Source organism: Tachypleus tridentatus, chromosome 10 (assembly GCF_004210375.1).
Source record: "Tachypleus tridentatus isolate NWPU-2018 chromosome 10, ASM421037v1, whole genome shotgun sequence".
NCBI classification, from domain to species: Eukaryota; Metazoa; Arthropoda; class Merostomata; order Xiphosura; family Limulidae; genus Tachypleus; species Tachypleus tridentatus.
Genome location: NC_134834.1, coordinates 178,453,824 through 178,525,912, shown reverse-complemented (window position 1 = coordinate 178,525,912; position 72,089 = coordinate 178,453,824). Strand labels below are relative to the sequence as shown.

Genomic DNA, 72,089 nt, shown 5'->3' with positions numbered 1-72,089 from the left:
GATTCCTTAGAGCAATGTATTAATGTCATGAATAGCAGTTATATTCGTTTAACTTCGTTATTTCGACTGTTTACGCGAGTTCTACCACTGTTTGTGACTGACTTTACATTATCTTACAAAGAGGTTATCTTGCATGGCTTTATATCGATAGCCTAGGATTATTTTTGATAGTGGCCTTGACGACCGGAAGTTACATTCTCATCAATCAGGACTCCCTATGTCTTATCGGACACACAAATTTATATATCGATATCAGTGTTACAAAAAATCACATCTCGGAAATCCAGTGATAAATTCTAAACTGAACAAAAAATTAAATAACATTGGTACTATTTCAGACGAACTGCAGTGTGACTTTAGTGAAGCAGGGTGACTTTAGTAAAGCAGCGTGACTTTAGTGAAGAAGGGTGACTTTAGTGAAGAGGGTGACTTTAGTGAAGCAGGGTGACTTTAGTGAAGCAGTGTGACTTTAATGAAGCAGCGTGACTTTAGTGAGGCAGTGTGACTTTAGTGAAGCAGTGTGACTTTATGGAAGCAGCGTGACTTTAGTGAGGCAGTGTGACTTTAGTGAAGCAGCGTGACTTTAGTGAGACAGTGTGACTTTAGTGAAGCAGTGTGACTTTAATGAAGCAGCGTGACTTTAGTGAGGCGGTGTGACTTTAGTGAAGCAGTGTGACTTTAATGAAGCAGCGTGACTTTAGTGAGGCAGTGTGACTTTAGTGAAGCAGCGTGACTTTAGTGAGACAGTGTGACTTTAGTGAGGTAGTGTGACTTTAGTGACTTTCCCATCGGTTAGTCCATATATCATTTCCTTTTCTTCTTTACTTTGTGATTTAAGAGTTTAGTGTCACAAGGCTATTACTGTTGAACAATAACTGAGATATTTCTCATATAAGACACGTTTTCATCATAATCAATATCGGATTTTTGTTAGTTCATGTAACAGAGAAAGTTGGCTATTTGGATTCTGGATGAAAGTCTGAAACAAAATATATGATAGCAGTCAGCAAAGTAGACTAAAGTATTTTTTTCGATCAATACCAAAAAAGATATAAAGAAATCAGAAAAAAAATTATGTCAGAAATATAGATATTTCAGTATAAGAAAGGTAATATAATAATAACCAACCTTATGACCTTCAAGATTAAGATACTAATAACAAGAACATTTATTTCTTTAATTACTTGTTTTTTGTTTACAATACACACGTGTATATTATTGTTTGAAATCTAAATAAAATTGTCAGGGACTGTAACTGCAGAAAGCTCATTGAAAATTATTGTATCCATTTTAACTTAATATGTGCTCATAGTTTTTGTTTCGTTTTTGATAAAAAGAGTCACGTTTGACTATCTTTTGTGTCCACGGCGAGTAATCAAAACTCGGAGTTTAGATTTGCAAGACCATAAGCATGCTTCTGTCCATCGGAAGATATCAGAGTTGTATTTTCTGTGTAGTAAGTAAACATCGTATGTTTTGGATCTGCATATCTAATTATCTGTAATTTCTTGTTCTATGCTGACATTCTATTTTTATCTGTCAATTCATAAGCTAAAGATATTTGGTAAGCTAATGGTATTCCAAGATACATTTATCATCAACAATTAAGCTAATAAAACTGTTATGCAGGAAGCTCGTAATACGAAGTAAAAGAAACAGAGATAATATTTTTTACCGTAAATCAACATCGTTTACTAACACATACGAAACTCTGGTGAATAACTCTCATAGAATCACTCTACAAAAGTTGTAACGTTTTCAAACTAGACCCAAAACTCTGTATATGATTAATAGATGGTAAAGCGGTAAGACTGAAGGTTAATAGCGCTAAAACCGAGTATCTATACCCTTGTTGGGCACAGCGTTGACAGCCCATTGTGTAGCTTTGTAGTTAACAATAAAATAAACAAGCCAAACTGTTAACGATCTCTAGGCAATATTTTACTTGAGTACAATACTGGTTTTACGAAAAATATCAAGATGGAGGAGTTTGAAAGGAGTCCATAACACGAATGACAAGGGAAATTTAACATAGGACTAAACTTGCTAAGACTATGTAGCAATTCAAGGCTCAGTTAGGGCATCTCGCATGCCTTATCGACAGAAGAGTGAAATTAGGATTTTTTTTCTTTTAACTTTTATATATTTTATTTAATTATTTCACAAGTTATACGAATAAGTTTAACTTCTGTTTAACTACTTTAAGTTGTACTGTAATATTTTGAACTTACAGAGAAAAACAAAGTAAAAAAATGCTAATATTTTGCAAACTGTTGTTATATCTTTAAAAGTCTACACAGATGCAATATTCACTGCTGGCCAAAACCTTTAGGCCAATGAACACAAAGAAAAAATATGCATTTTGCGTTATTAGACTAAATCACTTATTTGAGTAGAGCTTCGAAAGATGTTGTTGATGTTTTGAATTAAACACAAAGCTGCACAATGGGCTATCTGTGCTCTGTCCACCACGGGTATCGAAACCCGGTTTTTAGCCTTGTAAGTTCGCAGACATACCGCTGAGCCACTGGGGGGTATCGAAAGATGAAAATCAGAAAAGGGGAAAAAACTTTTTTAGCATTTAATGGGGAAAATGTGAACACAATGAAATTAGACTAAATACTAGTTGGTCAAAAATTTAAGACCGTTATGAAACGAAGCGCAAATCGGTAAACACATAACGAAATTTAGTCATTTGTGATCAAGCATTAGCGTTGTCAACATCTCCCACTGACATCTCCTGTGTTACATTGGGTAAAAATATGGCAAAGGCTAAAAGTTGACAGAGTCTGAACGTGGCAGAATTGCCGAGCTGCAAAAGTAAGGTCTCTCAACATGTCATCGCTGGTAAAATTGAGCGTAGTAAAACTACTGTTACAAGTTTCTTAAAATACCTTGAGGTATAGGGAACGAGAATTTCAAGTAGTCAGCTCAAGAAAATTTCTCCGGCGTTGAGCAGGATGATTCGATGAGTTGTCCGGCAAGACACTAGCCGATCGTCGAACCAGATTAAGGCCCTCACGGATGCAGAATGCAGCTCAAGAACAATAAGACGGCATCTACGAGAGAGAAGCTTTAAAAACCGTAGACGTCTTCAAAGGCCACGCCTCCTTTCACACCACGAAACAGCTCGGTTGAACTTTGCTGAGAAGCACCAAACATGGGACATACAAAAGTGGAAGAGGGTTTTGTTCTTTGATGAGAAAAAATTTAACCTGGCTTCCAACGTTACTGGCATGATAAGGATATCCCACCGGAGACATTTTCTACATAACACAGTGGAGGAGATTCCATCATGATCTGGAGTGCTTTCTCCTTCCATGGAACAATAAAACTTCAGGTTATACAGGGGCGTCAAAAAGCAGCTGGCTACATTCGCATGTTGGAGAGAGTATCCTTATTGACTGAAGGCCCTCGCTTGTGTGTAAATGACTAGATCTTTCAGCAGGACAATGCTGCAATCCACAATTTCTGCAGGACAAAGGACTTTTTCATGGCGAATAACGTGATTCTTTTGGACCATCCAGCGTGTTTGCCCGAACTGAACCCCATTGAAAATGTTTGGAGGTGGATGGCAAGGGAAGTCTATAGAAAGGGACGTCAATTCCAAACAGTGCATGATCTTCGTGAAGCCATTTTCACCACTTGGAACAATATTCCAGCCAGTCTTCTACAAACGCTTATATCGACCATACTAAAGGGAATGTTTGCGATTATTCGCAATGACGGCCGTGCAACTCACTACTGAGACTTCTTGTTGGGCATTTCCTACCCTGTTTAAGACTTCTTTTTGGTGTGATCTTAAACTTTGGGCCAGCTAGTATTTAGGCTAATTTTATAGTGTTCACATTTTCCCTATTAAATGCTAAAAAGTCTTTTATTTTTATTTTCCCTTTTCTTATTTTCATCTTTCGAATCTCTACTCAAATGAGTAGCTGAGTCTATCAACGCAAAATGCATATTTTTTCTTTATGTTCATTGGCCTTAAGATTTTGGCCAGCAGTGTACGTAGATGTATACACTTTTTCATTTTTACATATTAAGTAAAAAATTTGCACTTTTGTTTTCACACTTATTTTTTGCAAGCTTATGCAAGATTACAAGGGCCTATTCCTAGCCACCATCATCATATTGCTGTATAGTAAAGAATCTGTATCAATTTTACAATGAGGAGAATAAATATCCCATAACATCTGAAGATCATTGTCATTCGGTAGAATTATGTTAATAACCCCACTCTTTTCTGCTGAATTTTTTTCTCCGTTTTTGCTAACCATTTCTTTAGTCATTTTTCCTTTGATACTGTTTTATCATTTATCTCCCACCTATTGGTGAAACTCTGTTAAAGAGCACTCTTCCCAAACTCTTGCTGGATGTCACCCTTGTCACCACTCATTTTCCATCTATTGGTGAAAGTCTAAAAGGGTGCTGATTGGCACTGTTTCCAAACTATTGCTGGATATCATTTTATTTACCTTTGATTTGGAATGATGTCAACTCTTTCTGTTTCTGCTTAATGATATTTAGCCTTGTTGGCTTTCATGAATTTAAGTCATAGGAAGAACTTTATTACTCTCAATATCTCGTGATTCCAATGAAGGATGTGCGCAGACATTAGTTGTACACTATTATCATAGACCACACGTTTTTACTCAAATTGTGTCATACGTATTAGTTAGCTTTTACTGTTTGTAGATCTGATGTTGGCTGGACCACAAGTAATAGAATGTTAGCTCCTCATGGCTGGTGTCAACAGAAAATATCTTAATCACTACCTTTGCCAATGATATGGCTAGAAGACTTTTGGTGCAGTAGTAGCTAGTTTGTTGGAGTTAGATCAAGTGGCCCTCTAACGTTAGTTCACAATAAGCCAGATATTTTTAATTGAGAAGTTCAATAAAATCATTGTATTCCCTGTTCGATAACCTAATATGATCATCCGTGATGATTGGGTGATCAGGCAAAGTAATCTTGCTTGCCAGTTGAAGGCCTCTAATAGGACAGAAATTAAGTCAGTAATATGAGTTGAAATGTCTTCAGCTAGTTTGTCTTGTGCAAAGTTTTCTAAGGAAGATTCCAAAGGCAAATATCATGCAATGAAGTAGAGTATGCGTAATTTCTTTCATAGCCGAAAGAGGTCTCTCACTTCTTTTTGAGAATAATGTTTTCCTTAATTGTCACACATCTGCAAACTAGCATGGCTGCAGTCTAACGTGTACGTAAGTATCTCTGATTGTTTTGATAATGTTCCAGTTTCAGTAGAGAAGGAGGTTGTAGCTGCGAATGTGGTATCCCTTACATATATAGCTGAGACTTAATGGTTTCACAAGTACTGAGCACTAAAGTGAAGAAGTATGCATTTGATGTTTGAACAATAGTCACTTCTGAAATAAGCTGAGTGTAACTTGAAGAAACGTAAATTTTGTTATACACAGTTTAGTTACATATCTCGAGCTAAAAAGCAATAGCGAACAATACTTGTCTACAAACTGTGACTTAAAGGGGAAATAATGTTAATAAATATTGAGCTAAATGTTCAAGCTTGAGAACATTTGAATGTTAAAATGTAGGTAGGTTAAATTCCTCTTCTTGTATAACCCAATAACAGCAGTAATTTTTATAAGTTGTTATTATTCCAACCTGTTTTTGACCTACAAGGTGGAAATATTAAGTACACCATCTGACTGCGATGTAGAAACCGTGGTTTGATCTGGTTCACCTTAATACTCTTACCTGTGGTTTTTCATCGTCTCTAATTTAGCAGTGATAGTCTAGAAGGAATGAAGTTAGTTATCACCACCAACCGCCAGCTCTTAAACTACTTTTTTTTACAACGAACGGTTCAGTTGATTGTCATATCACAACTCCCCTACGGCTGAAAATACGAGCATATTTGGTGGCGGGAAATCAATACCGCGACCCACAGGTTACGACATACCCATCAGTTTCACACTAGGTTTGACAATTCACTAGATGGGGCATTTCAATCACAGACTCTGGACGCATTTTTCTATTGTTGGTTGGAAACTAAGCACTTTGAAAACAGAAACAGTTTTTATTAATAGCAGTCGCTGATTAACAAAGGTATTAAATATTTACAGAAGAATGGAGCTATCACACACTTAATATAATAAAAAGTATATTTAACGTTACGTAATACAGCATACGTAAGTTATTGTTTCACAATTATAACATAATTAATCAATAATAGATAATAATACTGTGTCATGAATGTGACCTTTGCCCTACATACCCCAAAATAATTTATACTTTTGAGTAAAGCGATGAAAATAGATGAAAAAATATTAGAAATATAACACTTATTTAATATTGTATTTAAATTTTATAAGAAATTAATTTATAGCAGTGATTCTCATTTCTGCTGATGATTTCAGTTACGAGCCTAATTTAATGTTTTGTTGAATTCAAATAATATAATTTACAAGACAAAAGGAATAAAGATATATCTCAAGAAATTAAAACATTATGCTTATTAACCTAATGTGTTTCCTGAACTCCTGTTTACTAACATCAGGGGTATCAATTCATTGGGCCCCAGAACGATGAAGATGTGAAATCTATTCAAGCACCATTTTCTATCATACGTCGTAGGTTTTCCGAGTTCTCATTCTATGAGAATTAGTTTACCGATAACCAGTATTGTGTGTAGTACTAGGAAGTGTAGCGAATGTCTATTCTGTCTAAACAATTTATTATTAATTCTGTTCAGCGGGGTATGTTGGGACTGTATTCATAAAACAGTAGAACGTAGGAGAATGTTACGATTTTTAGATGAATTTTCTGTTTCATTACTATATTATGTGTGTAATGAAAGACGCTGAGATTTCCCATCCATGTAGTACAAGTTGTCTTATGCATAATAACCACAAATAATAAACATTGAAAATGCACATCAATAAATAAAAACTCCTCCACAATGGTGTTATGATATACAAGACTGTTTAATGGAGATATTATTTATTTTATTTTATGAATGAATATTGTATGATTGTTTAATTTTTGATAAGAGAGTTAAAAGCAGACGATTATTAGAAGTTGTGTTTGTAACTCACTGATGTCGAGAATATAGCGACCAGACGATTATTTAGAAATAAACATATCAGTAGTACGAGATAAGCAAGAAACAAAGTCAAAAGCAGAAGAAAGTAGTTCATGGCTAAGGAAAAATTCGGTGTGAAGTTAATTGCTGTAGGAGTGATAGGCCTAACGCTTAATATGTTAAAGGAAATTAACAGTTTTAAAAGAGACGAGTATAGTTTATTTCGTTAAAGCGAGTTCTAAAGTAATTTAACCAGACTGAGTGTAATTTGAAAAAAGGAATGTACTATATCTGAAATACGAGAACAAGACGATTACTGGAAGGACAATATACGATTGTGGTAACTTAATAACAATGTAAGTGAATTACACTGATAAGAATAGAGGTAGTTTGGCTTGTCAGTTGCAATTCTAAAGCAAACGAATAGGTTTAAGTGTACTTTTGACAAGAAATAGACTATATAGTAATATGTTTATGATTTCTTTAGTGTAAAGACTTTATACATACATTTAACTAGTTCTGAATACTTAAATTATTTTAAAAGCAAGTTGAAAGAATGCTATTCGTTGAATTTGGAATTTGTTGCCAAAAGTAAAATGAGATGAATTGTGGAAAAGAAAGGGGAAGACGTAGCGTTACAATTAAATAATAAACTGAATGATAAATTATACAGACAGAAAATAGACATCTGGACAGGTCAGGGAATCGAACTCTGGGTTTTAACGTTATAAGTCCGTGGATTTACTGGGGTAGATTTTCTTTTAAGTAAATGATGAATCTTATTAGAGCCCTTGTGGTAATTAGATACACAGATATTTTTTATTTTTTTATTTTTAGTTACTTTATTATTAATTTTAAAATACAATTTATCATATTAATTTTATATTTCAGAATATAGGCAATAATTTTTAAACGAGTAATTATTTGAGAATACTTTTCTTATATAAACATATTCAAATATCCTGTAGAACATCGTCTTACAAACATTTGTCCAACGAGAAAAAACATTATGTTGAATTTGAAAAATTCCGTATATAATTTAGTTTCACTTAATCTTCAGTTTAACGTTGCTCGGAAATTTACTAACGGATCAAAAAACAGTAACTGTTCGTCATTAAAGGAATTAAACAGTTGTTAACTTTTAAGTACCTTGTCTAAAATATGGTAAAATAATGGTGAGGACCAATCAACAGAACCTGACAACAAGTTTTGGTGGTTGAACAGATTGCTACAAGAAATCCTACAAATTCGACATTCTTTTCTACAGTCATTATTGTTTTGTGCATTTAAATCTTTCTTCGTATGCACATTTACATAAATATCTAAGTGACAGAAAAATAACTTTTTTATTATGATTCACTATTTGAGTTGTTATGAGAATTAATATCGCAGTGTCTTGTAAAAGCAGAACCTTTAGTAACTAATGCTGAAGAGCAATCAGTGAAAAACGCAACTGATAAACTAATATGAAGAATAAGTTTTTTAATAAATTAAATTTAAAGCAGTGTTTTAATTTTATATAGTTAATGTAAGTTAGAAATGAGAAATTCAAACGAAGATAGCTGCGTGTCAATATTTTTAGCTATGTATATTCCCTAAAGTAAAACTTAACGACAAAACTGAGAGTAAAAATTAAGAGCATTTGGGCCTTTACATTGACTGACTGTTGGCCCGGCATAGCCAGATGGGTTAAGACGTTTGACTCGTAATCTGAAGGTCGTGGGTTCAAATCCCGGTCGCACCAAACATGCACGCCCTTTCAGCCGTGAGGGCGTTTTAATGTACGTTCAATCCCACTATTCGTTGGTAAAAGAGTAGCCCAAGAGTTGACGGTGTGTGGTGATGACCTGCTGCCTTCCTTTTTGTCTTACACTGCTAAATTGGGGACGGCTAGCACAGATAACACTCGAGTAGCTTTGTGCGAAATTCCAAAAAACAAAACAACAATTGACTGACTGTTGAAAGTCATGTGACATGCGTTGTCAGAGGGAAAGAATACTTTCACATTAGTGTCTCTCTAGCCCAATAGAGGGCAGTATAAAAGTTATGGATTTTGAATACTACGAATAATCGAGTCAAATAGTTGAGTAGGAATTTAATTGAGAGTTATTGTCATCACTTGACACTCTGTAGTTTATATTTATGTGACTGCTCTACTTCATAAAAAATACTGCACTTTTATTAAATACAAAAATTATTATATTGCTAAGTGATCAGTAATGTAATTGCAGTTAACTTTATTTCCTCTATCGATAAAAGAAAAAAGTTGCTCACTAAATGGTTAAGAATTAGATTTGATGTTGTATTGAATTGTTTCGAATTTATGGGAAAAATTCCAGATTGACAGTTTTCTCTACACGACAACTTTTACTATCCTCATAGCACCTTCATAGTTAATTTCCTAAATAATACTAAAAAACATATATGAAGCCAAATCTATCATTCGATTCACCACTTGTCATTGATTTATACTGCTTTCGATGAATCCAAACTATCAATAGTTGTGATCCAGGGCAAGAACAAATAAGACAAGATTTCATATAGTGGTAGAGTGTACATTATATGCACAGTGTTTTGAGTTGGCTTTGAGTTATCAAAATTAAACCATATTTATATATGACGTGAAAATATATTATATATTTAGCATAAGTAGAAGCAATTCGTGCACATACAGTGCATAAACCCAATGATTGTTTTTGTTTGTTTTAAAAATATACAACCATCTTCTTACTTGGAGTCCTTCGCTGGTACAACAGTAAGTATACAGATTTACAACGCTAAAATTACTGGTTCGATTCCCTTTGGTGGACTCAACAGATAGCTCGATGTGGCTTTGCTGTAAGAAAACAGACACACAGTCTTACTTGGAACAATGCGCTTTGTTTCGTTATTACAGAATATTTCCATTCAAAATCTTGCATGACGCTTCCATTTCAAGTAGAATATAGAATATTTAGTATTGAGCTAAACACGATTTAACATTGTTTTGTTGATTTACTTATATCTTGGTGGTATCTCAGTAAGAGGAATATCATATACTTTAAACTGCAATTAGTTATTATTGCAAAGATATTTTGTATATTTTTCGGCCACATTTGTTCAAGCCATCATCAACCTTTCATAACTTATGATTCTCAAATTATTTTTCAGAAAAAGTTCATGGCACAAGTAGTATATTTGTGTCTATAATATATATAACATATGAGTGTGTATATAAAAGAAAATACTAAAATATCAGACTTTTTACCCATATCTTTTATTATTTTCTTCTACTGGTTCCATTACTTTAAAATCTTCAGGAAATAGTTTTACTCTGAATCTATTACAAGAAATATGCAATTATTTCTTTTCAATTGAACATAAATAATCTAAATTAAATACATATATGATACTTTCCAAATGTACAAACAAATAATGTAGTTCATGTATAAGTAAAGTGCATTACAAATGTTCAAAATAAATAAAATTAGCATACCTTTTCTTTATAAATTAAAATTTTATTCTAATTATACCTTTATAACTGTTATAATAGAAATACAAGTTATTTCTCCTATAATTTGATACTCTTTCTTTTCCGTAAGTCTTAGTAACTTTTTTCACGATTGTCCAATTCCTATCGAGACTACACAACCAATTATTTCTGCCCTCTTACTACTATCTAAATACATTTTTAGCTCAGTGTCACTATCCAGAGAAAGTTATATCAAGAGGTTTTTGAATCGATAAGAATAACGTTTTAGAAAAAAAAATAAACATAGTTATTAATGAACTTAAAGATAATATTATACCAGTTGTGATTCATAATCCAAATATAATACTAATTTTTATTTGTTAACATACAATTAAAAAAAATAGTAGATAAAATATTATACCTCTTTTTGTGATTCATTATCCAAATATACATATTTATATTTCATTTGTTAATATACAATTAAAACAAATAGTAGATAAAGAAAACTAAAAGATTAATTCAAAAATGATAAAAAATTATTTTATCAAAAAGAGATCCTAAAATTTTTATAAATTATTGAAGAAATCCCCCACCTTTTTAAAGGAAGATATCTTCAGTTCTAATAGAAAAAAAAACTATGCTTTACGTAATTTAGGGTATATGAAATCTACCAAAATAATGAAGAACAATCACAAAATTTTGTTTTTATTAATAATTCACTTAATTGCAATTCTAGAGAAGTAGTATGTTATATAGCTTTTAAAATGTGTAAATTGAGGTGAATTATACTGTATAAAGATATAATTTAAGATTAAGGATAAATTTACATAAATTCCAGGTTAGATACTCTGAAAAAAGCCCACTATATGTTAGTAAACATTTTAATGAATGTATTTTGATAAAATTTAAAATCCTAAAAAAAACATATTTTCATGTTTTATCTTTACATGTAATGTAAAATATAAGATTATTTTTCGAAAAATATTTTAAAATTTCGGCCTCCCTTTAAATATATATTAGATGTAGTAAGAGGGCAGAAAGAATCGTTTATGTAAAATCAGTATGAATTGCGAAACCATGAAAACAGGTATTGAGACTTACAGAAAAGAAAAAGGTTCGAAATTATAGGATAAATAAATTGCATTTATAATATAATAATAAGAAAATTATAACTAAAATATAATTTTAATATAAAAAGAAAAGAATAATGGCTAATTTTATTAATGTTTGATCATTTGTAATGGGTTTTATTTATACGTGAACTGTATTATATGTTTGTACATTTAGATATTATATCGGCCTGGCATGGCCGAGGGCGTAAGGCGTGCGACTCGTAATCCGAGGGTCGCGGGTTTGCGACCGCGTCGCGCCAAACATGCTCACCCGTGGAGGCGTTATAATGTGACGGTCAATCCCACTATTCGTTGGTAAAAGAGTAGCCCCAGAGTTGGCGGTGGGTGGTGATGATTAGCTGCCTTCCCTCTAGTCTTACACTGCTAAATTAGGGACGGCTAGCACAGATAGCCCTCGAGTAGCTTTGTGCGAAATTCCAAAACAAACAAACAGATATTATATCTATTTAATTTATATTATTTATGTTTAGTTGAAAAATCGGTATTTATATATTTTTGTTATAGATTCTCAGTAAAACTATTTCTTAAAGAGAGAACTTTGAAGTTACGGAACCAGTAAAAGGTAATAATAAAAAAGGATAAAATGTCTGATATCGCAATATTTTCTTATTCTTATCCACAGGTGAATGAGGTTTTCTTCAAATTCCTTGTCTGGAGCAGACCGCCACAAAATATTTTACATTCTTCATTTCACTTGATTTTAATAAATCTTAAAAACAGACTTGTTCAGCATAGTACATAATTTATATCACAAGATGGATGTTTTTCTCAAATAATACTTAACTAAAGTTATATATTTTTCTATTACTTTTCATTTTTAAAATGTGATTTAAAAGGAATTGCAATTGTAAATTTACTTAGTATGTGCTGCCATCTACAGGTATTGTTTATCATGATGTATATGTAATTTATTTCTACCTAATGAAGAATTTCGTAAATTTGACTTATACACAGTAGGAGGATGTGGGATGAATATCTCCCTCATCTTATTGATGGGGGTTGGGGAGGGTGGCCTCCTCCGAAAATGTGTTGAAGTTTAAACCTGAAATCGCACGTTCTGATAATTTTTTTTTTTTTGTCTACAATCTACATTAAACAAAACAAACAGGCGACAAAACAATTCATATTTTGATCACAGCATTCTTTTTCTAGATTTTATTGTAAAATGCAATGAACATTGACTGACCAGTTAATTATAACTCAAATATCTTTTGGTCGACATGTGTGTGTGTGTGTGTGTATATATATATATATATGTATATTACAATTTGTCTATCTTTTAGACATAAAGCACAAAACTATACAATGGGCTATCTGTGCACTGCCCACCACGGAGATTGAAGCTCTGCTTCTAGCGTTATAAGCCCATGGACATAATCTGCTGCGCTACTGGGGGACCGTGTAAAAAGGATTATATCTTTTATATGCCTAACTACGCCATTTTTTATATGGAACCATTATCGAGGGGAAAACGTTGTTGGCTTGAATAGTATAAAACTGATAATCAATTTCCTGTTTCAAAATTCGTCTTGTAACACAACATGCACATAGTAAATGAAAATAGAATCCCTTCTTTCGAACAACAATAATTCGAGTAAAGACAATTACAAATATATCAAAGCAGAAAATAATTTAACTAAATAAATAATAAACTCGGTTTATGCCAAAAACAGACCTACGTTAGATGTAAGGCAAGTATAGCTAAAATTAAGTAAAACCCAAATCCAATCGTCAGTTTAAACGTACGAAAAAGGCAATGCAGATTAAAAAAAAAACTTTCGGTTGCGAGGTACGAAGATCATCTCCATAAGAAAAAACAATTCAACTGGTGCTAACGTGATAGATGTATTTTATAATAGCTAGTTACAAAATGTTAACATATGGATTGTTTTAACTAAAAAAATATCGGGATGAAAGAAAAGGTTTCACGTGACATTATGCGATATTGAAGTTTTTACTGTGATCATTGGAAGATTTTATTACATATGTGAAAAACCATTCCTATCATACTGTAGAGCCAGGATTTTAATGTTTCACCAGGATATATCGGAAATGATTTACAAATGTTATCTTATGCAACAACACTATTTTTACCATGGTATATTTAAGATTTAATACCACGTTACATTATAACCCAGTTCATACCGTGATAAATCAGGGTTTTATGAGCCACTAATCGTGCTTCAAACTTCCAACTGTGGGTGGGTTATAAGAGTAATGGTTAAACATTCAAAGCTCTTGAGGCATTGAAAACCGCACTCCCTCTGGTTAGTAGTTAAAGATTAAGGCTGTTTATTATATGTGTAACATAGGGTGCTCTTTAGGCTGAAAAAATTCCAATTTTGTGTTTGGCTATATCATAATATGTTTGGGATAAATCGAGGTTTTTATACTACATTATACGCTAACACAGTTTTTACCAAGAGATAGACGCATCATTTTGTTTCACCATTTCACAGTTAAAAAAAAAGAAGCCGCCCAGTGATATGTATTTAAAATAATCAGTCAATTAAAACAGTATATTTTTTATATAGAGAGTAGTTTCTTCCTCCTCCGGCCCGGCATGGTCATGGGGGTTAAGGCTCGTAATTGTGAGGGTCGAGGGTTTGAATCCCCATCGCACCAAACGTGCTCGCCCTTTCAGGCGTGGGGGCGTTATAATTTTTACGGTCAATCCCACTATTCGTTGGTAAAGAGTAGCCCAAGAGTTGGCGGTGTGTGGTGATGACTAGCTGCCTTCCCTATAGTCTTACACTGCTAAATTAGGGACGGCTAGCACAGATAGCCTTCATGTAGCTTTCTGCAAAAAACAGACAAACAAACAATGTTTCTTCTTCCCTCTTTTTTATAGTCAGAGTATAAAATAACTTAAAGTATCGACAGAAATATAAGATTAAGACTATATAACTGTATTTGATTGATAATAACAAACCCCTGGAATATTGTGTCCGAAATTTTATTACAATGACGTCAGTAATAACACACATTCTTATGAAAACAAGATTCAAAGAAAATTTAAGTATGATCAGTACAGTGACACGTGTATGATTAAAGATAATCCGTACTGGTGAGCTGTTTTCGGTAAAGGTTCTGGTAAATTGTTTCTGTAAGATAAACACATCTGCAGTCATGTAATGATAGATTTATAGGCGTGAATAATGAATTGAATGGAAAAGTAACTTTTAATCGCAATGCTTGAATAGTAAGAAATTATATCAATTAATAATTAATATATTCAACGATTACTGATATTATCAGAACCTAGAATTTCTATAACATTTTCCAAAATGATTTTTTATGTGTCAAGTAAAACAAAAATGATCAACTTTTAAAGTAAAAACGGCAAAAACAAGTTAAATTCAGTTTCAAGTAAGGACACGCTATCGTAATTTACGTACGAACTTGTATCTTTTGTATTTAATTTCCGTGGTAGACAAGGGATATGGATCAGCTTGGAAAATGTAGACCACCCCGAAAGAGACCTGAAAGAAAGTTGTAATACAGGCGTGATATGCCAGGTGTGATGTTTTGTAACAGGTGAAAATCCACGAACAAAAAGGCAAAGGCAAAAGTTCTCCATCTGTCTCAGGCAACAAACAGTACATAGTATTGTAATGAATGGTCTCCGTTTGAAAACATTGTCGATATAGAATGGTATCAATATGATACGGCTTCCTGTCATACCCATGTTTAACACTTGCATATTTCAAAACAGCTAAATTTCGAACGGTTATTTTTATTCAGTTTCGTACGAGGTCGCCAGACACAGTGCATATGGATTTATATACGAGTAGACTGTTGGAATGGAATAATGGATTATAAACAGCAAACAGAGAGAAGTGGTGCACTTTGGACATGACAGTTTTATGATGGAGTCTATTGTAATGGAAAAAGCTACGCTGAAAATCTGTTTTTAAGATGATCCTGTCGTCAGAACAAGACTGGATTTGACGGAATAGACAGTGATAATATAGCTCATCTCTAAAATCGTTTAAGTATAATGTATTCAATTTCTGTACATTAGATCTAAAGTACATTTATTGTTCCGGAATTCATGCATATAAATCTGAATAGAAAATTCTTGATTGATACTAATACATGTTTTATGACAATGTTACAACTCGGATGAATAAGTAATACAAACCACTTTACTTAAACTGGCAAATAGGTTCATTAGAACCTATCATATATATGTAGGTTCATTAGCTTAAAATTTTGAGATGTGATCAAATCACACCAACTGTTTGGTAACTTCACTTTGCTGATTATGTTAAGAAAATTGCAAATACTTGCAATTCGGTTTTAATGACTGTGGTTGTTTATCAAGAACGTGTACGAATTTATGTTGTATCGATAGATACGCACAGTAAACAAAAATCTTCAATATAAATTTTACGAATTATTACTTTTAACGAAGCAATTTAGTTTTATTTTTTAGTATAAATGAACTGGTACGGACGCGCCTCTCAACGAGAACATTGCCTGCGTAATTTCCTTTTTTTACAAGACTCGCTTTTAGTTGTAATTCGTGGTGTCGAACAGAGCCTTACGCACATCCAAAGCAACTGTTGCTATTGGATGACGAAGTACAGGTCACAAGTATGTGCGTCTCATTGGTGCAAAACATACAGGCGTTCTTTGATTGGTTCCCTTCAGTAGCAGTTCACTACTTTCCTTACCAAAATCCTTATCTGCTTGCAAATGTTTTGTAACATAAAACATAAATATTAGTGAATACCGATAAAGTTTACAAAAGCTACTCATGTAACTGGAAAACATTTCTCATTGTGACCGTGGACAGTAGAAGTTTTGCCACCTAACTGTATAATAAGGCTTAAACGTAAATAATTCCTAATATAAAACAAACCCCAAATCCAGAAAGAATGAAAATGTTTTACCTATACAAAGTTTAACAACGGTTGAGTTCAGTAAGGAGTGAAATGATTTACTTAAATAAGGTTCCGTATGGTAGCAGGTTATTTTAACCATTATGAAGTTTCAACCAATATAAGTCGTAATAGTTCGGTAAGAAGTTAAAATGTTTTAACCATTAAACCAGTTCGGTAAAAATAAAATACTTTAACCTGCGTGATGTGTAACAGTTCAGTCAGAAGTGTTTCCATAGAAATATATGACCTCAATCATAAAGACAGATAGTTATGGATAATTTAGTACAAACAACATTGCCAAGTTCATGGTAGAGAATGTGTCTCGGAATTCATGTGCAAAAATAACGTGCAGAACAACAAACAGCTGGCTAGTACACGCAAATGATAAACGTTCTAAACGAAACAAATGCTGTAGATAAAACTATATTGCATGTGCCCGTACATTAACTTTTTTCTCAATAACACTTATATTTCTATTGGTTATTTGTATAACAGAAATGCATATTGTAAAAGCAAATCAATATCTAAAATCAACAAACTGTAACAGTTTATACTGTCTTGCAAGCTAGATATAATTTATCGGCAAGTTTGTTTGTTTTTTTCTTGAATTTCACGCAAATCAACACGAGGGCTATTTGTTCTAGCTGTTACTAGTTTAGAAGTGATAGGTTAGAGGGAGGGAAGTTCGTCAAAAACACCCATCGTAAATTATTGGGCTACTCTTTACCAAAAGAAGGTGAAATTGACCGTCACTTATATTGTTCCCACAGCTGAAAGGCAAGCGTGTTCGGTCGACAGGGATTCGAACATGCGACCATCACAAGTCTGTATTATTAATAGTGTAACTTCGAAATGATCAGATTCGTTAAATTGATCTCAAGAAAGTGAATCGCTGTAAATTTTATAAAGTACTAACTATGTTTAAAAAGAAAATAAGTAACAATATTTCGTAGTTCCGACTACTATTAATGTATCTTCATTAATTATCATCTTTCTGTAGTCTTTACTAGACTTTTCAGCAGTACGTAACACATCTTTGTTAGATCTTCCAACAGTAAGTAACACATCTTTGTTAAACCTTCTAACAGTACGTAACACATCTTTGTTTGACCTTCTAACAGTACGTAACACATCTTTGTTTGACCTTCTAACAGTAAATAACACATCTTTGTTTGACCTTCTAACAGTAGGTAACACATCTTTGTTTGACCTTCAAGTAGTACGTAACACATCTTTGCTTCACCTTCTAACAGTACGTAACGCATCTTTGTTAGACCTTCCAGCAATAAAGTAACATATCTTTGTTAGATCTTCAAGTAGTACGTAACACATCTTTTCCAGTAGGTAACACATCTTTGTTTGACCCTTTGTTCGTCCAGTAGTAGTAACACATCTTTTCCAGCCCCATTTTAGAGTAAAACACATTTCATCAGGCATTTCATCAGGCTTCATTTTGTAGCAGTAGACTGACAATACTTCTTCATTTGACTCCATCTTTCTGAGTATAATACATGTTTCATTGACGATCTCTTTCCATCAGTAGACAACACATCTTTCGTCATACACCATCTTCTATTAGTAGACTGACAATACTCTTTCATTCGACTCCATCTTTCAGTGTAATCGATGTTTCATTGACAATCTCTTTCCATCAGTAGACAACACATCTTCTAACAGTAGGTAACACATTTTTGTTTGATCTTCTAACAGTACGTAACACATCTTTGTAGATCTTCCAGCAGTAAGTAACGGATCTTTGCTAGACCTTCCAGCAGTAAGTGACACATCTCTTACACCATCAAGTAGTACGTAACACATCTTTGCTTGACCTTCCAACAGTACATAACACATCTTTGTTTGACCTTCTAACAGTACATAACACATATTTGTTTGACTTTCTAACAGTACGTAACACATTTTTGTTAGACCTTCCAGCAGTAACACATCTTTGTTAAACCTTCAAGTAGTACGTAACATATCTTTGTTTGACCTTCTAACAGTAGGTAACACATCTTTGACCTTCCAACAGTACATAACACACCTTTGTTTGATCTTCTAACAGTAGGTAACACATTTTTGTTTGACCTTCTAACAGTACATATCACACCTTTGTTTGACCTTCTAACAGTAGGTAACACATCTTTGTTTGACCTTCTAACAGTACATATCACACCTTTGTTTGACCTTCTAACAGTACGTAACACATTTTTGTTAGACCTTCCAGCAGTAACACATCTTTGTTAAACCTTCAAGTAGTACGTAACATATTTTTGTTTGACCTTCTAACAGTAGGTAACACATCTTTGTGTGACCTTCTAACAGTACATAACACACCTTTGTTTGATCTTCTAACAGTAGGTAACACATTTTTGTTTGACCTTCTAACAGTACATATCACACCTTTGTTTGACCTTCTAACAGTAGGTAACACATTTTTGTTTGACCTTCTAACAGTACATATCACACCTTTGTTTGACCTTCTAACAGTAGGTAACACATCTTTGTTTGACCTTCTAACAGTACATAACACACCTTTGTTTGACCTTCTAACAGTACGTAACACATCTTTGTTTGACCTTCCAGCAATAAGTAAGACATCTTTGTTAGACCTTCAAGTAGTATGTAACACATCTTTTACAGCCCCCATCGTCCACCACTAAAAAATATGGCATTTTAAACTACACATCTTCATCATACACCATCTTCTAATAGTAGACTGACAATACTCCTTCATTCGACTCCATCTTTCAGTATAATACATATTTCACTGACGATCTCTTTCCATCAGTAGACAATACATCTCCATCATACGCCATCTTCTAGTTGTAGACTGACAATACATCTTCATTTAACTCCATTTTACAGTAGACTATTATATTTTTGTAGCTACCACCTTCAAACAATAGATAATACATCTTCATCAGACTCCATCTTCCGGTGATGTAAACGTGCTTTTGTAGAGGTCAACAAAAGGTTATCTTTCTGCATCATAGAATATGCCCTTGGAATGTGCGACACAAACAGGCCATACTTGTATTTGGAACATGCTGTCCTCCAGCGATACACTACAACGCTTTGGAATATTCAAGAAATTCATACATACTTAAAAAAACTTCTATATGTGTTTAGCGTACAACCAAGGTACATCGTATATCTACACAGACAGGACCATATGGATCATGCCATCTACATTACACACCGTGCCTCTGAAATGTGATATTTGATGTGTTTTTTTTTCTTTTGTATTAACCATACTTTTGTGCGCCACCAATACCAAGCGTGATGCACTCGTGTACCCGATTCAATTTTATTACTCATCAGAATCTCTACCAACCTGCTCTCAAACTGAAATTATTTTAGGCAGAACTAGAGTAAATTAATCGATAAGCTTTGAGCATAATAAAATACATCAATCAAAAGGGTTTGAACTCCTAAGTCCAAAACTGGAATTAGACTTTAGAATCGGCCAAGAGATCACGGAGCAATGAGCTAAAAGTTTATATTTGGAAAAGGAGAAGAAAAACGACTAATTTAACTGCTGAGTGGGTAGCAGGTGAAAGTGGTAGAAATAGCTGTGTCGTGGTGGAACCAGATCATTTCATTATCTATGCTTGAACAGACATAAAATTTGTATAACTCCAACCTTTATGCAGCTAGTTTTTGATCATATGCTGTTACGAAATGTCCGTTTACTTTGTTATTATTTTGTATCTGAATCTACTTCTCACTTTCTGTTTATATTCTCTCTCTCATAATATGTACGGAAGTGATGTGACCGTTGATTGTCTGAGAGTTGACGTTTTTATACTCTTCCTTTGTGTGTGTGTTTGTGTATATATATGTAATCCCTTTTATAATGAAACTGAAACTGAGACAAGCTGACTTTCCATTTCTTGTCTCAGCAACGTGGATCAGAATTACCGCGAAGACACCAGAATATAAGATTTTACAAAACTACTTAAGGTACAAAATTCTCTAATATTTTCCTTGTGTTATAACGTTACCTGTGATACAAAATTCCCTGATACGTTCCTCTGCTACAAAATTCCCTGTGTTATAACGTTACCTGTGGTACAAAATTCCCTAATATTTTCATTATGTTATAACGTTACCTGTGCTACAAAATTTCCTGATATTTTCCTTATGTTATAACGTTACTTGTGGTAAAAAATCCCCTAATATTTTCATTATGTTATAACGTTACCTGTGGTACAAAATTTCCTGATATTTTTTTTGTGTTATAACATTACATGTGGTACAAAATTCCCTGATAATTTCTTTGTGTTATAAGATTACATGTGGTAGAAAATTCCCTGATATTTTCTTTGTGTTATAACATTACATGTGATAGAAAATTCCCTGATATTTTCTTTGTGTTATAAGATTACATGTGGTAGAAAATTCCCTGATATTTTCTTTGTGTTATAACATTACATGTGATAGAAAATTCCCTGATATTTTCTTTGTGTTATAACATTACATGTGATAGAAAATTCCCTGATATTTTCTTTGTGTTATAACATTACATGTGGTACAAAATTCGCCAGTACTTTGTCTGTATATGACGTTTTGTCTCCGAGTGATACTTCACATAAAAACCAAAGCATCGTATCAGTTTTCTTTATTTCTCTGATATCAATAACATATAGCATCGATCTTTAGCCCTCTCTTGTTGTACAAAAGTAGCCTGAGGAAGACAATTTATCATATCTGGAAAACAAAGGTTTGTAAAGCTAATCCCTAGTACACCCAATACCTGAGTCACACCTCGAAACTTTTAACATAAAATGACAAGCTGCACGTGGGTGATAAACATTCACCTTTTCCTCAAGTGTCTCACATATTAACAACAAAATTTTACAGTTGCTTTGGTCCATTTCTGAACAACTGAAATATTCGTTAATAGAGAAATAGTAAGTATAATTTGTACAATAACTATGTATACACCTATAGTTTACTAGCTGACAGAAAGACATAGGAGTGACATGGGGAGGAAGGATCGCATCCGAATAACGACCTTTCTGTGACAATTCCCGGGAGGCCTTAAAAGTACACTTCAGGTTTGGTGGCAAACTGTTCAGTAATTCGCTAGTTATAAGCAGACATGCCCAGATATTTTTCAAATAGTGGTTTTTATCATAATAGAGTAATGAACCTGTGAAACTGGTGATATATGGGAATAAATTGAAAGCTAAGTAGTCATATAGTAATAAACATTTTAGACTACTGGACCAGTGTGTTATGTGCAGAGTGTATAATCTCCAAGGATGAAGTTTTCTTTGAATAAATAAGATTACAATATTCATAGTCGATTTTGTTGTCCCACCTCCATGGCTCAGCAGATAAACCAAAGACTTACAATGCTAAATGTTTATTTCGATACTTGTGGTAAACAAAATACAGATATCCCATTCTGTAGCGCTTAACAAAAAACAAACAGTAAAAATGAATGACATCCTGATGGTCCTTGGTGGTTAAGTGGTAAATTTCTGGTTCCCCACGCTAAAAATCAGGTTTCAATATCTGCGGTGGGCAGAGCAAGTACGTTATTTACTTTGAATGTGTTTGTACCTTGAATATTGTAGGTGGCCATGTTTTGTTGTCTACTAATCCACAAATACTGTCTCAAAACTTCGTATTTCACGTCTTCTTGTTTTGTTTTCTAGTATAACATTATCATCTGGGAAAATTAAAACCACATGTTCAAGAGTTTATGGTAGGCCTAATTTGGTACCTTCTAATTGTTTTTCTTTGCTGAATTATTATACTTTGGACGAATGACTTGAAGTTAGGTGGAAAAATATCTTTTTTTTTTTTCACTGACTTTTCTTCAGTGTCGTGCGTTCAAAGAAAAAAGCGAAATTGCTTTGTTCGTTTGTACTTATGCAGAAAGCGGCACGTGGGATATCTGTGCTGTACCCACCAATGGTATCGAAACCCGGTTTCTAGCGTTCTAAGTCCGCAGGCCTGCCGCTGTGATACTAAGCGTGAAATTGGTGCAGTAGTTTGCGAACTTTTTTCTACACAAGACATGAAATTGAGCAAACCAATATATAATTATATCAATAAATATGTCATTCAATACAATCTTCTTCGAGGCAAATTGTCGACGGGCTCGTTGACAGCCGTGGATTAAAACTGAGAAAGGGGTTCGTGATGACAAGAAACCCACTTGAAGTAAAAATGTATGACGGTTGGTATGGGTATTAACAATTATATTAAAATAAAGTAGAGAACAACGTTTCGACCTTCTTAGGTCATCTTCGAGAAACAGATTATATTGGAGCTGGTGCGATAAAACAGGCTCGACTCCAGTACGAGAGAAAATGTGTAAAAATGCCAATAAAATGAAGGAACTAGCGAGGAAATCGTAAAGATCCTTCAGTGTCTGTTATTTCCGACCTGAACGACACCTTGCGCAAACCTGGGTTAAATGAGTAGACCACACACTAGGCACAGGTATCCGTAAATCAGAACTGCTGATCAAAGGTGGGCAGTCAGATACGAATACCAACTTACAATATTTATGCTTTAAGCCGAAAAGTAGTATTGACTGTCGATGCAATAATTCGTAGACAATTTGAAATTGCACAAGTGACACCACGACACTTCTCTCCGAGTTCAAAGGACGCAATCCATTCTAACCTAAGATAATTCATTTTTTTTAAATTAAATGAATAGAAAAAATGAAATTTAAACTTATCCCAAAAGAAGTAGAAATTTGCGAAAACAAAACAGTGATGTCGAGAAAACCCACTTGCAGAGAAAATTATATATGTAAAAACGGCTCGTTTGGGTTGAGAAAATATTTTACGTAGAGGAGCGAACAACGTTTCGACCTTCTTCGGTCATCGTCAGGTTCAGTCGTTTTTACATATAAAGGAGAAAAACGTTCATGGTTGTTTTTGGAAGCACGTTTGTTATATACATATGAAAATTGTTCATGGTTGCTTTCCAGGAGCACCTACACCCGTTACAGACATGTTTATAAGTTCATGGTTGTTTTTTGGGACCATCTACACCCGTTATAGAAATGTGGAAAACGTTCATCGTTGTTTATGTGAGTACCTACACCCGTTGTAGACATCTAGAAAAATTTCGTGGTGTTACACCTTTTTAGGACCGTGCTAATCAAGATACGTACTTATAATCACTTGAGGTGAAATTCACCAACATATTGTCTTCCATACAGTTGCCAGAGGCGTAGAACTAGGTGCCCTGGGCTGATTATTTAAGCAATAAAGCTACCTTATAGTTGACTTTTTTTTTAAAAAGTTTAAAGCCACGACTGTCTTAACTGAAAATCAATTAATTAATAATTAAAACCATATATATCACATTACGAAACAATCCACAATGACTGGTGACAGTTAGAACGTATCTATACCATACTAATACACGACTAGCTCAAGTATTATTCTGAAGAGCGACCGATAGTAATGCATTTCACATACTGTTATACAGAAAGTCGAGAACTACAGTGAAAGAGATTTTTTTTCTCCAATAATCCCACAGTGTGTGTGATGAACACTTGAGCAAAAAATGACAATGTAGGATGTTTGTCCTACATTAATATATAACAATGGTCTAACACGTAGAATGCAGCAGAAGTGAATAACAAATTTCACACACTGATACATAACAGTTGAGCACTGCAGTGAATAATGAAATGATCTAATAACACGTATTGTGAGTAGTGACACTAACGTCTGTTTCGTCACTGAAACATGGCACGGTCGAGCACTATGGATAATATAAATCATCCACCTATAAACGCAGCAATCCAGTTTGTAAGTTATGAATTCAATAAATAATAGGTAATATATTTGTTAAATGTATAACCCCAGAGACAGCGAGAATCTCTAAATGCGCGTAAGAATAGATGTAGAACATAAAAACATTTCTGTATGTTGCATAAATTCTCATAGCAACAAATAGGGAAAACAACTGTGTGGCGTAAATGAAGACAAGACTGTTCTACGTGGAAATAAGGTTGGCTGAGAAATGTGATAGCCTCGCGGGTCGAGTTAAGGTGGAGAATATCTCGTCTTCTAAAGCTTAATTTTTTGAACAAAAGCAAGTAAAGTACGACGATAAACCGAAACTCCACGTGTTTGAAAATACTTTCTTGCATTAGCTGGATATCGAAATACGAAGGGAGAATATATCGATTGAAGGAATGGGGTATCTTTTCCTCAGAGTACTACAAATGCTTATCTGGCTGTTTATGACGAAGTAGATAATACTGACCATATTAACTGATAACGAAGTTAAACATTGTGGTAATTAGCGATAGTAAAGAAGATATTGACTGTACTAAATGATGATGAAGTTAGATATTGTGGTAATTAGCGATAGTAAAGAAGATATTGACTGTACTAAATGATGATGAAGTTAGATATTGTGGTAGTTAGTGACAGTAAAGAAGATATTGACTGTACTAATTGATGACGAAGTTAGACATTGTGGTAGTTGGTGACAGTAAAGAAGATATTGACTGTACTAATTGATGACGAAGTTAGAGTTGGTGACAGTAAAGAAGATATTGACTGTACTAATTGATGACGAAGTTAGACATTGTGGTAGTTGGTGACAGTAAAGAAGATATTGACTGTACTAATTGATGACGAAGTTAGACATTGTGGTAGTTAATGACAGTAAAGACGATATTGACTGTACTAATTGATGACGAAGTTAGATATTGTGGTAGTTAGTGACAGTAAAGAAGATATTGACTGTACTAATTAATGACGAAGTCGGACAGTGTGGTGATTAGTTACGGTAAGGAATGTAAATTTCGTACTGTTCCATGACAACGCTAAGTGTCATTTACTAAATATTTAATGTAAAGATTATATTTCCTGTACTGCCACATAAGCCAGATGACCACAGAAATTCGAGCACTTGAATAAATGTTCGTGTTATGTAACATATTTACTATAATATGGCATGAAAGATTAATTTGCTGTAAAGTAAATAGTAACAGTGAGGATGCATTTTCATACTAAAGTCTAGGATTATAAGCAGTTCATTATATAGGTAATAATAACAGTGGGGAATATATTACATACCATGTATTTCATACCAAGGTCTAGGGTTATGAGCATATTTTTTTCACTAGTGCATAACAACAACTTCACACGAGCAACAATAATGTCTACTACTAGTGGCTTAATTCACTGACACCCTTCCGTGGCACAGCGGCATGTCTGCGGACTTATACCACTAGAAACCAGGTTTTGATACCTGTAGTGGGCAGAGCACAGACAGGCCTTTTTGTAACTTTGTGCTTAATAACAAGCAACAATAATTTACTGAAAATAACAGATATATAATGCGGTAAAACATTTCGTCAGTTTCTTTGAAAAGTTTTGAATATGCAACGTAGCATTAAGTACAGTGAACGTTCTTAAAGTACATGCATTCTCAATGTTATTTTTGATAATCCACTAATTTTGATTTCTCATACTAGATTCATACAGCTTAAAGTACAACTGAACCACTGTGAACTTTGAATGGTTTATAATACAAGGTATAGGTTCAGATCTTGGTCTTCTGTGGTTTTAATTTTTTATTATTATTATTACTTTAAACATTTTGTAGCAATTCTACATATTAAAACATTTTTAAAGATTGACTTCTGGAGAAAGCCCTGTCCTCTTATCATACAGTTTCTCATAAAAAAAAAGGTTTTCAAGGTTTGGAGGTAAAACAGAAAAACAATGGAATATCTTCTGGTTCTATAAACAGGATAGCATTGCTGGAGCCTCTACAAAGTAACGAATTTATGGGGAATAATTTTTAAGTTTCAGTAAAGTTCGTATGCAAGCGCTTGTCGATACTAAGAGTAATCAATAAAACATTCAACGCACACTTTAAACCTGAGTCCTGCAGTTAGCATTGTGAGCAACGATAAAATATTTGTACAAAGTTTTACAATTAGAGCTTCGAATGACGCATCTTACACTCGTATTCATGTTAGTAGTTTCATATAAATTACGGTTAGGCTATACACTTGTTGACCGCCTACTAAAATACAGTAGATGCTAATTAACATTGTTCACTACACTCTGCCCGAAAGACCATCAGCCAACAATTAGGCAGATTTATTTTATTTTGCTTACAAGAATACTAAATTGACTGATTTTACCAGGAGAATACTTCAGGCGATATACCCTTTCAAGTTGCTCTTCAGTTAAAACTTTAATAATATGCTCTTCACAATCATGCTTCAATTCATTCTCCCTTCCCTCCCCTATCTACGTGCATTATAGCTCCATATGAAACAGAGGGAAACTGGAATCACCGAAGATGATACAGACAGACAAGGACAACACTCGAAACAATAGAAAGGGTGAAAGCTATCTTTCATTGCTTTAAACCACGTGGATGAGCGTGTTCGAAACAAACAGAACTAGAAAATGACTCAGTCATCAAAAAACTGCTGACCAAAGATAAATCGTACACATTCAGTGGGAAAAACTGTTTTCTCCGCGTGTGCATTAGTCCTGTTAGTACGTTTTACACAGATAAATAGAATATTTTTGAACAAAAGCTACTCGTAAAGTACATATATTAAACAAAGGATAATTTATGTGTATTACATTTTACACAAAAGGAAAATATATCTAAAATCACGTTTTTATAAAATACATTCTATATACAAAGGATGACACGCATACATACATATAGAACGTTTATATTAAAACCAGTACTTTATTATATATTTCATAGATAAACGGTGCCAACTATTTACCACGTTTTGGATACAAACAAAAACTTTTATTTGTACTAAATATAATACACTTACAAGGATTTATATGTATTATATGTGATATACGTACAAACACTTTTATACATATTATATATGACATACGTACAAAATCTTTTATTCATATTATATATGACATACGTACAAAAGCTTATATATATATTATATGTGATATACGTACAAACACTTTTATACATATTATATGTAATATACGTACAAACACTTTAATACATATTATACATGACATACGTACAAAAGCTTTTATATATATTATATGTGATATACGTACAAACACTTTTATACATATTATATGTGATATACGTACAAACACTTTAATACATATTATACATGACATACGTACAAAAGCTTATATATATATTATATGTGATATACGTACAAACACTTTTATACATATTATATGTAATATACGTACAAACACTTTAATACATATTATACATGACATACGTACAAAAGCTTTTATATATATTATATGTGATATACGTACAAACACTTATACATATTATATATGACATACGTACAAACAATTTTATACGTATTATATGTGATATACGTACAAACACTTATATATATTATACGTGAAATACGTACAAACACTTTACTCATTGTAAAGTTAATACAACAATGACAATCTTATACTCGTTTGGTTCAGTTTGAATTTCGCACAAAGCTACTCGAGAGCTATCTGTGCTAGCCATCTCTAATTTAGCAGTGTAAGACTAGAGGGAAGGCAGCTAGTCATCACCACCCACCGCCAACTCTTGGGCTACTCTTTTACCAACGAGTAGTGGGATTGACCATCACATTATAACGAACCCCACGGCTGAAAGGGCGAGCATGTTTGGTGCGACGGGGATTCGAATCCGCAACTTTCGGATAACGTGTCGGGTGCCTTAACCCACCTGGTCATGCCGGGCCTATCATACTCGTAACAAAGATATTGGAACAAATACCTTTGTGTCTACTGGGTAGTGTTTTCCTAAATTGTGATATTTTGAAAGGCAAAATCAAAAGGAAAGGCCGTGCCTATTATTGAATTATTTGCTGAGTTACCCCGAGTTTCGATAATTCAATCGTTCTTCGGTGACAAATGAAAATTACGAGTGTCATTCACTTTTAATTAAGAAAACAAAAATGATAATGTACCAAAGTACTCAAAACGTTCATTAAGTATTTTCTCCAACTAAAGACTTGTTCCTCTCCAGACTACATATTTGAACTCAGCATCCCTACCCCTTCCCGAGCTTCTCGATATATGATAATTTAAAATGAAGGAAAAATCTAACGAAGAGAGACTGGAAAAGACTGGGGGTCCTACTAGAAACTGGAAATTCTTCCCCAACGTCACCCGCAGACATGATAAAATCTAGATCTCTGTTTTCGCAATGGGGAGCCAGTAAACACGTCACTCTTCTCAAGGCTGAAAAACGTGGGCGGGGCTTGAGACAAAGAACAAGCATCTATCTATGGACGATCTACGTTAAGTAATAGTTGGCTCGTGCCAGATATAATAAAAACCTTTCTCGAACAGATATCACCGAGGGCTCGGTGGAGCCAATTAATTTGTAATGGATTTGAAAGCATCTGTTTTTTATTCTCATTCTATCTTTCATTTCATTTCAAAATTAATTTACTCCCTTTGTGAAAGACTACGTCGTTAAGTCAAATTGTATTAGTAGTATGAATCAAATAACAAAAATATAAAAATTTATAAATAAGTAAAATAAGCAGTACAAAATAGAAACAGTGTGTGGATCAGAAAGTTTAGTCTATCGGTAATGTGAAATAGGAATCTTTTTGTTACATGTTTCTAGATAGTTTTCTTTATAGCGAAGAAGTACACTGAAAAACTGAAGTGTAATCATTTCATTTGGCAATATTCAAAGAAATTTTGTTGTTTAAAATATAAACAAACGAAGCGACACCCCAGTAATATATGAGGCTTTAACCACAACGTAATTGCTATGTTTCAAAGTAAAGGTTTGGTTCTTGGTAAGCACAAAGTTACGCAATGGGCTATTGGTGCTGTGGCGACCGCGAGTATCGCAGCCCGGTTTTTAGTGTTATAAGCCTTCAGGACCAAAACCAAGCCACTGAGGAGCATTGTGAGTCAGAAAAAGAGGAATAAGTCACAAATATAAAGATATAGAATAATCTATAGTGGCAGACTCAGGATAACACTCTTGTCAGGATATAATTGAGTTTACTAAAGACTTTTGAAACGTTGTTCTTCACACGTTTCTCCTTCCAGTGTATTCATCAAGAATACTGTACCTAAACAATCTATCAAAGACTTTCTTCTCCTCTGAATAGTGTAAGAATTCGTGGTACGTATAGCGTATACGTGTATTTAGAAAACTGTTTATTACTTATGGCATTGTGTGGTTGTATAATGTGAAGAAGTGAAAAGTGGTCAATGACACTGTTTATTCACTTCACCTATCCAGTGTGTACCTCGCAGTGCAAACAAAGCACGTTCACACGAACAGTATGTTTGATACTTTTCACTATAATACATGTCCGGCTTATTTCTCCATAGTTAACTTATGTTCAGGGTTACTGATGAGAAGTGAAATCCTCCAGTACTCTATAACCCAATACCACACGTTGATAATTAAAGTGCACATTGAACTGGATCTCCCTTGACCTTAAAGTTTGAAGTTCCGAGTACTAAGTTTATTTATTAAAATAATGATCAAGTGAACTTCGGAATGTATTTGTACAGTCGTGGTTAAAGTACTTTGTGCTACCGTTTACGTAAGGTCAAATATAATTTGATAAAAATATTCGAAAGAATCAAAACGCGATAGCTTCTGTATTGTTTGTTTGTTTCAGAAATTTCATTTAAAGCTACACACATGGCTAGCAGCGCATAGCCATCCCTACTTTTAATGTGACAGGCTAGGCTAGATGGAAGGCAGTTGGTCGGTTGACAGCATCCACTGCCAATTCTTATGTGTCAAAATAACCTGATTTGATCGACACTTTTATAGTGCAGCCACCACTCTAATCTGCGGAGCATGTTCTTATTCTATTCTTGTGTTTTGTGGCTACTAGTCACGAACCACGGACCCTCAGCTTAATAGTCTGAGCACTTTAACCACTTGATCAGTTTTGTTACTGGGAAAACATAAACTTTAAAACTTGTTTTATTTTCCTGCAATCATTTGTAGTTGAAACGCCAGTGTATCTTAAGGATCGGGGTTAAAGGTTATTCAGAGTAGGACCGGTTGTGGCTTCATGATTAACTTACTTGGACTCTTGACTTCAAAGGTTCGACGCTCTTGATTTGTTTTCGCAAAAGCGCGCTCTCTACCCTGGGGCTGTGAGTGTAATAAATGTGAATGGCCCAAAAGTTAGTTATACAGGGTGTTCGGAAAGTCACTGTGCAGTTTTGAAAGCAGCGATAACAGCATTCATTCAGTCTATTTCAAGCCAGCAACTGATAGTGGTGTTTAGAAACAAAATAAGAAGAATCCAAGTCTGTATTGATGCCAACGGGGGTCATTTTCAACATTGTTTATAATTGTCATTCATATTTACCTCCTGTATTCTATATTGAAACATGTCTGTTAATAAATATATAAGTACACAACGACTTTCCGAACACCCTGTAGTTGCCGTTTTCCTTATCAGTTCGGCGTAAGGAAGGGTTAAGGGTAAATAGTTCTTGAGTAGCTATGCGGGAACATTGCGAAAAACAAACAACAAAAACGATAACAACACAACAACCAAAAAAGAAAAAGAAAAAACGAAAATAGATATCAATCATCTATTTTTAAAATTAAATATTAAGCCAAGAAAAAATATTTTATCTTAAATATAAGCAAGTGATGTTCTGTTAGGTATAAGCGCTAATATGTAACACTGTTTCACTGACTCAGCCATTATAATTTCCGATGCCTGGTGTGATTTGCTATTATTTTCATATTTGAACATTGCACATATTCTCCACTTTTAATATAAAAACTCTCCTGATGGGCTCTTAAACAGTAGTTAAGGTTTTTGTAGTTAGGTGGAGTATCCACTAATATCAACTTTCGGTCCGGGTGTGGCATAGAATATCCATTTATTAAGTAAATAATAAGAACATCAGAATGATGTTAAAGATGTGAAACACTGTTTTATACACATATAAGATGTGAAACGCTCTATGTTATAAATATAAAAGATGTGAAATACTGTCTTTTACACCTAGAAAATGTGAAACACTATCTTATAGATATAGAAGATGTGAAACACTTTGTCTTATGCACCTAGAAGATGTGAAACACTATCTTAATAGAAGATGTGAAACACTTTGTCTTATATACCTAGAAGATGTGAAACACTATCTTATAGATATAGAAGATGTGAAACACTTTGTCTTATACACCTAGAAGATGTGGCTGTCTTATACTCATAGAAGATGTGAAATACTATCTTATAGATATACAACATGTGAAATACTTTATCTTATACACATAATATAATCAATTCTTTGTACGTTGTAATTTACTGGTATTGAGCGAGAGGAAATAACTTGTTATTTTTGTTGTTGAGAAACAATGCTGTGCCATCACAGGTATCGAAACCCAGTTTCTAGCGTTCTAAGCCTTCAGACTTACAGCTGAGTTACCAGACAGGCGAGAGGAAAGACATAATATAAATAGTTAATTAAAAATGGTGTTGTAACCTCCCATGTTTCATGGATGTCCATGTTATAATAACGTGCTAACAATTACCGTTCTTACTGTCCAGGTTTGAGGATAACCATCAGTATGGACACCTTAATCACTTTAATATTATAGCACTGTTAAGTTTAGCGGTGTATCTAATAGTGTTACTGTATAACCAGAGTAATAAATAACTATGTTTCACTGACTCAGCCATTGTCATTCCCGTAACTCATGTTACCGTATACAATAACGTAAAACTGACCTTTACGTTTACAAAGTGACCTATATTGTGTACTCGAATGCTTAAGGAATTTTGTTCATGGAGAATGTGCAACGAAATATATTTTTCTATGTTTTATATATACATTTGAATATTCGAAAAAATCATAAATTACTTCATCGATACCGTAGATTTCCATTATAATATATAAAGTTTAATATTTGACCAAGATGGTTTAAGAAATGTTTAACTGTTCTGACCTCTTAAATTTACAGTGTACTAAGAGTTACGGCTAATTTTTAAAACTAAAATTTTAGAGCACCATAGATACCTGTATTTCATAATAGTTAAGCCTTTAAAAATAAAAGGCTTAACTATTATGAAATAAAGAAGAAAACTAAAGCGAAGAACGAACTAGAAAGACAAACAACCTTAACATTGTATGTAATATATTTTCTTTATAATAAGAAACCTTTGAGTACACAGCACACCACTAGGGGGCAGATTATCATTCAAGAATGTCATGAGTTTTGCAGTGCTTGTTAGGAAATCGACTGTCGATGAACAACAGTAATAAATTTTTGAGAAGTTCTTTGAATGTAAAAAACACTTTGAACTAAATTGAATAAGATATGAGAAAGTGTGTGTGATACAAAGGCTTTCAGTTTAACGAATGTTTTAATTATTATGCATTACAAAATGTTCTGTACTTTTGCACTATTTAAAACTGTAGGAAAATTATATATTTACGGGTTTCTCATCATTATTTTGATTTTCATTTTGTATCTATTAATATAATAGTATTATTTGTTATGCGTCCATGTAACTATTTCGCAGGGAGTGTTTTGGCTTAGTTTGTTTTGAATTTCGAATCCCCGTTGCACCAAACATGCTCGCCCTTTCAGCCGTGGGGGTGTTATAATGTTACGTTCAATCCCACTATTCGTTGGTAAAAGACTAGCCCAAGAGTTGGCGGTGAGTGGTGATGACTAGCTGCCTTCCCTCTAGTCTTACACTGCTAAATTAGGGACGGCTAGCGCAGATAGCCTTCGAGGAGCTTTGCGCGAAATTAAAAAAACACAACAACAAACAAACAAATTTTGAAGGACGCCCTCTATTTTACCTCTACGTATTACCCGTATTTAACTTTACTCAGAAGTTCTGTAACCATTGATCCGCAAGATATATTTGAGAAAAAAACATCAATGACAAAATATAAACACCAAACACTAGAAAATTTATTTCTATGAATACAATTTGCCACACAAAAGATTATGTGCAAATGTATATAGTATAATATTGAAATACATCAAGCATATGCAGTTGACTAAATAATTTTCCAGTATTCCAATAAATACATGGCACTCTGTCTCATCGTCTGATTGGGAGTTTATTCTAATTTCCTCTTAAGTTTTGGTACAGTAAAATCTTACAGTATTTTTGTAGATGGAACAACATTGCTATCTTTATCTTGAATGATCAGTTTAAACCCATATTGTGGCGTTATTTCCTTCGTGTATAGTTACACAATAAGCTTTTTACACTCTGTTTACGGCTGTAGAAAATCTAACCCTCGATTTTAGCGACATAATTCCGTAAATTTATCGTTGTCCATTGGGGGGGGGGCGTATCGAAACGACATTATTGCAGTAACTAGTAAAATGGTTAGTCTGCTTTTGTGCTTGTTTTTAATAGCGAAAAGCGTAGACACAGCAAGTTTAAAATATGCTTTACAAAATGGCTAAACATAACTTTAAAAAAAACATGTGAAGTTTCGAATAATAAGAAACATAAAACCAAGTGATGTGCAGCTTTTAATAATGGGAGACGTAAAAACAGGTGATGTAAAGCTTTGAATAATGGGAGACAAAAACTTCCTCACATGACTGTTACGGCCCAGCATAGCCAAATGGTTAAGGCACTCGATTTGTAATCCGAGGGTCGCGGGTTTGAATCTCCGTCACACCGAGCTTCCTCGCCTTTTCAGCCGTGGGAATGTTATAATTTTTCAGTTAATCCCACTATTCGTCGGTAAAAGAGTAGTCCAAGAGTTGGCGGTGGGTGGTGATGACTAGCTGCTTTCCCTCTAGTCTTACACTGCTAAATTAGGGATGGCAAGCGCAAACACCCCTCGTGTAGCTTTGCGCGAAACTGAAAAGAAACCAAACCAAACCATGAATGTTAGAGGCACATTTGTGTTTTCTGTTTCTCTTCAGTTGTCATTACTACGTAGATACTAACAATAGTTTATGTATATTGTTTCATTCCAGTTGCCATTACTACCTAGATATTAACAACAACTTATAGATATTGTTGTTTTAACATGCAAATCAGCAAGTTACGTGACAACTACGCTGAGATAAAGTCGCTGTGTAACGGTATGTATTAGTGCAATAACTTAACATTGTTTGTCACATGTAGACAGCGTGATGCTTGCGAAAACTGATCGTTATGGGGAAGAATATGTAACAGTTCATTCCAGCGTAGAATATTGCTACAGTCAGATCACTAAGGTATGTTTAGATCACGGGTTTAGAATTTCTACGGCATGTATATCCAATTTACTTAATAGCATTGGAAGATTAGTATTAATCAACGTGGAGTACCTAGATTATCCAAAAGAAACCTGCAACAAGTCATGTTCCGGTCACAGTAAGCAAAACACAGAGTCTTGTAACAGGTGAGAAACCACGAACACGAAGGTCAGTTGCAAACGCCATTTATCAATCATCAGTATGGAATATGTTTTAACAATTTCAATCTGGAAAAGTGACACAAGTTGCTTCCATGACACATCAACTCAGCTATCGCCTGCTGGAGCTGGAGGGAGAAACGAGTATTCATACTATTTCGTAAAAAGAAATACTACTATCAGATTGTTGAAACGGCCACTAGAAATCGTTGATCCTCGTAGACTGTACAGAATATAGAATGTTGCAGAGAGGAGAGATGTGCATTGAACGTGACAGCGTTACTAGGGAAAATTTTGCAACCGAAAGTACACTATAATCAACCTCTATTTATATATGAATAAATAATATTATGTTTATAGAAATGCGTAAGCACATACTATATATTTAACACCCAAGTATGTATTCATATTTTAATTTCACAGCAGTATAAAAGAATATTTATACAGATATTTATAACCTTATCAAAATAGCGTAAGCTGTTTCGGGAAAAATATCTTCCTACTTTTTACTCTTTTCAGGATAATACAAACTTTAAATTATTCACTCACAAATTAGAGTCTTGAAATTTCACATGAAGTGTTTTTTCATTCCAGAACAGTTTGTTCATTGTGAAATCCTAAAAGTGGCAACAATATAGGACAAACAAACTGTAAAGCATTTTCAGTGGGAGATCTTGCTGCCATGTAGTATGCTATATGTATTTATCTTCGTGACATATTCTTTTTACTCATCTGGCAGGCAGACCTTGAAATTCCCTAATAGAAGAGCTTTCGAAAGGCAAATAAACGAACAAACATGTCGAGGGTTTATTTGAATCCGGGTATGTTCAGTTGAACCAGGCTGTTTCGGCTACTTGAACTGGCTTTAAGTGTATTGACTGTATTCATTCCATTTGTCTTTTGTCTGTCTGTGTTTCTTCCTCATTTTTTTTCTATTTTAAAATGCCTGTAAACACACTTCAGACAAAGGTTTTTGTATTCCTTGCTTTCTAGAACTATTTGTTTCTGTTTTCCATAACGTTAAAGGTCGTAAGCTAATAAACTGACAAAACACGTAGAATTGTAGATATTGTTCTAAGTTCCATACTAATTTTTACTCTTGAACCAAAACATTAATCTCACTGAAGTACTGGTCAAAATTTGACGTATGGATAGTTATTAAGAAAAAAAAATGAACAAAATATTACAAACTGCTTTTTGCGGTATAGAGTCATTTCACATTTGATAATCTGTCATGCACACGTACTTTCTTTAATTTCTTTTTTGGTTTGTTTTAAATTTCGCGCAAAGCTAATCGAGAGCTATTTGCACCTGCCTTCCCTAATTTAGCATTGTAAGACTAGATGGAAGGCAGCTAGTCATTACCACCCACCGCCAACTCTTGGGCTACTCTTTTATCAACGAATAGTGAGACTGACCGTCAAAGTATGACGCCCCCCGCGGCTGAGAGGGCGAGCATGTTTGGTGTGATGGGAATTCGACTTTCTTTAATAGCGAATAAATTATGACAAGTTTGTATTTTGAGAGTTCAAATTTCAGAGTTTATTTTGTAATAAATTCTGGAAATAATTTTGTTATGATATTGATTTATCAACTGTTGATTTTTACAACACTGTGTTTCAGTGTATTGTTTTGTTTAATGTTTGTTGTAGAGTTTAATGTCAGAATATTAAATTTTAAGCCTGACGTTAATATTTTTAATAGTACGTTTCAGAATATTGTTTCAAGAACATTTATATTAATTTTGTGCTTATTTTTGGACATTGTTTGGTCACATTTGTTTAGCGGCCCGGCATGGCCTGGTGGCGACTTGTAATCAGAGGGTCGCAGGTCCGCATCCCCGTCGCGCCAAACATGCTCGCCATTTTACCCGTGGGGGCGTTATAATGTGACGGTCAATCCCACTATTCGTTGGTAAAAGAGTAGTCCAAGAGTTGGCGGTGGGTGGTGATGACTAACTGCCTTCCCTCTAGTCTTACACTGCTAAATTAGGGACAACTAGCGCAGATAGCCCTCGAGTAGCTTTGCGCGAAATTTAAAAAAAACAAAAAAAACAAGCAAACACATTTGTTTAATTCTTTATACATGTTCAGAACTTGTAGTGCAAATGGGAAGCGTCTAGATACTTTGGTAATAAAATTATTAAAAAACAACCTTTACTCTCCAAATAATGATAAATAACTTTGTATTTCAGACAACGTTTTGCTATTGCAGCTTCATTAGGGCTAGTAGTACGAAATATTGGCTGAAATTATTATTTTTTATTATTTCTTGAGGGTAAAAGTAATTCTTGAAACACCAACTGTCATGATGTGCACGCTTTTTTACAAGACGATGAATTGTTATTTAGTTTCAGTTTAGTGTTTATTTAAGGGTTGGCCCGGCATGGCCATGTGGGTTCAGGCATTCGACTCGTAATCCGAGGGTCGCGGATTCGAATCCCCGTTGCGCCAAACATGCTCGCCCTTTCAGCCGTGAAGGCATTATAATGTGATGGTCAATCCCCCTATTCGTTGGTAAAAGAGTAGCCCAAGAGTTGGCGGTGGGTGGTAATGACTAGCTGCCTTCCCTCTAGTCTCACACTGTTAAATTAGGGACGACTAGCGCAGATAGCCCTCATGTAGCTGTGCGCGAAATTCAAAACGAACAAACAAACAAAGTTTAATTTAATGAAGCTTATTCATCATACATGAGATAACGCCAATGAATAACTTCATAACACTGTTTCTTAAAATATTAAGTTCTAAAAAGGTTTGATTAAAACATATTTTTTCATCAAAGATAATTTTAATATCTAACTTAAAAATATTTCTTTTACGACTTTATTCAAGATTATGTTTTAAGACAACATTATTTACTTGTAATGCTTTTCATTAGTACTTATGATTTTATTAAAGTAATGATTTTCGTTAGTACTTATGATTTTATTAAAGTAATGATTTTTGTTAGTACTTATGATTTTATTAAAGTAATGCTTTTCATTAGTACTTATGATTTTATTAAAGTAATGCTTTTCATTAGTACTTATGATTTTATTAAAGTGATGCTTTTCATTAGTACTTATGATTTTATTAAAGTAATGCTTTTCATTAGTACTTATGATTTCATTAAAGTAATGCTTTTCATTAGTACTTATGATTTTATTAAAGTAATGCTTTTCGTTAGTACTTATGATTTTATTAAAGTAATGCTTTTCATTACTTTAATACTTTTCCATAAGTATGGAAAAAAATACTTATGATTTTATTAAAGTAATGCTTTTCATTAGTACTTATGATTTTATTAAAGATTAGAATCTTTTAGTATTCGACTTCATATCACTTTTTCTTTAACAAATGATTTTGTGTAATTTTTTATTTGAGGGGATTGTTTGAACTTAGAATATTGTTTCACCATAGTGTAAATTATCTTCAGAATATTGTTTCAAAAACTACTATAATGTCGTTATTGTTTTACCAAGTGTAAAATTGTATTAATTAATGTTATTTTATGAAATCTAAAATTATTACAATGTTAGGCTTTAGGGAAGTGTTTCATCAAATGTGATTAAAATAGTTAGATGCTATTTCTTCAAGTAAAACAATTTAACGACAAGATTTTGTTTTAGCCAATGTGACACGTGAAGTTGTTCAAGTTTATAAATGCTAAATACTTCTTGGTAATCGACTTTTAAGAATGTTCTCAACAAACATTAAATTACACTGCACAACAAGTTTTTTGAAAAGTTTTGCTTCCTGAAAGGTTTTTGCTTTGTTTGCTTGTTTTGGAATTTCGCACAAAGCTACTCGAGGGCTATCTGTGCTAGCCGTCCCTAATTTAGTAGTACAAGACTAGAGGGAAGGCAGTTAGTCATCACCACCCACCGCCAACTCTTGGACTACTCTTTTACCAACGAATAGTGGGATTGACCGTCACATTATAATGCCCCCACGGCTGAAAGGGCGAGCATGTTTGGCGCGACGGGGATGCAAACCCACGACCCTCAGATTACGAGTCGCACGCCTTAACACGCTTGGCCATGCCGGGCTACTGGTTTTTGCTGATTGTGAGTATGCACAAATATAGTTTTGGTTTTGCTTCATCACGTAGAAACTCTGAGAAATAGACAGTTAACTGTTTACGGGCAATAACGTATTTAATTGCGTTTGTGTTTCTAATACGTTTTAAGTCCAACATAATTAAAAGTTTTGCTCCTGATTTTCGTTTGTATTTAATGTCTGGTGCATCACGTTGCAGTGTCCAACAGTAGTCAGCAAGCATTGGCAGATTCCAATTGCCCTGATACACTGCACAACAAAGTTTTTGCTTCTTGAACACTGTTGGGTGTTCCTTATAGATTTTTGGCTGCTGAATACGAAAATTACATCCGAATTTGCCCATCACGTACCGTTTTATCGAAATCTTCAGTTTTGTCATGTTTTTTTTATATTTGTGTCAAAATTTTTCGTTTCTGTAGGAGATCTATGAACATAGTTTTGTGCTGTCTGGGCATGTCCAGGCATGAAATCAGGCCAGGTTGGAAGCTGTTCTGTGGAAGTATGCAGACCGGGCATGCCTGGACAGGCCGGAGCCAGCTTGATACTGTCTCAGCAGGTTATAAAAGTGGCTTGCATACACAGATGCTGCTCATTGGATTAATATAGACCTTATAGTGTGCACGCATTGTTTCAGAATATAGCATTGTCTCAGTAGCACTGTAACAAGTAAGTTAGATGTTATAGACGTTTCACAGGACGATTGGTGTCGGTCAATATGTCTCGTCGATGTCGTAACAGCCGTGATACATTCTGCTATATTTGTGGCGAGTATACGCTTGTTCATCAGAGACGTTCAATGACTGCTCTTGTGAAGAAAGCATATCATTTGTACTTCGGTTGTAAAATTGGTGATCAAGACCAGGAATGGGCGCCTCACATTTGTTGTGCGACATGTGCTGTCTGTCTGAGAGCTTGACTCAGAAGCACTCGAAAGACAATGCCGTTTGCTGTCCCGATGATATGGCGAGAACAGAAAGATCATGTGACGGACTGTTACTTGTGTTTGACTAATGTGTCTGGTTTCTCTGCCAAACACAAGAAGTCAGTTGAATACCCTAATCTGCCTTCAGCAATGAGACCCGTGCCACATGACGATAGTCATTTCGAAACCACCAGAGGAATGGACCTTAGACGAACCAGATATAGAAACTGCAATGCAGGGAACTGGCAGTGACATTGATCCGGATTTTGAACCATGCTCCTCAGGCGATCCACATCTCATAACACAGTCAGAATTAAACGATCTGGTCAGAGATTTGGGTCTGCCAAAAGCAAAGGCCGAATTGCTTGGTTCAAGACTGCAGGAATAGTGTTTGCCGTCACCAGGTACGAAAATTTCTGTTTTTCGAAGCCGCCAAGATGATATAACCAAATTATTTACACAAATTGACAGTCTCTGTTTCTGTGTTGACATCGAAGGATTGTTCTCTGCTTTGGATTGTGACGATGACCCGCAAGAGTGGCGTATCTTTATTGATTCATCAATGTTAAGCCTCAAGGCTGTTCTGTTACACAATGACAACGTTCACCCTTCAATACCAGTTGGCTATGCAGCACACATGAAAGAAACCTACGAGAACATGGAAATGTTGCTGAAGCACATCCAGTACAGTAAGTACAACTGGAATATCTGTGGAGATCTGAAATGCGTTGCTCTGTTAATGGGACTGCAGCTAGGCTATACAAAGTACTATTGTTTCATCTGTGAATGGGACAGTCATGCCAAAGAGTCACATTATTCTAGACAGAGCTGGCCACTCCGTGAAGAGTTAGTTCTAGGACAGAAAAATGTGGTACATGAACTGCTTGTTGACCCGGCAAAGATTTTTTTGCCTCCTCTTCACATAAAATTGGGAGTTATGAAGAATTTTGTGAAAGCAATGAACAAAGAAGGCAAAGGTTTTCCTTATTTAAGACAGATGTGTCCAAAAATAACTGAGACCAAGATCAAAGAGGGCATTTTTGTTGGCCCTCAAATCAGACGTGTTATGAGTGACAAGGGGTTCGAAGATCTGTTAGTTAGGCCGGAAAAGATTGCCTGGAAAGACTTCAAAGATGTTGTTGACAATTTTATTGGCAATTACAGAGCCCCACATTACATTCAGCTGATAGACAAACTTTTCAAAGCATACAAAACAATGAAGATCAACATGTCACTCAAGATTCATTTCCTCCACTCACACTTGGACTTCTTCCTCACAAATCTCTGTGCTATCATTGACGAACATAGTGAAAGGTTTCACCAGGACATTGTTACAATGGAGAAACGATATCAGGACAACTGGAATCCGTCAATGCTTGCTGACTACTGTTGGACCAAAACTATATTTGTGCATACCCGCCAGGTACCTGTCACAATCAGCAAAAACTTTTAAAAAAAAATTGTTGTGCAGCGATATCGTTTTTCCATTGTAGAAAAACTGAAGTTTTCGATGAAACGGTACGTGATGAGCAAATTTGGATGTGATTTTCGTGATCAGCAGCCAAAAATCTATAAGGAATACCAAACAGTGTTCAAGAAGCAAAAACTTTGTTGTGCAGTGTTATTGAAACTTTTACTTCAGGATATTATTTTATAACTAGCGTTAATAGCCTGTCAAAAATGACTGGGCAAGTATTTTCAAAATTTTAGTGTATACTGGAGGAATTTATAAAAAGTTGAGAAAAAACGACTATTATATTCTACGTACACACACACACAATTGTAATTAAAAAAAATTAACCAATATTTTGCCTTTGCGGGTTTATCATAGTAGTTGTGTGTATTAACCCTGATGAAGCCGCAAAGGCGAAAGGTTGGTTAAGATTTAAAAAACAAAATTCCGTAGTATAAAGGTTGTTTTCCTCAACTATCCCCATCCCTAACCTTACACTTTAGAGCTTGTTTTGTTTGTTTTAAATTTCGCCCAAAGTTATTAGAACTTAATTAGCTAGCCATCTGTGCTAGCTAATTTAGAAATGTAAGACTAAAGGGAAGGCAATTCTTTGACTACTCTTTTACCAACGAATAGTGGGATTGATCAGCACCTTATTACGCCCCCACGGCTGAAAGGGCGAGCAAGTTAGGTATGACGGGGATTCGAACCCTCAACTTTCAGATTACGAGTCGAACGTCCTAACCACCTGGCCATGCCAGGCCTTACTTCAGAGCTAACTGAAATAAATATTTTTTTCGAAATGAAACTTGGCCAAAAAGAAGCAGGAAAGTGCAGTAGAAGAAGTCAAATGTTAGTAAGTACCTTTGTGAGCCAATCAATATTAAGATATTTTATGAAATTAATTCATGACGTATTTATTTAATAATTATTGGTAAAAATCAATTAGATTAACAACTGCTAATATATAAAAAAACAGTGCATTTTGAGAACACTTCGTTCCAACAATAAATTTTATGTCATGCTGTTAGCAAAATGGTATAACCTAATATTGTTATCAGTCTGTGTACTGAAAGAATAAAATGAAATTTTTAGACTATAAAACTGTAGACATATTTGTTTGTTTTTTAAATTTAGAGTCTCAATTGGTAAAGAGGCTTGTTTTTATTTTAAAAGTTGGTAATATAACGTAAAAGAGTTCAACCCAGAAGTGATTTAAGTTTAAAACTGAATCGATATTTTTACTTTCACAATACATTTTATGCATTTTGCTCTAGGCTAAGTGATCCCACGTTACGTCTTTATTATAATCTTATTATACCAACACTCACTACACTTATAAGGTGTCATGACACCTCCCTCACGGACTCTCACTGAAAAAATATATTTTGACTTTCATTACGCCTTCCATTTAGAGGAATCAAGCGTGACGCGACACACAGTGGGTTTTTTTTTTTGTTTGTTTATATATGTGTGTGTGTGTGTGTGTGTTAGGTAAAATTTGAATTATTCAAATGTTTGACTTGGAAATATTCTTTTGTATTTTTTGGGCTTCTTGATATTGCTACTTCCAATATGGATTCTTTAAACGTTTTACTTTAGGTTTTCGTTTAATAAAATATACAGTTCTTTAAGTGTTTGATTTTAAAACGTTTAAAGAAAGGTTCAGTCCTTGTATTGTTTACTTCCAAGATATTCTCTCATGAAACGTTAAGTTCTTTATATTAAGAGCAATCAAAATTTGTTTAAATACTTGATTTCAGGACTTTTTTATTTGATGAAATGCAATATTCCTTAAAGCTTTGTTATTTATTTAATTTCTATTGTGGATATTGGTGTATAAAAGACATATTAATACTAGAAATAAACAATACTATAATTAAACACTAAACGTTTCGCTTTACAGCTTCTTCAGGAGCATTCACTGACACACAAACCGAAACTGTCAGTTCAAGAAGAAGCTGTAAAGCGAAACCTTGAGTGTTTAACTAAATAAAAACATTTTGGTGCTAGTATTAAATTTTGTTCCTGATTTTTTATACAACAAATAACATTTGCTGATTTAAGATATCAGTTCTTCATATAGTGGTTTATTTTCGTGTTATATTTCATCAAACGTAAAATTTCTTTAGACTTTTGTCTCAGGAAGTAATTTCTTCGGTTGTTAAATTTTGAAATATGTGTTTGTTTGTTTTTTAATTTCGGGCAAAGCTACTCGAGGCTATCTACGATAGCCGTCCCTAATTTAGCAGTGTAAGACTAGAGGGAAGGCTGCTAGTTATCATCGCCCACTGCCAACTCTTGGACTACTCTTTTACCAACGAATAGTGGGAATTGACCATCACATTATAACGCCCCCACGGCTGAAAGGGCGAGCATGTTTGATGCAACGGGAATTCGAACCCGCGACCCTCGGATTATGAGTCGAACGCCTTAGCCCACCTGTCCATGCCGAGCTTTGAAATACGTGATTACAAAATACTTTTCGTGGTATCTAATATTACATTGACTTAATGCTTAAATTGCTCTGGTGGTTTTCGGGACAAATATACAATACAGAAAAATAACCTTATTATTCCACAACATTGTGTTTATTTCTTATTCTCCAATACTTCAGTTGATGGTTTCATTAAAGATATAATATGCGAACATTAACATACAGTATTACACAGAGAAGTGGTTCAACCTTTTAGCCAGTTATCTATTTATTGGTGATAAATCCATACGGACAAATAAATATCTAAATCTCAAACCTAACCACCCATAAGCAGTGGAAACAGGAGTACTCAAACCTCTTACCTTTAAGTTTAAAAAATGCCACAATAATTTTGATTAAGAAATGAAAGATTTAGGCACGTGTTCTTAACCAAGAATTACTAAATAAATAAATAGAAATCAAAATCGGCATAGTATTCAACTCACAAACGATCAACAACTATCAGTTTAAACGGAAAAGTATAGAAAAAGCAACATTTCCTTCAACTCTTGTTTTAAAAGTGAAACTCAAAAGTATTATGTTAAATTAATAACAAGGTGATATTCAAAAGCAACGAAACTTTATGAAAATTATTTAAAATGTGAAAATTAAGATAATAAAATAGAACAAAAGACTTTTAAAGATAAACATAAAGAAATACTAAGCGGACACAGAGTTTGTTTGTTTACTGTTAAGCCCATAGCTACACAGTGGGCTACCTGTGCTTTGCCCATCACGGATATCGAAATTTGAATTCTAACACCGTAAGCATGCAGGCTTACTGCTTGGGTGCTGGGGAGATTTTTTTCTACACAGCATCAGTTTTAAATGCAATTTACTTATTAACCCAAGTGCGTATTACTAAGGCTCATGCAAATTAAATTATCGAAAGTGATGAAAATAATACAAATGTATGTTCATTCATTATTTCATTTAACTACCAAACAGCTTATGAAACAAATCTTCTATCGAGACAGAATTTGGAGACAACCTCTATCAGACGCTTTCCAGAAGGAGCAAATAAACAGAAAACTACGGTGACCACATGGGAATGACAGTAACACTTGCCGACTATCGCAGACTCGTCAATATCATGGTCCGTACCTATCCGGCTATTAGTAAACATTCCATAAAGCAATCATCAAACAGGATGTCACTACCATCCGACAACAGATCACTTATTGGGCCTCGTGCTGTGGAACGGAAAGATAGCAATCGTGGGATTTATAATATACATGATAATGCAGGGTACGTAGATAGAGAGAAGGATGTGTGGTAAAGTTTAGATAGACGGCAGACCGCGTCGTGCCTTGGCTTCATATTGGTAACTAAGTTGATTGAAAACTTTGATTGGCGCCTTCTTTCTGTTGTCAAATCATTTTTTCACGAGAATCACTTGTTTATAGAAAACACTTTTATTGTCTTATTTCTTGATGCCTCGTGACTCCTTTGTAATTCTTTTTTTTTTTTTTTTTTTGCTGTAGCGACACTTTTTTTTTTTTTGTTAACACACTAGTCCTCATTTCTTATAACATATTTAAATTCGTATCTCAGTGAACCAGAGGTAAGTTTACGGAGTTACATTACAAATGAACCATTCAAGTCTCCCACTGTAGACGGAGATCAGAGGGCCTATTGTATAACTTTGTATCAAGGAGACTCCACACTTTTAAACGCATATTTGTAACAACGAAAAATAGAGAACGTTTTGGTGTGAAGTGGGATTTATTTTCAAATTTAACATTTCGTTGTTACCTATAAAATGAACCTCGAGTACTTACGTTCTATTGAGAATACGAGAAAGATCATCATATTTGAAATTTATACCACGAACACAAACTACTTGCATGGATTTCCACATAATTCTATCATGGATTTATTATTTACGTTGTCATTACGAGACCATATGTGTTTTCGTTATAATATATTATTTCAGTATCAATGGGACAGATCCGAAATGTTTCGATAGTTTTGTGGACTGTCCTATTATCATATAAAATCGTCTGTTTTCTAAATACTTTACTTTTGTACAGTTGGGTGGTTTTCTATATTTGTCACTATGTTTTTCAAATCTCATGTTCGTCGGACGATGATCCATTTTGTTTAAAAAGAAGAAATAAAGTCACTATTATATAAGTGCGTCAGTCAACAAGTTGAGCGTATTTTCAAGCAACGGATTTATAATAATTACTCGATTTGTAAGTGTTTTACCTGAGCAAATTATATCACATTCCAACTTAGAACTGGGAAATCTTTCTCAGGAAGTTGCTTAATTAACCATGCTAAAACTATGGGCAACAATGTTTTTGCATGTGAAAGCAATGATACCATATCTTTTGTGGCAAATATCGTAAAGACAATATTTTAACTTCTCGAAATTAATTTTATAGTACCAAAACAAATTACTCTTATCTGTTCTCCAACGTCAAGTTCAAAGTAAAATAGTTTAGTTCTAAATCTAAATTAATATTGTAATTAGAACCTTCAACAGAAGTAACACAATAGAAATGGCAAATGAATTATTATACTTATTACTAATAGTAATTAATCAAACAAACTATTTTTGTTTCTATTTATAAGTTACGAATACAATTAAATTGCATATAAAAGTGATTATAACACATGTAATCAGAGTGAGGACATGAAAGTCTGTTACGTTTCTTAAGTAATAACTTTATTGAAAGTACAAACTTTGTAAGTTTTACATTTTCTCGTGGATAACTGTCCATAAAATAACAACGTGTGGTGATTTACTAGTTAACCTATCAGGTATATCTGTCTTCACTCATTGGCTCAGGTAAGTCAGGAGGCGTAAAAAGCAAAAAATCGGGTTTCGATACTCTGTATTGAATTCGCCACAAATATCCCCTTGTGTAGCTTTGCGCTTAACATATCTTCTTCCTTGAGATCACTTTAAGAAAATAACTAAAACTGAAAAAAGTGTATGACTTTCAAGGTAGCCATAGTTCACGTTCTTATTATAGGTATGCAACTTTCAAATTAACTATAATCCACATTCTGATTGTGTGTAACTTTCAAAGTAACCACAGTCCACATTCTTATTATAAGTGGGCAACTTTCAAATTAACTAGGAATTTTATAATACACATCCCGATTACAAGTATGTAACTTTCAAGGTAACCATAGTCCACGTTCTTATTATAAGTGAGTAACTTTCAAAGCAACCATATTCCACATTTTTGTTATAAGTGTGTAACTTTCAAAGTAACCATGAAGTTTGTAATCCACATTCTGCTTACAAGTGTGTAACTTGCAAAGCAATCATAGTCCACGTTCTTACTATAAGTGTGTAACTTTCAAAGTAGCTATGAGGCTTATAATCCACATTCTGATTACAAGTGTGTAACTTTCAAAGTAACTAGGAATTTTAGAAACGGCAAGTTGAAATTAGAATTTTATTTATGTTTTGAGATTTCAGATGTTTAAATAATTCATTAATTATACGTTTTAATTCAGTTAGCTGTCATCAAAATTATTGTAACAGATGCATTAATGAAAATCAATAAAATAGCAAACCGTTCATTCTATTTCAAAGCAAATGATTGTGGAACGTTTCAATTCTCCACATTAATCTTTGATTTATAATGCTCGCTTTGTTTTCTAACCAAGACATGTTTGTTTACTACATACACTGGCAACTACTATATCAACAAGTTATCTAATGGTTATAAGTTATAATATGGTAGATGATCTAATTTAAAAAACAAACAAACTTGAGAACAAAGAGATGCAAAAAGAGGCTTGTTTTGTCATAGTAACAAAGTAAATGAACAACGTTTCGCAATCCGAAACTGCCCAGAGCAAGGAGGGGAAGATATAAACCACAGTTCAAATAATTTTTCCAGTAGGTATATATATATATATACACACACACACACACACACATACAAACATACATGTATAAATATAAACATATATAGATATATCCACATATAGGGTGTCCGTAAAGTCCAGTACTGATATAAACTTATTTTATTTTAAACATATTTTACATTAATTTCATGTTATTTTCGTTGCAGGTTTGTATCGTTTGTGCGTAATAATCATGCTCTTTAGCTTACAAGAGTAAAGTGAAAAAATTATTCCGTAAAAATTACAAACCTGCATCCTGTCAAGAATACAGTCGTACAGACAGTTGCATCTATTCATGTTGCCATGTTGAAAAATATTCATAGAAACATGCTGTATCATTTACAAACATGTTTTGAATTTGTCGGCGGCCATTTTGAACATATATTGCAACTCTGTCTTTAAATAAAGTATGCTTATGTTTATTCCAGAGTTTATAGACATCCTGTATTTATATATCGAAAGAGAGGCACATTTTGACACTTGTCAAATATTTATACTCTCTTCTTATGTAATAAAAGAGGGGGAAAGAGAGAAACTGTGAGGCATTCGTTGTTTCACACAAGGCTGGTGACCGGAGGTACTACAGCACGTCCATTGAAGGCAGTCTTAAAGGAAAAACGAATGGAAGAAATCCTAAGGGGCCCACGTGGTGAGGGAGGAGTTATCTAAATATAGATCTTCTATAAACTTATTCATCTTATTACAACGGATACACCAGTCGTTCGGAAACTAATGTATGAACAAGTCCTTTAAAAGTGTACGCAATATAAACTATGAAGGCTGGAAAGACTTGTATAACCTATATATGAACACACAACCAAAATACTAATTAAATGGAAGTGAAAACCTATTAATTTCTGCCGTTCATTTTCACTTATGAGTGTTTTTTCAAAGTATTACAAGCAGATTAACATTGTTTAGTAACATGTTAATAGTCACAGATGCTGAAATGAAATGAAACCTTTAACAACTATACATATATACTTTAACAATAATATTTATATACACTTATATTTCTCAAGAACCGTTAAATAAATAATCTGATTTTAGTTTCCTCTGATTCTCAATAAAATCTGGTGACAACAGGAGTCAAAACTGAATTTTATTACTAGTCAGTCATAGTGATTCCGTCTTCAACAAACACGTTTTTCTTTTCAAAATATGAAGCGTTTTGGGGTAAAATGGAGCTACATTGATGCTAAAATATAGCAAAGCTATGTTACTGTGGATTGTTCAGAACATTGTGAAATAACTGAACATAAATTTATTCGTATTTATTTATGAAAATAATAATGTAGTGTATTAAAGTGTAGTAGTGAATATATTTATAGTCAGCTGATAAAATAATGAATCATCAGGTTATCACCTGAGGCAGTAACGAATTATGTACATTTCTCAGACGTTAAGAAGGGATTATGTAACCCCTCCACGAATCAGCGATCTGTAACGTTAAAAACCGCGTTTCGATACGCGTTGTGGGCATACTACAAATAACCCTTTGGGTAGCGTTGTACTGCACAGCAAATAAACAAAAAACATCATGTAGTCTCCTAAGGCAATAATAAATTATCACGTAGTCAATTGTTGTGTATCCATCTTAGTCATAAAGACTGTATTAAACCAAGATAGTGTGAAATGAGTTGTGTATTCACCTAAAATGTGAAAACTGTATTAAACTTAACGTGAAATGATCTCTCGTGTATCCATCTTAGTCATAACGACTGTATCAAACGTGGCTAAATGGAATATGTTGTTGTGTATTCATCTCAGATACAGAAGTATAGGATCGTTATATTTACTTATTTGATATAGTGGATACTTGCCACACACTAGTGTTTTTACCAAGATCCTGTATTTGATTGGTAATTTAAAGTAAGAGTTTGTCATTAGCAGTGAAAATTGAAAGCAAAGACTGTGCTGTCACCAGAATAAAATGTGCTTGTCAACTGACCACTGATGACTAAATAAAGAGTGGATTTGTTAGGTGCGGCAGATTTTAAAATATATGCCAACTGATCGAATTCTTCAACAGTAATTAGTGTTCGAATGAACCTGATTTTACCAAGAGAAGGAAATTACAAAAACTGACATTCACTCGACAAGCTGTCTGAAAACCTATTATTTCAGATTGAATGCAAGTAGCTACACTGATTTTTAAAGCTCGGTCTCGAAGTGTTTGATGAGGTGTGATAAGATGCATTTTGCCCGTTTACTACCAATGGTAAAGTATTGAAGGTAATTTGACCATCATTTTATTGTCCTGGCTATGCAAGTGGCTAAAGGTGAAGTAATGGTGTGTGCGTGTATTGTGTTTATTTACTTTTATCCACTACAGTTACAAGATCTCAATTTGATTGAATAGTTTCCAGTTCATTTTGAACGTTGCGTAGCCCACATTTGCGAACCGTTGCTCACCACATTTCTTTACGGTGGACTAGAGGTGAATAATGCATATTATAGCACTTTCTAGAGGTTATTAAACACCAACTCCAGGCTAATACTGCCGGAGGAAAAAAAAAAAGAAGAGGTATAGCCTGATATTGGATGGATGTCGTTATAGAACGCCACTTAGCACATATATTCGTATCACATTTTGAAATATTGGGTTCTTTTGTTAACCTCACCTCATATTGCTTAGTACGAAATGAGTTTCATGATATTCATTTATCTTAAGAAGACTTTGTACTATTTTCTCCAAATATATTAGCATGTTATAAATATTTGGCCTTTATTTTCCCGAGGTTTAGTTTCTGAAATTCAAAGTGACCCATGGCAACCCCAATAAGCCAAGATACTTAGAATTTTGTAAGTTAATACTAATTCAGTGATCAACTAAGTACAGCTTAACCGTAAATAAATGATTGTTATGTTAATTATAGTTTCCTTTCCCTAACTTAAAGGGTTTAAGACCCTAAAATCCACCCTGTATTTGATCATAGAAGATGGTTTATATTGAAAACCTGAACTCTGTTGAAGAGTTAAGAGTAGCTATTGTTCCAGTTTAATACAACTACTGTTCTAGCGAAACACAACTACTGTTTTAGTGAGACACAACTACTGTTCTAATGAAACACAACTACTGTTCTAGTGAGACACAACTACTGTTCTAATGAAACACAACTACTGTTCTAGTGAAACACAACTACTGTTTTAGCGAAACACAACTACTGTTCTAGTGAAACACAACTACTGTTCTGGGGAGACACAACTACTGTTCTGGTGAAACACAACTACTGTTCTGGTGAAACATAACTACTGTTCTGGTGAAACACAACTACTGTTCTAGTGAGACACAACTACTGTTCTAGTGAGACACAACTACTGTTCTAGTGAAACACAACTACTGTTCCAGTGAGACACAACTACTGTTCTAGTGAGACACAACTACTGTTCTAGTGAAACACAACTACTGTTCCAGTGAGACACAACTACTGTTCTAGTGAAACACAACTACTGTTCTAGTGAAACACAACTACTGTTCTGGTGAAACACAACTACTATTCTAGTGAGACACAACTACTGTTCTAGTGAAACACAACTACTGTTCTAGTAAAACACAACTACTGTTCCAGTAAAACACAACTACTGTTCCAGTAAAACACAACTACTGTTCTAGTGAGACACAACTACTGTTCTAGTGAAACACAACTACTGTTCCAGTGAGACACAACTACTGTTCTAGTGAGACACAACTACTATTCTGGTGAGACACAACTACTGTTCTGGTGAAACACAACTACTGTTCTAGTGAGACACAACTACTGTTCTAGTGAAATGTTAGTGATATTAGGTTATTTTCGCTGTAAGATAAAATGCTAGGTTATTTTCACTGTAAGATATAACGCTAGGTTATTTTCACTGTAAAATATGATGCTAGATTATTTTTTCTATAAGATATAACAGTAGTTTATTTTCACTATAAAATAAGATGCTAGGTTATTTTCACTATAAGATATGATATTAGGTTATTTTTGCTGTAAGATATGATACTAGGTTATTTTCACTGTAAGATACAATGCTAGGTTATTTTCACTATAAAATAAGATGCTAGGTTATTTTCACTGTAAGATACAATGCTAGGTTATTTTCACTACAAAATAAGATGCTAGGTTATTTTCACTGCAAGATACAATGCTAGGTTATTTTCACTATAAAATAAAATGCTAGGTTATTTTCACTGTAAAATAAGATGCTAGGTTATTTTCATAATAAAATAAGATGCTAGGTTATTTTCATTATAAAATAAGATGCTAGGTTATTTTCACTGTATGATACAATGCTAGGTTATTTTCACTATAAAATAAGATGCTAGGCTATTTTCACTATAAAATAAGATGGTAGGTTATTTTCACTGTAAGATACAATGCTAGGTTGTTTTCACTGTAAGATACAATGCTAGGTTATTTTCACTATAAAATAAGATGCTAGGTTATTTTCACTATAATATATGATACGTTTGGTTGAATGATAGTGCAGGAAGTAAACAAAAAATCAACGATATTTTGAGCAGATATTAGTAACCACTGTTTGTTTTGCTAACGTAATACGATCTAATGAAGTTAATATTTACGTTTACTTAATCGTAATAAAAGATAAATATGTCCCCCCATGGAAAAGTAGGAAATTACAGACTTACAATGCTAAAATCCGAGGTTCGATTCCTCGCGGCGAAAAGAGCAGGTAGCCCAATGTGGTTTTGCTATAAAACAAACAAAATAGATACAAACACGAGAAATATCTTATTTGATTTTTTAGATGTTACGTCTTCTCATATTTTCATATGAGTATAATAAACGGCATGTTTTAACACAAAATAACATATTTCTCGAATACATTATAACCGTTCTATGACTCTGTCCATAAGTATTTCTTTATACTTTTATTATTACTGATTTGTTGAGATGTGGTATAAAATATATAATGTTGTTCTTTGTAAAGAAACTTGTGAAACAGGAGATACAGTTTCATAAATCATATTACAGGCAAAACACACATTATATATATATGTGTGTGTACAGCCCAAACATTTAAATTATGCACACTGAATCACGTTTAGTTGACAAATACACGCAATGTGTTTAGACAAATCAATACAAATAGAATATAGAACATGAGTTATATGAAAGACGTTAGACAAATGAAAACGGCTGTGATATTGTATTCTTATAAATATTAAACTGTCGATCTAGCAAATACAGATGGGACTGTTTCATTTTAACTCCGACAGCAGAATGAAACTGTACGATAGTTAACTGTGTTGAAGTAGTTATAAACCTGTAATTCCTTGACTCACGAAGTTTCCCCGTCACTTGTAGTTTATAGTCTCTTGTTTGTCGTACTTACCTGCTGCTTACCATCAGTCGAGAGGAAGCGTTTTCTGGAGCGTTTGAGGAGAGTTTGGATGTCTATTTGTGAATCTAATGGTTGTGACCGCTCGCAAAGATACACTGTTGTGTAGCCTGAAAAGTTTGGCAAATGTTTAGAGCATGCCAGTCAACAGTGTGTTTAGTCTTAGACCTTTCGAAGTGCAATGTTTGTTTGTATTTCTTTACCACGTTCTACCTTGTATTTGGAGGTACGTGTGACAGACACTGCTACTTGACACGGATATTCCCGAACCAAGATCCAATCCGTTGTGGGAACCTGGGTGCTGGCCGTAGCCACCTAAGTTGTTAAGAGACGTGAGATCAGGGCTTGTGTTACCCTCCGCGGATTGTGGTATCAGAAGAGATCGACTGACTGTGATATTTGTGGGACACAATTCGCCTAAGCATGACGAACCCTGACGGGTGGTTCGTGTTTGGTGAGATAGTTGAAGCCCTTGGTTAGCACTGTCAGTACTACCATTGGTAGAGGTCCCGTCGTGGTCTCCCGAACTGCTAGAACAAGGCTTGCCGTCTTTAACCAGCACGGGTACGGCGACTTTTCTTGGCGAGTGCTGGTGAGATTGTTGAGGTTGTTGCTCGGCCATGGCCTTCTCTTTAGCCTGTCTTTTACACTTGTAACGGTGATTTTGAAACCATATTTTCACCTGATTTGGAGTAAGGTGGATCATACCGGCCAGATGTTCTCTTTCTGGGGCAGATAGATATTTCTGTTGCTTAAACCGTCTTTCTAACTCGTACACCTGTGCCTGGGTAAATAAAACCCGCCGCTTACGACGCTGCGTCGGTGGAAACTGGACCCATGAATCCAACGCCTTGTTCTCGGCTGCTGTGGCTATATTACAAGTACCGAAGGTCGGCATGTTCATGTTGGACATGGGCATTCCAGGAGAGGATCCCATGAAACGAGAAACTGTTGAAAATGAAAAAAAAAAAGAAAAGTCAAATGTACACATGAGCTTAAAAACAAAACTTCGCTATTGAAAGATATAGCAATTATTAAAGCAATTTTCTGCTAAATTTACATTGTTACCAAAGTTTGTCTAGTCGGTGTTACCTACTTTAGGTTTCATCGTTAAAAATGCTTTAAAAAAACGATTCAATAGCAAGATCGAACTGTTAGAACACAAAGAATGTGTGTTTGTGTTTTCTTATAGCAAAGCCACATCGGGCTATCTGCTGAGCCCACTGAGGGGAATCGAACCCCTGATTTTAGCGTTGTAAATCTATAGAAATACCGCTGTACTAGCGGGGGTCAACACAAAGCACAATGCTTATGAATATATGTGTTATCATTATTCGATAGGCATTCTAACGTTGTCACAGAAGTAAGACAGGTATGATTAATGCTACCTAATTATAATGTTATACAATATATATCTTGGTACGTGACCTGCTATTTGCTAAACTTGTTATAGTTTCGTTTTCTCTAATGCAATAAAATAGTTATAGTTTTGAATAAAAGATCTGTCACTTAGTAATTAGCTTGTTTGTTTGTAGTTAAGCTCTGCTCGCCATGAATATTGAAACCCGGTTTCTAGCGTTGTGAGTCCTCAGACGTATCTCTGAGCCATTAGAGGGCTGTTATATAACTGAGTAGTTTCCCGCGTGTAATAAAATTTGTGGGCAAATCTGAAGGATACGATATCATATTGGAGTAATTCGAAGAGAGATCCCAAGCAAACACAGTGCAGTAGCGTGTAAACTCTGTCATTGTACGAACAGTTATAGGCACAAGGGTGAGTTACATAGTTTTGCTACGTATCCACAGACGTGGAGTCCATACAGTTGTTCAGAGTGTATAAGCTTCTCCTAATATTACATAATAGAAGAAACACAGAGCACCGGCTTGTTTCACACATTATAGGCAACCTGCAATTGTGCTTGTACTGGATCCAGCCTGGTGGTTAGGGTGCTCGACTCTCAATCTTAGGATTGCAGAATTCAATCCCCATCGTCGAATACGCTCGCTTTTTCACCCATGTGGATATTATAATGTTATGGTCAATCCCACTTTCCGTTAATAAAAGAGTAGCCCAAGAGTTGTTGTGGGTGACGTTGACTAACTAGCTGTCTTCCCTTTTTTTTGCTAAATTATGGACGAAGCACAGATAGCCCTCATACATCTTTGGCGAAATTAGAACCAGACCCATACTGGATGCAATCCTTTCCTATGTTAAGAATGGAGTACGTTTTTACTAAGCGCATGATCCAAAAACGAAGCCATCCACCTTAGGGAAACTGGAGCAGAAAGTTGTGCATCCTTCAGTATAGATATCCTTGAATATTACCAAATCATTTGTGCAACTAAATAGAGGTAATAAATATGTGTGGTTGAAATTAATTATGGGACAGAAATTACACTCAGCGACGACCACTATGGTGATAAAATAACTGGAAAATGGATACTCGACCTCGAACCATTTTAACAAACACATACACATCCAGGAGAAAAACTTAACCATGTAATGTTTGCTAATTTGCGACGAGTACTTGATGTGGTAAAGATACCTAGTTCGTTATATTATCTTCAGTCCAGTGATCTGGTCAACTGACCAGTAAAAAATGCCCAACAGATGTTTGAAAGGCTTATAATCTTGGAATTCAATGACTAGAACAGCCACCTACCACACTATGATATGAAGGGAAACAGTCCACAGAATTATCTCTAGAACAGCCACCTACCACACTATGATATGAAGGGAAATAGTCCACAGAATTATTTCTAGGATGGCCATCTACCACACTATGATATGAAGGGAAACAGTCCACAGAATTATCTCTAGGATGGCCATCTACCACACTATGATATGAAGGGAAATAGTCCACAGAATTATTTCTAGGATGGCCATCTACCACACTATGATATGAAGGGAAACAGTCCACAGAATTATCAGAATGTATGGTAATCTTCTTTCTGTATTTATTCACCCCAGTTCTCACTCCAGTGGTACTGTGGTAAGAGCTCAAACTCAGAAATTAAGTATGGTTAACGTGTGTTTCTAAAATACGCTAGCCTCTGGATCAGAAAAGACTGGATCATATACCGTCCCTTTACAGCTCAGTCTGTGATACTGAGCAGTTGTAGAATGATTTAACGCACAAGTACAGAACATGTGGATAAACTAAACTTATACATCATCGGTAAGCCTCTCGAGAACTGGCCTGGTCAGAACACTAAAAAAGGTTCAGTTGAAATACTATATGCTGTGACAAAGGCGAAGTTTACAATAACGTCACCCCAGCTGATACAGAGATTACATAATCTTTAGCTGCATTCAAAGGATCACAGCAGAAGGAGCTGATACTTTAACAGTTATGACGATATAAGATTATGAGGAGGTTAAATTTGTTAACCCCCAACATCCTTAGTTAGGATTAAATGTTAATCACGAACCAAAATGACTTTTTATCCTTTAAATTAGAAAGGAACCATATTTTACTTTTACTATTGGGTTGAATTATACGGCGCTGTTTCTTACATCATGACATTAGATCTACTTGGATAACGCACTTATTCTGCAGTTGCGAGTTTTGTGCATTAAACCTTAAGGGAACCCTCAGTGGCACAGCAGCATGTCTGCAGACTTATACCTCTAGAAACAGGGTTTCGATACTCGTGGTGATCATAGCACGGATAGCCCTTTCTATAGGTTTTTGCTTAATTACAAACAAACACAATTCTCAGTTCCTTGGAATCATTCAGTAGATAACAAAAATGTTACCACTAGAAATACTCTATACTAAGCTTTTGGTTTCTGAATTATTACAAGCATGGGATAATAATCTTATCGTCCCTATAAGACTTCATACTGATAGTACCATTTATGATCTATGTTAGAGCAGCATACAAGAAGAAAATAGAACTGGAAACCGCTGAACTTGAAGGTAGGAGTAGAACTGGAGAAGCCTAACACCATTTTCTTAAACTAATTATTATAGATAAAAAATTTAGGCTTTCAAAAATGCAACATTGTTAATGCAGGGAAGCCACATTTAGGTTTGCAAAATACCGCGAGTAGATTAATGGATATAAACCGGATTTACACCTGTAACGTAACGCAACCAGATTAATGGAGGGAACTCAGACTTAACTTGTAACATAATGCGACTAGATTAATGGAGGGAAACCATATTTACACCTGTAACATAATGCGACTAGATTAATGGTAGGAAACCAGATTTACACGTGTAACATAACGCAATGAGATTATTGCAGAGAATACAACGGTTCAGCTTTCCAATCTCAAACTCTAACATCTTTGATAGAAGAATTCTAGGTGCCAAATGCTGCTTACAAATGTGCTGAACTTCTCACCTCATCTTCAAACGAAGGTCAACTTCTGGAAGTCGCCAACATCTTGAAAAACGTATATCTGTTTTTGGAGCAATAACATCAGTGAGAAATTAATCCATCAGAGCAAAAGGAACACCAACAAAACATAGCTGGCAATATTAACAACACCTGGCTGAGAGGCTCAACGTCGCTGTCATCATAGTAAAAGTGATGATTTAATAATAATGAAAAAAGAAATCCACTATGAGTGGCAGGGCCACTGGAAAGATTCTTAGTTTAATCGGGAAAACGAACTATTATTGTATAAACTTCCCTACTTTACATGGAATAAAATAAACTGCTGAAGAAAGAAAACTGAGAAGTCAAAACACTGTCATCAACATCAAAACCTACTCAAAACACTGTCATCAACATCAAAACCCACTTAAAACACTGTCATCAACATCAAAACCCACTCAAAACACTCTCATCAACATCAAAACCCACTCAAAACACTGTCATCAATATCAAACCCCACTCAAAACACTGTCATCAACATCGAAACCCACTCAAAACACTGTCATCAACATCAAAACCCACTTAAAAGACTGTCATCAACATCAAAACCCACTCAAAACACTGTCATCAACATCAAAACCTACTCAAAACACTGTCATCAACATCAAAACCCACTTAAAACACTGTCATCAATATCAAACCCCACTCAAAACACTGTCATCAACATCGAAACCCACTCAAAACACTGTCATCAACATCAAACCCCACTCAAAACACTGTCATCAACATCAAACCCCACTTAAAACACTGTCATCAACATCAAAACCCACTTAAAACACTGTCATCAACATCAAAACCCACTCAAAACACTGTCATCAACATCGAAACCCACTCAAAACACTGTCATCAACATCAAACCCCACTCAAAACACTGTCATCAACATCAAACCCCACTCAAAACACTGTCATCAACATCAAAACCCACTCAAAACACTGTCATCAACATCAAAACCCACTCAAAACACTTTCTCTAAATATTGTTTGGATTATTATTTAGTAAGAGATAGGCCCAAAATGACAAGTAATTGAGTCAGAGATAGGCTCAAAATAACAACTAATTCGATAAGAGATAGGCTAAGAAAACAAGTAATTTAATAAAAGATAGGCTCAAAATAACAAACACCCAATATACAATTTTTTTTTCTAAATTTACTAAATCCAGAAGCCATTGGCATGAATAATATTGTGTTAGCTGAGAACTCTTTGGAAGTGAAATGGGTAAAGACTGTACAATACTTTGAACATATCCAGCAAACAAACCCACCAGAAACGGAAGCTATCTCAGAAGTTTGCCAGGTCGTCAAATAGGAATAATCATTCAGAACCAGGATATGTCGTTATTCCAGGAAGATCATGGGTTAGAACTCTACAGCGAAAATCTGTCAAATGCTTTTAACGAGAATTCAAATGATTTTCTCCATACCAGAGAATAATACTGCTGATAGACTAACTCTTTCAATACACCAAAATCTCTTACTAACAGGACTCATAACTTTTCAGTCAAAGAGGAGGAACATGAGAAGGGAGAAATGTTCATATGAAAAGTAACAATACTTTTATCTTGATAAAGAAATTCAGTGATTTTATTTATTCTAATTGTGATTTTTGTGTGTTTTAAATGTTACTTGTCTTTCTGGTTTAGGCCCGGCATGGCCAAACGTGTTAAGGCGTGCGACTCGTAATCTGAGGGTTGTGGGTTTGCATCCCCGTCGCGTCAAACATGCTCGCCCTTTCAGCCGTTATAATGTGACGATCAATCCCACTATTCGTTGGTAAAAGAGTAGCCCAAGAGTTGGCGGTGAGTGGTGATGACTAACTGCTTTCCTTCTAGTCTTACACTGCTAAATTAGGGACGGCTAGCACAGATAGCCCTCGAGTAGCTTTGTGCAAAATTCAAAAAACAAACAAACAAACTTTCTGGTTTTGTTTTCTTTATTTACATGAATTTGTTATTTTTCTTATTATTCTGGTCAATAGGTAAACAAGTGAACAAAAACTAAATTATGTACTAACACTCACTTGCGAAGCGCGGGTCTGGGGGCGCTCCGTACCACCCAGTCGCGGATTGACGCATGTGATCACCATAGTGTGAGAGGTCGGCTCCATTACAATATTGGGTCGTGAAGGAGTTGGGATGTGACAGTTGAGGAACCATATAGGGACTGGTCACGGGCACGTTCATACTTTTCTGAGACTGGTGACAACGGTGTGAGACTGATGTCGCGAAGGTTATTGTTGTAGGAAATCCAATCGTGTCGACAGTAGCGGTGGCCTTCTTGTAGCCCTCTTCAAGTGGACACAGGATGTCGGTCACAAAAAATGGAGTTGAGTGTTTAGGGCTCAGTGACATGGCTTGCACAGGAGTCACTGCGTTAAGTGCCTCCCTGTCCGAGCCCCTTAAGCAACCTTCAGTTAACCTGGTTGGAAGAAAGGTTGGAGTGCCACTGTTCTCGTATTCCCAGCCTGCCCTTTGTGTGTATCTTAACTGCCTGTGATCTGCGTGTTAGAGGCAAGGGGAAATAAGAACCGAGCATCCATAGCTCTGACAGCCAACGCAGAGTAATGGACAGCCCATAGATACTGCCTCTTCAGTGTTAATGCTGCAGCATGTGTGACGTAAAGGGTGTGTATGTATTATACGCATGCGCCTTTACGGTGCTTCTTCATGACTATAGATATAGTTTTTGACATTATTATTTACAGTAAAACAAAGACTTGTTGTTAAAGAGAAACCTATTTTAAATTGTCTTTTGAGTCAGAAATTCATTTTTTCTTCAAAACACATTACGGATAGTTCGTCACAAGCCCGATGAAGTACGTCGAGTAACACTGTTGCAGGAAGAGGCGTGGCGTAGATTACATTCTGAGAAACTGATTGATGTTTAGTAAACTCCACCTACAATTCGTGTTTCGTTAGGCATTGAAAACATGTAAGACTATAGTATGCTGCTCTTCTTTATAGAGACGACTTTAAATATCTTTTTAACATTCAACAAGATGGCGGAGCCGTGTGTAAAGTCAAGGTTAAAGTATGCTGCTCTTCTTTATAGAGACGACTTTAAATATCTTTTTAACATTCAACAAGATGGCGGGGCCGTGTGTAAAGTCAAGGTTACAGTTTGCTGTAGTTGTTTTAACACTCCTACGAAAAGTGGGGCATATTAGGCCCCACTTTTCGTAGGAGTGTTAATATGGCCCTGACATTTACAACGAGTTAAAATCCAACAAGTGTCAAAATGATGAAAATCTTAAACCATAATGCATGTTTAACTTTGATATCTAAACTATTGGAAGAGACATTGATAAATCTCCTCACAACTTGGGTACACGCACGTGACTGTATGCGTGGTGCACGTGAGTAAAGTAATAGCACAAGGAAAATTAATTAAGAAATTGAGTATAATAAAGATATATGTCGTATTAAGTATAGAAAAACGCATTTTAACACAGCTCATGTTTTAATGTAAAAACTAGTATGGTTATAAATAGGTGTCGTTACTGAACGTTAATTAATAGATGTAAATTCGTTCCGTAGTACAGTACACTCTCTAAAATCTAAACAATGATGAAATACTCAATTTATGTCTTGTCATAGTTTCGAATAGGACAAGAGTTAAATAATAGGAGTTGGGGACACAACACGTGATGTATGGCTGTAGCTACAAGTGCCAATAAATGAACGAAAATTTTGAAACATAAAATCTGTTAAATTGTTTAATGACATTTTCCTGGATCATGATTCTGGATATCACTGAAGCCTTATGTTGTTAAATGAAAAGCATCGTTGCGATTTACTAGCAGCAGAATATAAAAAATTAGGAACTAGCAATACAGATGAGTGTTCTGGTATGAATTAAGTTTAATATGGACAGATTTTGTATATAAGATAACCGTACGTAGGTAATGAGTAGAAATTCAATTAATAAGTTCGCTCATAACATTGTGTGTGTGTATTTCAGTTTTCCCATCGTATCTACCTTCCAACTCTTATACAAAATGTTTTTGAAACAGTCGGCAGATTTTTCCATAATAAAATAAAAATGTGTATTTGATGTGAAATATGTACAATCTTAATTAACGTCTAATCTAATAACTATCCTGTTTTCGAAGTACAATGTATAGCATCGCTGTAGATAAACTAAATTGTTCTGTTACTCGAAATAAATTTTTACTTCAATAATTCGTCGTAGAAGCAAAACCTACTAAGTTTCTTGCATTTTAGTGCCATCTTATATTATTTTCAGAAAGTAAACACAAAAAGCAGATACGTAGTCGAAGAAACGTGAAAACCCAAACAGCTTTAAAATGTTATGGGCGCGTTCCAGTGGAACATTTAAAACTACTGTCCTTAGGGAGAAAAACATTTATCATACGTTTTTAAAGTGTTTAGGAACTTAACCCATTCTAACTGTGAATCTGATTCTGTGGATTATATATGTTGTCTCTATGAATTCCACCATTTTATCAAATGATATTTTTAATTTCTTGATCTTACTGAGTTTATTAAAAGACGTATTAGGCCTATCACGGTGTAAAATAGTTGCATTTCTTCTGCTACCAGTGAAGATTTTAAAGACTTGTAAAAATCGTAGTTATCAAATCACGAATCAAATAACCGTAATATGCGTTTAGGAAAAATAAGTACAGTCATACAGTAAATTCTCACATTTCCCTCCGCTGGTACAGCGGTAAGTCTACTGATTTACAACGCTAAAATCAGGGGGTTTAATTGACATTCAATTAATTTCTAAATCTGAGTTAAAATTTTCGACTATTTGAAATCGTAATACTAATATAATAAATCTGAGGCTCATTTGGGATAAATTATAATACAGAACATTATAAATTGCTGTTCAGAAATCAGAATTTCCGTTTCGTGATTCCCTCGTGAATAAACCAGTTACAAGATACTATCTATAAATATAAATATGAAGTTGTTCTTTTAAAAGTGTATATTGTATATGAATAAATTTTTGAATGTTCTACATGCAAATATGGATCATTCTATAATAAATGTGTGCCTATATATGGGGAGCTTGCTCTACCTTAGTCCCCCTTCTCCAAAGTATGGTTAAACTAGACCTGAACTGACATTTATGACATGAGGTCGACGTGGGGTTTTATTTCGAATAAAAATTATTGACCGACTTACAAACTACATATCACTTTTTATAGCCTCTTTCAGTTGATTGAGCTAATGAGCTGTTTGTAGCCTCTTTTGGGTTGGCTGATCTAATGTGCTACTATTTGTAGCTGATTTTGGTTGGTTGAGATAGTGTAATTTCCAGTGAATTATCTACGATAATTAAAAAATTATATTTTATTTATCACTTTGCTTCGTGGTTTTAGTTGTCGCTGAGAGTTCTGTGTTCCCCGTGTTCTTGCCTTGCGGACATTGGCAAAAAAAAACCAAAACCAGTGGTGGGCTTGTTTGCGTCACGCTAGTGCGTTAAATTCACCTTGTCTTTGGCTTCTGTAGCGCAGCAAGTCGAGCTTGTTTGTCCCTCAGCGGGTTAGATTGAGCTTAGCTGCGGTTTCTTTAGCGCGGTAAATCGGGCTTGCCTACGACTCCTCTAGCGCAGTAAATCTGGCTTGTTTACGTCTTCTCTAGCGCTAGTTACGAGTTTAGTGAAACTATTAGATTTGTAAAAGGGATCGACGTGTTCCATTCTTGTGATCTCTGCACTGAAGGGTCCGCTAGAGTTTGGTTGACCTCTAAGCTGCCGGGATTTTTGACAATAGGGGTCTTACTGTGTTGTCCATTTATTTTAGTATTCAACAATTTCACTTTACTTCGAAAATCCTTAACATTTCGCTAGAAAGTAACGAAAAACCTTGACCTCTTTCTACAACGTAACGACAAACTTTAACCTCTCTCTTTACAACGTAACAGAAAACCTTAACGATAAGGAAATTTTTCAAATATCCTAAAATAAATGACAATGGTCACGATGCTTTTAACTGACGAATGAAAGCAATTATTCTGGAGTAATTCATTAGTTACATACTCCTGGTTACAACGCTGGAGTCACTATATTTAATAACTCTGTGAGTTCAAGTTAAATTATAAACATTAAAGTGTTAATTACATATAAATATGCATATATTTATTTATTTTTCTTTTTTTAGTAACTTTTTGAGCTTTCAAATAGAATTAAAATCTGTCAAACTCGTCTTGCCATGGTGAATATTTGGTCATTTTGTAGGCTAATGGGAATAGAAAAATCTAAGAAACAACGGCAGGTACACAATCCTTTTTTTTGTGAGAAAATGTAATTAAAATCATGAAACGCTTAGAGTGTTAATATTATAATTTGATATCATATTTGAACAGATCTCGTCAAGTGCATTCTAAGAACATACAATTTTACACATTTTTCTGTTATATAATAAATGAACAACATTGTCTAGGAGGGCCTATCACTACCGCCTGGCGGTGAGTACTTGAGATTGTTCTGCTTTCATATAACCACTTTTATTGTTAAGTTTCCCTAACTTGCACACCTGCTGCTGGTAGCCAATCAGAATAGTGCCCTATAAATTTCATGTTATTTAGGTTTGCTTGTTTTTAATTTCGCGCAACGTCAGCCGTCCATCATCACCCACCGCCAACTCTTGTGCTACTCTTTTACCAACGAATAGTGGGATTGATTGTCACTTATAACGCCCACACGACTGAAAGGATAAACATACTTGGTGTGACGAGGATTCGAAACTGCAACCCTCAGATTAAGAGTTGAGCGCCCTAACTACCTGGTCATGCTGGGCCAGCGTTTTTTTGGAAAGCGCGCAGTATATACTGATTTTGATGTGCCATATTTTTGACAGAAACTGACCTTACTTGTTTTCCCGGAAGTAAAAAAAATCAAACCGAAATCAATATTACATTATTTGACAGTTTAAAATTACGTTTTCTGGAAAGTATGGGAAAGTTTAGGGATGTATTGCATCACACAATAAAGAACTGACTTTGCTAAATAACATTCCAGTACACAATAACTTTATTCAAACAATCAGGTACAATATCCATACTTTATAAAAAACTACACTATCAAACATAACACCGACATTATTTATAAAATACAATGAAAAAACTGCCACGACTTCCATATTGGAGAAATAAACAGAAAAATGGAAACCAGATTCAAAGAACAACAACGAAAAATAAGCCTTCGTACGTTTTTGAACACTGCAAGTGAAATAAACACAATAATCATAGAAAACACCCAGATATTAAGTTGGGAAACAAATATAAACAAACGCAAAATCAAAGCTCTACTTATACAAGAACTCAAACCAAAATTGAATCAATACAAACTAACACCTTTATACCTATACTAATTACTAACCTAACATCTAACTGCAACGCCCCCTACAATCTCGTACCCGTTTACACTCTCGTCCTTAAGACATGTATATGCCTACCAACGGTCAGTTGCAAACTTTTTTGTTAATCTGAAGATGACCTAAGAAGGTCGAAACATTGTTCTGTACTTTATTATAAGTTTTAGTATCGATACCAGCTGTCGTTAGAATACATTTTTACTAAATGTTCATTGTTTCTCCTTTCAACCAATAATTCATTTCCTAGAAATAATCACGTTTTAGTTATCTGTCTTATCTATTTATAATATTTTATGAAATTTAACATGTGCTTTTTAATTAACTGTCTTATCTATTTACAATATTTTATGAAATTTAACATGTGCTTTTTAATTATCTGTCTTATCTATTTACAATATTTTATGAAATTTAACGTGTTTTTTAATTATCTGTCTTATCTATTTACAATATTTTACGAAATTTAACATGTGCTTTTTAATTATCTGTCTTATCTATTTACAATATTTTATGAAATTTAACATGTGTTTTTTAATTATCTGTCTTATCTATTTACAATATTTTATGAAATTTAACATGTGTTTTTTAATTATCTGTCTTATCTATTTACAATATTTTATGAAATTTAACATGTGCTTTTTAATTATCTGTCTTATCTATTTACAATATTTTATGAAATTTAACATGTGTTTTTTAATTATCTGTCTTATCTATTTACAATATTTTATGAAATTTGAAAATGTTTTTATATTAAAGTTTGCTGAAAGGAACATATATTTGCTACCTGCATGAAAAATATTTTTTATCCATAGTTTTTTTTGTTTTTTTAAATTGTGGGAGAATTTCCAATTAAGATATACTCTTGAGTATGCACTGGAAGTTAATAGGTAGGAAATTCTATGGAGATGTCCCAAAAAGTTTTAATCCACCTTTTTTTCTTTTTTTTTTTAATTCGGAAGGATCAGAGGGATTTGATTGAGGTGTTTAATATTACTAAGGGTATTGATAACATAGATCCATCAAACGATCTGTGCTTAGCAACGTAGGAGACATATGCAATTCAGACAGTATTACTTTTCAAATAGGGTGGCTAGCTTTTGGAATGAGCTGTCTTCAAGGGTGGTGCAGGCAGATAATATGACTGAGTTCAAGAAAAGATTGAATGAATACATGGGTATTAAGGGATGCCTATTGTTGGAAGCTAGAAAGGAGATCTTTGATGTCCTAATATGCCACTTTTCGTCTCTTTAACATTTTATGAACTCATGTCTTACTGATCACAAAGTCTTAGCCAAGTGGACAGCACACCAATCTTTCCAACAAGGAGATCTAGGGTCGAATCTTCATTATAATCTCAGGACTTCTCAGGATTACCCTGAAAGCAGTAGTAGTAATTAGCAGGCGAAACTAAGGATATTAATTATATCTAGTTATAAATAACACTCTTATTACTTATCCTAACGACGCAGTTTCTAGTTTTTAATTAAACAGAAAAGAAGGCTTTAGCATATAATACAATATTTTATATTCTTCTTTTGAAATTTAATTTAAAAAAATGATATTTTAAACAATTAATATAACAAGTTTAAAATACATCTGATAGTTTTATAGCATTTGATGGCATTTAAGGTTAAGCGACATAGCTATATCTTCATTCAACGTTTATAATTCTCAATATAGATCTTAAAACTTTGTCAGAGTTAGTAAAGTCTACTGAAAATGTATATTTATAATAAAACCCGATCCATGAAATTGTACAACTATGTTAGATAAAACTGATTACAATTCTAAAATGAAGAATATATTGAATGATACAATAAAGGCTGCTAATTGGAAACAATAGAAATAAAATCACAGAATTATTTATTGAAAAATATTTGTTTGAATTTCGCGCAAAGCTACACGAGGGCTACCTGCCCTTATCGAAAGATAACTAGTTAACATAAAAATAAAAGTTTAGCAAAAGTCGATCAGGGTGTGAGCCGGATGTTTGGTATGGCGTTCCAAAACTACACAGAAAATGATCCTGTTTTATAGACCAATAGTTTTTAATACACATAATATAATCATTGAGATTTGTCATCAAGGATTATATTGTACTTAGCAACATTGTAACCAAAATGGAGGAAATTTATCAAGTTTACAACCGCTGCTCTCCAACTTGTTCCTTTGTTATTATGAAAACTTTGGTTGGAAGTTTGCCCTTTAACTTTGAAGAATGTATATTATGCAAGATTTGTTAATGATATTTTTGTCATCTTTAGTGATCCAGAACACGATGAACACTCTTGAAGTACCTTAATAGTCAACATAATAGTTTCAAGTTTACGGTAAAACGTGAAGAACATCTTTATTTTGTGTTGATACATTAATACACAATAATAATGATAAGTTAGTGTGCGAAGAGCATCACTATAACAAGGGTAAATAAGATTGTAAAGTGAATCACAATAATAATGGTAAGGTAGAGGGAAGTGTGTAACGATCGGAATAAGAGAGTGTGAAATGCATCATAATAATAATGGTTAGTTAGGGTGTGAAATGCATCACAATAATGATGGTAAGTTAGAGTGTGAAATGCATCATCATAATAATGGTAAGTAAGAGTGTGAAATGCATCACAATAATGATGGTAAGTTAGAATGTGAAATGCATCATAATAATAATGGTAAGTTAGAATGTGAAGTGTATATACATTAACTAGCTTGTGCTATATTTTTGGCAGTCTTATTCCAGATTTGTTTATGTCAAATGCATTAATATTTTGTTTCATTTTGCTTGTAAGATGTCTAGCATGTACGAATATTTTCATCAGGAGTTTGAAAAGATTGTAATACTATAAACAACTGGCCCAGGCTTTCTTAAGTGTCCAATTTGATGTCGTCAGTGTTTTGAAGCAGATTTCTCTCAGTACGTATCTTACACAAACACACAATGCCCCCCAATGGCAGAGCTGTATATCTGCAGACTCACACTGCTAGAAACCAGGTTTCGACACTCGTGGTGAGCAGAGTACAGATAGTCTATTGTGTAGCTTTGCTCTTAATTCCAAACAATCAATCAAACATATAATAATTTCTAAATGATAGACGATGGACAGCAATTTCCAAAGATGTACCATAATATATTATGTTTTTAAGGTTTTCCAGCAAACTAAGGAAATACAAAATGGTGGGATGATGAAAGTAGCATGTCACCAGTAGAAAAGTTTAATTTGAAAGCAATAACACAAACACAAAAATTGTAAGCGTGGCCAGGTGGTTAGAACGCTTGACTTACAATGTGGAGGTCGCGGGTTCGAGTCCTTGTGATACCAAATCGGCTTGCTCTTTTAGCCGTGAGGGTGTTATAATTTCGCGGTTAGTCCCACTATTCGTTGGTTAAAAAATAGCCCACGAGTTGGTGGTGGGTTGTTATGGATAAATGCCTTCCCTTTAGTCTTTCACTGCAAAATTAGGGACGAGTAGCGCAGATAGTTCTGGTGTAACTTTACGCGAAATTCAAAACAAACAAACAGTCCTTTATGATTATTTATTTTCAAGACAATAATTACAAATTTTTGAGTAAATAAAAATATTAGAGTCTAAAATCAATCCGGGAAAATTTAATGTGATTTGATCATACCTCATACACGCCGTATCAAGAAATGTTTTGGATATGTCCTTTTGGATTTTGTAATAAAATTAGTATTTTTAAGCACGTGATCTCCTTTAGGCATATAGCTAGTGTAACTACTCAATTTATTTCATTTTATGATATCGTTATATAAACAGCCAAGTAATTTGTTGTTATCAATAAATTAAAGGGTAGAGGAAAATTGGATTTTTCAATAAAAATCATTGAACGTGAAATTACGTGAACTTTTTTACTTCAATTTTGCTTTAAGGAGGAATATATAAGAGTGCATAACACTTTTCCTACCATATTTAGTTTTACAACGTGCAAATGATTTGGGTGTGTTGGACTTAAGTTGTATTAGTCACAGATTAACTAAGTTACCTGCAAGAAAAGTCTTTGAAAGTGGAATTGCATAACAGGTATGTGAATGTCTTGAACTGTATAACTAACATCCAAATTGTGTCTGTGCTGGTAGTTTTAGGTTTAAATGACTGATAAATTACACAGTGAAATCTGTGAGCGATAATTAGAGATCTATTTGTAAGAAATACATAATTGGGGACATAATGAGATACATGTAAAGGAGTTCACATTAATTTCTACACCTGTCTTTGCTAATATACAGAAGTGGTAAGTATTTCGGTGAAGGGTTTCATATTTGTATATCTAGGATGGATGGTAAACAGAGTCAGCAACTGAATTATTACCACAGAAAAGAGCCACCAGAAGGGGAAAACCTTCTAACAATTTGTTTGCTTTTCGCCTTTTTATTTTATATACGATATAATTTGGTAAAGGAAAACATATGTTAAAAACATATGACAGAATGCAGAGTACTAGATGTCTGACGCATGGATTTTCGTTAGTTACATTTTCAAGAATTATATAAATAATAATTATAAGAGAAGTTTTTTCAACATTTTCCATTTGAAAAGAAAGCCTTAAGAAAGCCTGGCCCATAAATGACTTTCAAAAACAATTATTGATAACATATACTTATTCCTCAACAACCCCAGTCTTTATTTTCATATGCTGGCAAACATATATTGAATATGAATGGTCGATTGCTTTAGTCTTGTAGTTTATCCATGTGTTGATTTTAGAATTACAGTTAAATCTCAATGTAGATTAAAATGTATTTTCTAGTCAAAAGACAAAATATCGCACTTATTAACATTTAATATAGCGTATAGCTTAAAAATATTGAATATAATTATGTACCAGGTGGCTACAAACGTCACATACATTTCGTGACCAACAATAAACTAAATACACGTTGTCTCACACTCTCATTGAATGTGAAGTAAAAATACATTCACAGTTAACTTACGATTGTTGTGAGAAGCGATGAAATGCTTTCCCCTTAATAAAATAATGTTGCATTGCAATAAAACAAGTTCAGAAAATGTTTTAATATTGATAATATGAACGTTTGTATTTAACACGTGGATTTCATGCCTTTGTGTGCATTAGTTTATAACATCTGTAATATATTATGACTTGATGAACCTGTATATACTGTTGAATTAATACCATAAAACGAGTGCACAAATCACTATAAAGCGGTCTATGTTGTTCAATATAATATGTTTGTCATAAAACACCCTGATATTCCTGTGTATGGTAAATAATAAAGCAAACTGATATTAATACGTATATAAAAATTTAAACATTACCAACAGAAAGTATGCCATGACTCCTTATCTGGAGATAGGAGTCTTCCTGAACGTAGATTTCAACAACATTGTGAAGTATATTTGACAGCATTTCATTTAGTCTTCAAAACGTCCTACTTTAAAAATATTCAAATGAATATAAAGGGAAAAAAACAAAATAATATAATTCTCTGCTATAGTTTACAGCAAGAAGACTGGAGATGTTTTAAAATTTATTTACTACTTGTTAGTTCAACTCTAATTTTAGTAAAATAATTTTTTTGTTGGTTTTGCTGAAATTTATAATACATCTAAATCTGGACATGGTAAACAATGGAAAAATAAAAGTCTGAGAACTGTTTGTCTTCAATTCTCTTGTGTGCTATAAAGGAATGGACCACTGAATTTTCGACCTTGTTTTCCTAAAATTGTGTAACTGAAAACTCACAGTAAAGATGCGATTAAAATATCAGTTTTGTCTGTCTTCCCCTTCAAGATACTAAATGGCACATTTCAGTGTTCCTTAATAACTAATCAAAAGTTTTTATTGCTCAACGTAAATAATATTTCTGTATATATTTCAAACTACTCCAAGATTGTTTAATAGCTTTTGTTAAAATTATTTTAAGAATGTTTTTTTTAATTACTCCAAAGTTCTTTCACAGCTCTTTTTAAGATTACTACAACCATGGAAACATGTATGGTAATCAAGGATTTTGTCTGTTTGGTCTTAGTTAAGTACGTAGCTGCACAAAACACGATTTTTAATGTTATAAGCGTTCAGACTTACCGCTGAGCTACTAAGGGACGGTAATGAAAGGTCTGACCAGGTTACTATTGCTATAATTTCAAATTAATTTAACTCATTTTGTATATTTTAAAACTTAATAATTAAATAACTTATGAAATACAACCATGCAGTTTTCATCATATTGTAACCAAATTTAAACAGTTTTTATTGATACGTCAGATTATCAGTAGACTTCTACGTTGCACCATTAGAGGTTTTCGGCACGTCTAACTGATGTGCGAAAGACGATGTCTTTAATATACCCCCAGAGAAAAATGTCTAATGGAATGATGTTTAGCGAACGCGGAAACCACGGAATTGGTGCACCCTATAAGCCAAACGAAGCATTGAACCTTTTCTTGCATAGTTAACATTTTACGAGATAACATTACTCATTGGAGTGAAAAAACCCAACAAAACCATAAAAATAAAACTGTTTAAGTTGGATACAAGATAATGAAAACTACATGCTTGTATTCCTTTAGTTATTTAGTTATTAAGTTTTAAAATTGAAAAGATAATTTTGGACCAACCTGTATGCTATTCCTTACATGGAATCATACCTAGATATTTTATTCTATCTTTTCTTACGCATTGTTTTTATTGTTTGTTTTTACATATTTGTCACTACTGCAATCTACTCTTTCTTCCTTGTCACTTGAAACTTTATGGCACATCAAATGTGAAACTGTTACTTAAAAATTAAAACTAGAAAAGTCACATCTGCTGTTAAAACAAAAAAAGTCACCATGAGACACAGTGTTACTGATTACCTACTAGTAATAAAAAAGATATTGTCTATAAATGTACACGTTGCGATCCTAAACAACTCCTGTTTGTGGCCTGCGTCTTCGTAACTGGTCTTCCTATAATTTTCACACAACCCCACATTTGAATGATCATAACTCGTACGTTTTGATAAACGTATTTTTGTCCCGGAAGGTTCGTGATCATGACATCTGAGAAGTCATCATCTGGCATCTCCGATCAACAGCAAATAAGAAAATCGCTCTTTCAATTGGTTGTCATAGCTGCATCTTTTAATGTGCAGTTCACAATGAGAATGGAATGAATACGTTTCTATTTCCTCTTACGTAATAACTTCAATTTTAGCAGGCTGTAGTCAAATAAAATGTTCTTTATTATATAAGAATATTCTAGCGCTACATTTTTCACATGTTGAAATTGACATAATAATTACCTGTAATGTATACAACTTGTACTGGTTTTTGTTTACAGCTTATCCAATTCTGATAGGCTGGATTGCATTCATCTCTGAATGTTTTTTTTCTTT

At 34.2% G+C, this 72,089-nt stretch overlaps 1 protein-coding gene across 2 annotated transcripts; it reads right to left on the bottom strand.

Annotated features, from left to right (window-relative positions):
- Window positions 1-43,218: 43,218 nt before the first annotated feature.
- Window positions 43,219-59,990, bottom strand: LOC143231023 (thyroid transcription factor 1-like). 2 transcript variants are annotated; one of them, XM_076465492.1, is made up of 2 exons: window positions 59,405-59,990; window positions 43,219-53,950 (listed from the first exon to the last, which is right to left on the bottom strand). In XM_076465492.1, exons 1-2 carry the CDS (start codon window positions 59,739-59,741, stop codon window positions 53,202-53,204), a joined length of 1,086 nt encoding a protein of 361 aa, XP_076321607.1. In that variant the 5' UTR covers window positions 59,742-59,990; the 3' UTR covers window positions 43,219-53,201. The 2 variants fall into 2 exon arrangements, with proteins under 2 accessions (XP_076321607.1, XP_076321608.1); XM_076465493.1 differs by having other exon boundaries at window positions 43,220-53,950; window positions 59,411-59,989.
- Between the last annotated feature and the right edge of the window lie 12,099 nt (window positions 59,991-72,089).

Excerpts from the sequence above, each read along its gene's own strand:
- LOC143231023 (XM_076465492.1), bottom strand. The coding sequence starts at position 59,741 with ATGTCACTGAGCCCTAAACACTCAACTCCATTTTTTGTGACCGACATC. Across the intron at positions 53,951-59,404 it reads CCCGCGCTTCGCAAGTGAGT|TTTCTCGTTTCATGGGATCC; the intron begins GTTAGTACATAA and ends CATTTTCAACAG.